At 43.1% G+C, this 72089-nt stretch overlaps 1 protein-coding gene and 1 pseudogene across 3 annotated transcripts; both read right to left on the bottom strand.

Annotated features, from left to right (window-relative positions):
• Positions 1–33778: 33778 nt before the first annotated feature.
• On the bottom strand, positions 33779–42480 carry LOC145429550 (lysosomal alpha-mannosidase-like; annotated as a pseudogene).
• A 677-nt stretch (positions 42481–43157) lies between these two features.
• LOC145429547 (85/88 kDa calcium-independent phospholipase A2-like) lies at positions 43158–52226 on the bottom strand. 3 transcript variants are annotated; one of them, XM_080303200.1, is made up of 7 exons: positions 51465–52226; positions 47852–48058; positions 46414–46550; positions 46052–46129; positions 45760–45914; positions 45604–45655; positions 43158–44219 (listed from the first exon to the last, which is right to left on the bottom strand). In XM_080303200.1, exons 2-7 carry the CDS (start codon positions 48022–48024, stop codon positions 44215–44217), a joined length of 600 nt encoding a protein of 199 aa, XP_080159326.1. In that variant the 5' UTR covers positions 48025–48058; positions 51465–52226; the 3' UTR covers positions 43158–44214. The 3 variants fall into 3 exon arrangements, with proteins under 3 accessions (XP_080159326.1, XP_080159327.1, XP_080159328.1); XM_080303201.1 differs by having other exon boundaries at positions 47852–48002; XM_080303202.1 differs by lacking the exon at positions 46052–46129 and having other exon boundaries at positions 51465–52218.
• Between the last annotated feature and the right edge of the window lie 19863 nt (positions 52227–72089).

Below are 72089 nucleotides of genomic sequence, written 5' to 3'. Positions count from 1 at the left end.
CAAGCATCAGACAGGGAAAGGCAAAGGGAGTAAAATCATTTAGCTTAACATACAGGGACAGCTAGATAGATAGATCTACATATTAAATTTTAGCTGTTGTTGTACACTGTTGTAGACACTATTGAAAGCAGTGTTCTGTCGTGTTGTGTTGCCTTGACCTCACACACGTGTGCCTCCATAAAAGTGTTTTCAGTGAGTAAAGTCAAGAAAAGAAATTGTGAACAAATCCCACACACAGTAGAGACTGTTGAGGAAGTGATATTTTATATATATATATATATGTTTTTTTATTGTTTTTTTTTTGGGGGGGGGGGTTGGAGAAATGTGCTGATCCAGTTCTTGATCCCAAGCAGATCAAATTTTACACACACTGATCAGGATAATTAAGCTGGATAGCTAGTTAGCTAGCACTTTAGTGAAGATGACTTACAGAGAATGTGCTGTTTTGACTTTTCATCCTGACTTGCAGATTGAACAAACAGATTTCAGATGAAGAAAAAGAAGAACAAAGAACAAGGAGTCACTCTCACAGAAGAAGTTGGCATTGAGCAAATGTTTGTCCACATCATAAGTTTTGCTTAGTCATCACCCAAATGTACAAAAATATTTACACATGCCAACAAATAATGAGAAATGCAATAAAGGCTGTAAATAAGTTCACAAATTGTTTTGATAACTTCTGCTGCCATGTTATAACTAAGCCAGAGTGGACACTAGTATAGATCACCAGGTTCAGTATGTGATACATATGCTGTAAAGCTATTGCTATTGCAGAAGCTTGGTACTGAATCTGCCCTGGGCCCTTTGCTGTGTTTCTTCTTCCTGCTCTCTGTCCTGGCTGTCTTTCCACTTTCAACTGACAAAGGCCCCAAAAGATATATATAAAAAAGAATTAATCCAAAGAAACTGGAAAAAAGTCAAAATGATTTGTGTCAAACAAATATTATAAAACAAAGAAATTCAAACTCTTGGGACATTTGGGATAATTCATTTAGAAAAGTACCATTCCTCTGGCATCCACGAAACTCAGACTTATCCATCGGTTGTCAAACGGAGAAGCGTGACTCATTGCTCCAGACAATACATCTGCACTTCTTTAGAGTCCAGCGTCAGTGTGCTTAACACCACCGCATCCAACATTTTGTATTTCACTTGGTGATGTGAGTCGTGAATGCAGCTGCTCAGCCATAGAAGCCCACATTCAATGAAGCTCTCTGCAACTGTTCTTGAGCTAATCTGAAGGCCACATGAAGTTTGGAGGTCTGTAGTGATTGTCTCTATTGAAAGTTGTTGACCTTTGCACACTATGCACACCAGCAGCATCCTCTGACCCCACTCTGTGATTTCATGTGTTCTACCACTTCGCGGTTGAGTTGCGTTCATTCTAAGTCACTTCCACTTTGTTATAATACCACTAACAGTTGACTGTGGAATATTTAGTAGTGAGTCAATATAATGGCATCTCAGTATCACGCTGGATTTCACTGAGCTCCTGAGAGCGACCCATTCTGTCACAGATGTTTGTAGAAGCAGTGTGAATGCTTAAGTGCTTGATGTTATACACGTGTGTACATGCAAGAGACTGTAACTCAATTCAATGATTTGGATGGGTGGGTGAATAGTTTTGTCAGTGTAGTATATATACATACACGGTGATTTGGATTTCTGTGTTAATGTTGTATTTTAGTTCCTCTTGTTTACAGCGAGCTTGAGAACATCTGCTGTTTATCTTACAGATTGAAGAAGGTGATATCAGGGGAGAAAGAATACCAAGAACTAAAGTACAGACACATTACACAGAAGTGAGAAGATGTTTTTAGAAAGAGGAAATATTCTGTAATTATTCAGAGATCATTCACATAAGAATGGACAGATGTCTAGTTTACCACTAAAAGAATGTCAGAACAGAGTAAAGAGGAGCTGATGTCTGATATCCAGAGGAGAACAAAGTTACAGCAGACATCTAATGTGTCATGATTTTTGAATGCAAACTATACCTAACTATAATGTGATATTTAGAATCTCCATATAACACAGGTGTCAAACTCCAGGCCTCAAGGTCCGGTGTCCTGCAGGTTTTAGATGTATCCTTGATCCAACACAGCTGATTTAAACGGCTAAATTACCTCCTTAACGTGTCTTGCAGTTCTCCAGAAGCCTGGTAAATCATCATTTGATTCAGGTGTGTTGACCCAGGGTGTTATCTAAAACTTGCTGGACACCGGCCCTCGAGGCCTGGAGTTCGACACGCCTGCCATATAACATTATCTGTCATAGGCCGGTGAGTGGCTGTGTTTCTCCATGTTTTGGCTGTGGTTCCACCTGTGGGCGGAGCCCTCATCAGTCCACCTGGCAACTCACCTGTCCATGATCTGGGATAATCAGCAAGTAGTATTTAAGAGCAGCATTCACAACTATTCTAACCCATGCTAGAATAGGTCGCCTTAGTTTTTTATCTTCAAGTTGACTTACCTCGTTTTCCCTGTGTCCTTAGTAGCTTCCTGGATAAACCATACTCATCATTTGCAGATGCTCACTCACCTGGACACTGGTCATCTTTGGAAACAGTATTTGCTGGTTCATGCTCACAACTCCACACCTGCCTGTCTTCCTGCTGCTGCAATCCTGAATCACTGTATTATTCAGCTTGGACTGATGAATCAAACCCATCTGTCCGGACACTCACTCGGCCAAAACACTCTCCTCCTGGTCTTAAAGTAAGTCATAAAAGATCATAAAAGATCAGACTACCACATCTCATCTCGTCTCCATTCCCTGGTGCCCCTGCTAATCACTCTCTCCCTGTGTTTCAGAGACCCACGTTCGAGTTCCACACGCCATGCGCATTTCCCTCATGAACTGTTTATTTGCTGTTTTGGAAATAAAGTTTAGTTAAATCTGATTCCTGCTGTCCGTATCTGAATCTGTGTTTGGGTCCACGTTCACGTCCTGGCTTCCTGGCCCAGCTTGACAATTGTCATTTCCTACATGTTGCTAATATAAACAATGGCAGTTTAAGCACAATTTTAAAGATAAAAGATGTTTTATGAAAGTTTGACCTTATTTGACCTTGAAGAAGTGATCAGAAGTCCTAAGTCAGGGGTCGGCAACCCTGGGCATACATGCCACAGCTGGCATGCCAAGGGTTAACTGATGGCACAACCATAGCTGGACTGGCCATCAGGCATACCATTTGCCCGGTATGCCTGATGGTGATTTTTTGTTTTTATGGGCCGATGTGTTTTGGGGGGGTTTCGGTTTTTTTGTAACGGTATAAACAATGAAAGGTGGTAGATTGGCCAGATGCTGTCATGTGTTTCTTTGGTGTACTAAGAGTTTTTTCATGTGCTATGTGCAGAGGTGTTTTTCTCTGTTCTCAAACTGATCTCCCTGTTGGAGCTCAGACTGCGGGGAGTTATTTTTTTCTCCTTATCTTTCCTCATGTGGTGCATTTTCCATTGTTATACCTCTCTGACCTGTCTTCCCCATGTGATGTTTTGTGTAATGTATGTATGGTCGGAGGGTAAGATGGCACCGCCATTGCGTGCAATAGGTCGGCAGCCTTATGAAATTTCCCCTTGTGGGACTAATACAGGTATATCAATTCAATTCAATTCAATTCAATTAAGAGCAGGTAGAGAGTGCCTAGGAGTGAGAAGTGTTGGCCGTCTGAGTGTCCGGACAGATGGGTTTGATTCATCAGTCCATTCATCAGTGAATCTGCTGGACATTTGACAGGAAGTCTGTCAGCAAAAGATTAGGAGCACGTTCCTACAGCCCACTGTCATTTTAACAAACTCTAGACCATTTTTCCTGATGTATATATTCTCCTCTGGATATCTTCAGACATCAGCTCCTGTTTACTTGATATCAACTTCTTCAATCTGTAAGTCAAACAGCAGATGTTCTCAAGCTCGCTGTAAACAAAAGGAACTAAATTGCAACATTAGAAGAGAAATCCAAATCACCATGTATGTATATATACTACACTGGCAAAACTATTCACCCACCCATCCACACAGTCAGTGTGCTGCCCTGACATTAGCATTAGCTCATCTATTTGACAAACTAAGCAAGGGTCTTCCTCAGTACCTTCATGCTGATTTACCTGTGTTTATTATGCTAAAAGGAAATTATACCAAGTTTGTTTGATTGCTAATGGGCAGTTGTATTGTATTAAACATATTTAAAATGTATAAACATCTAATCCTCCCCAGCCCCCTTTTAATGCCAATTCAAATCAGTGCTGGGAATTACAGTTTACAAATAACCACATACTACAGCAACAGCATGGCTTCATCGGAGAGGAGCCTGGGTGCTGAATCGTCCAGCCTTCAGTCCAGATCTTTCACCTGTAGAGAACATTTGGCGTATCATTAAATGAAAAATACATCAAAGATGAGCACAAACTCTTTAGGTCCTGGAAACTAACACTCCAGAAACTCATAACCTCGATGCCCAGATGTCTTCAAAATGTTTTGGAAAGAGGAGATGCTACACCATGGTAAAAATGGCCCTGTCCCAACTATTGTTAGAGATGTCTGACATTTACAAATCTTTTGGAGTGTGTAGTTAGTTTGTGTTTGCCTTGTGTAGTTAATGTGTAGTTTAGTGGTTTGTTCTGTTTTGTGTGTCAAAACAGTGAGGGAACTAGTGAATGTCACAGTTGTTAGCCAAAAAGCCACTAAAGACAGATTGCAATGCAAACGCTGAGTCCAGGTGGAAAACAGGAGTTGTGCACGGATCAAATTGCTCATAGCGACGGACCAGGTGGCTGAGGAGTGAGATCCCCCTCATAGTTGGAGCACACCCTCCAGACCAGCATTTTAAAAGACCTTCCTGATGCAGTCCTCAAAGGTGATTTGTGTTTCTGGCTGAGTGAAAATGTAAACCAGTACATTATGGAGGCACACAAGTACACGCAAGTATACTGAGTTTAAAATATTAAGAGTATTTATTTTTTGCTAGAATTAGGTTGGGATTGATGAGATTTATATTCCACCTGTGCATACAACACATTGAATATAAAATTCATTACATCTTATCTGCTTGGGATCAAGAACAGGATCAGCACATTTCTCCAAAAAAAAAGCAGGATCACTTCCTCAACAGTGTGGGATTCATTCACAATTTACTCACTGAAACCACTTTCTATGGAGCCACACGTGTGCATCACTGTCTAGGGACCCAGGACTCGTGTGTATTTTGTGTTTCATTGGACTGGCGATCCTCGCAGGTCGTCCAGCCCAGCAGTCTGGATAATGTACTATTTACTGTGTGCAGTGTTTGTTCTGTTCTCTCCTTCTCCCTCCATCTCTGCCTATGTTTATGTTCGCTCCCGGATGTTTTGGGTCGCCGGAGGGATCGTGACCCTGGAAGTGCTCCCTTACTGGATGCTGCCACACCTGCTGCTCATCACCCATAGCTGCAGCAGATGGCCTCGTTAGGAGCGCCCTACTGAAGAGCAGTGTTGGGGAGTAACGGAATACATGTACCGCCGTTACGTATTTACAATACAAAATATGAGTAACTGTATTCCGTTACAGTTACCGTTTAAAAAGGTGGTATTCAGAATACATTTACTTTGCTAAAATAAAGGGATTACACGGCGGTATTTTCCTGTTTCATATGTTTGGCTATGCCCTCTCTATTTTTGACAAAACACGCATTAAGAGGCTCTAATGTCTGTGTCTCAATCTTGCAGTCCATGTCACCTCTACTTGCGGCCCCATAATGGCGTGAAGAAATATTTTTAAAAATTATTCACAAAAATTATTTAATATGAAGGCAACAGGCAGAGTGTTACAGGCATAGGCCTAGAGAATGTAGCATCATGGGCAATGTAGTCCGTGCTGCAGGGAGAATGGACTGCCATTCCCGTTATGGTGTCTGTGAGCGAGGGAGGGAGAAAAAGGAGAGTCACAAAGTACGAGTTGCCACCGAGCAGAAGCGGATGATGGAACCATGCAAATATAATAATAACCACTGCAACCAAAAAGAGTGCCTGACGAGCCCAGTTGTAAGTAAGCTATCAAGACTCGACTGTACACTTTTTTCGTGTTTTTCTCTCACAGTCTGTTCTCTAAAACCTAAAAGAGGAATTATGGATTGGATCAACTGGTCCCTAAATGCAATTGACCCCCCTTTCTCAACAAGAAGTCTGGGCTTGGGTGAGCCTGAGTGCTGAAGATATTGTAACGATGGTTAAGTGTTACTGGACAGTGACATGTTGGTTTTCTCTGCACACTGTTGTTGTTCCTTTAAGATTCATGTTTGGTTGGGCTGCAGGAAGTAGTGAGGGTGGTGTACAGGAAGGGGTGGGGGGACCTGGTTGTTCTGTGTGTGTGCCAGGCTGAAGAGAGGTGTAGTTCGAGAGCGCTTCCCCCTGAGTTAACAACCCGCTGGCTTATATGCCGAATAAACGGACAAACTGAGACCCCAACCGTCTGGTTCTTGTGAACGTTACATTGGTGTCAGAAGTGAAGAAAGAAAAAAGAACCCCAGAACGCCCGAGACCCTGTTGCCGGCGACGCTTGCCGTTACGAGACGAGGATGTTGCCGGGCAGGATTAAGAAGGAGACGGAGGAGAGGGAGGAGAGGGAGGTTCGTCCGCGCTCGCCCGCCCATGGAGTGAGGGAAACGGCGCTGCGGCTGTCTGCCGAGGCTGGATTTTCTCCAGGTTTGACTAGGCTCGGGAACTGTTCGCACAGCGGCCGCGATTCCGGCGGGAAGGAGTCGACCTCGCTTGGCGCGCCGTCACGTGATGTAAACAAACATGGCGGCGCCCAGCGGCAAGACGCCATGGGAAGTGTTTATCGCACAGTTCGAGCTGTTAGCTGTTGCAGCTGGCTGGTCTGAGGAACATAAAGCTCTCCAATTGGCTTTGTGCCTGTGTGAGGATGCAGCTGCATGCCTGCTGCTGCTGACCGAGGAGCAGAGGGGAGATTATAATGCTCTGGTCGGAGCACTTCAGAGGCGCTTCGGGCAGTATAACCAACCAGTGCTGCTGAGGTCGGAGTTCCACAACAGACGCAGATTGCCAGGTGAGCCCCTCCGCATTTTGGCCCATGAAGTCGAGTGCCTTTGCCGGAGGGCGTATGACAGCATGCCACCATCAGTGCAGGCGGAGTTAGCTCGGGACCAGTTCCTGCAGGCCCTGAGCCCTAAAGAGCTCCGCATGCAAACTCAGCTTGCTCGGCCGGCCACACTCAGTGCAGCCCTGGAGCTAGCGTTGGAGAGGGAGATGCTTGCAGGATCCTCTGGGGGCGCTGACGACGCACACGTGGTGAGGGCTGTGTCAGCACCTGTGGAACAGATGGAGACGCCAGCGGGCCTGTGCAGTTTGGTGCAGACAGCTTCGCTGCAGTCGCCTTCCCCTCGGGCTGGCCCACACCGCCGACCTCAGAGCTGCTGGGGATGTGGACAAGTCGGACACCTCATCAGGCAGTGCCCCAAGCTTGCAGCGGTTCAGGGAAACGCCCACGGGCCCGTGTAGGCGGGAGTACACGGGCCTGGGAGAACGACATCCCCACACCACCGCCACCTCCACCCGGTGCGGCCATCACTGTGGGCTGGACCCAGGTTGGCGGCTTTTGCCATGTTCCAGTGACGATTGCGGGGGTGTCCTGTACGGCCCTGCTGGACACGGGATCCAATGCAACGCTGGTCCGACCCGATATTGTCCCAACCGGAGCTGCTGTACAACCGACTAACGTGCAACTTAAGACTGTGACCGGTGATCTGGCCCCAATGAGAGGGAAGGGAGTGTTCCAGTTCAAGGTGGGGGACCTCGGTGTGTCTTATGCTGCCTGGGTGGCTGACGTGCAGGACGCCTGCATCCTTGGGCTGGATTTTTTACGAGCCATTGGTGGTGTACTGGACTTAGGCAAAGGCCTCCTCGTACTCCCTGATGGGAAGAAGGTGCCGCTTATTCCTCCCCCGGTCTGCACAGCATCTGCCGCGGCGTCCACCTCCACCGCAGAGACCCCTGCAGACCCGCCAGCAGAACAGCGAGCGGAGGAGGAGGAGGAGGAGAGGCTCTCAGCAGTGAGGAGTATCTGGTCAAAGAACTGTGAGGGGCTGACTCCACAGCAGCAAGAGAGTCTATGGCAGGTACTAAAAGAGTTTAGTGACATTTTTGCCCTGAAAGAAAGTGATGTTGGCTTGACACACTTGGTAGAGCACGTCATTGAGACCGGGGATGCCCAGCCTATTAAAGTGCGCCCCCGCCGCCTGCCCCTGGCTCATCAGGAGGCTGCAGACAGGGAGCTGTGTGAAATGATGAAGGCGGGCATCATAGAACCATCTGATAGCCCGTGGGCCTCCGCGGTGGTGATGGTGCCTAAGAAAAAAAGTCCTAGGATGCGTTTCTGTGTGGACTACAGACCACTCAACAAAGTGACGAAGAAAGACTCTTACCCCCTTCCCAGGATTGATGAGTCCCTCGACTTAGTAGCCGGGTCCTCCTGGTTTTCCACCCTGGACCTGCGGAGTGGCTACTGGCAGGTGCCACTGTCCCCGGAATCCAGACCGAAGACAGCCTTCTGCACTAACAGGGGACTATGGCAGTTCAAAGTCCTGAGTTTTGGCCTTTGCAACGCTCCTGCGACCTTCGAGAGGCTCATGGACAGTGTGCTGGCTGGCGTCCCACGGCAACGGTGTCTGGTTTACCTGGATGATCTTCTAGTGCACGGGAGCTCCTTTGATGCTGCCCTGGATGCCCTGAGACAAGTGTTGGAGAGGGTGGCGGCTGCAGGCCTGAAGCTGCATCCCGACAAGTGCCACTTCATGAGGAGGGAGGTGGAGTTTCTGGGCCACAAGCTGGGTCGTGAGGGCATCAGCACTTTGGAGGAAAAAATTCACACCATTACCGAGTGGCCCACACCAGCAGACCAGAAACAGCTCAAAAGCTTCCTAGGACTGGCGTCTTATTACAGGAGGTTTGTGAAGGGCTTTTCCTCCATAGCCGCACCACTCTTCCACCTGCTGCAGAAGGACCGTGACTTCATCTGGACCCAGGACTGTCAGCAGGCGTTCGACACCCTCCGCAGATCGCTGACAGAGTCCCCAGTCCTTGCCCCCCCTGACCCCGCCCTGCCTTTTGTCCTGGACACTGACGCAAATAATGTGGGGCTGGGAGCGGTGTTGTCGCAGGTTGGACCGGAAGGGGAGAAGGTGGTGGCGTACTTCAGCCGGGTCCTGAACAGGAGCGAGCGGCGCTACTGTGTCACACGACGAGAGCTGTTGGCTGTGGTGGCGGGGGTGAGACACTTTAAATACTACCTGTGCGGCACAGCATTTGTTGTCAGAACTGATCATGCTGCCCTTCAGTGGCTGATGTCTTTCAGGGAGCCAGAGGGACAGGTGGCTCGCTGGCTGGAGGAGCTCCAAGCCTTCAATTTCACCGTGGAGCACAGAGCAGGGACGCACCATTCTAACGCAGATGCCCTCTCTCGCCGCCCATGTGCTGCAGCTGGCTGCCGTTACTGTGAGAAGCGAGAGGAAATAGAGCGGGAACTCACGACAATAGACGGAGCAGCACAGCTCGCCTGCAGGGTTCTTCTGGTGGTGGATGCAGCGGAGTGGAGGGCACGGCAGGAACAAGACACAGACCTGCTGCCGGTCCTGCAGTGGCTGGAGAAGGGGGAGCAACCCCTTTGGGATGAGGTCACTGGGTTTTCCATCTGTACCAGGGGGCTGTGGGCCAAGTTTGCAGCTCTCAGGCTGAAGGAGGGGGTGTTGGAGCGTGCCTGGAAGGATCCTGCCACGGGGGAGGAGAGGTGGCAGGTTGTGGTGCCAAGGTCGCTGAGGTCAGCTGTGCTGGGAGCCTGCCATGGGAGCACTGGCTCTGGCCACTTTGGGGTCTCCAAGACTCTTCGCCACCTCCGCCAGGGCTATTACTGGGGTCAACAGCGGAGGGATGTGGAGGACTTTTGCCGCAGCTGTGATGCATGTTCCTCACACAAAGGGCCACAAGACCAGTCCCGGGCTCAGCTTCAGCAGCAACCAGCAGGAGCCCCAATGGAGCGAGTAGCTGTGGACATCATGGGCCCATTTCCTCGCACAGACAGAGGAAACCGCTATGTTCTTGTGGCCATGGACTATTTTACCAAGTGGCCGGAAGCATACGCCATCCAAGATCAGGAGGCTGAGACGGTCGCTGATGTATTAGTGGAGGGGATGTTCAGCCGCTTTGGAACAGCAGAGACCCTCCACAGTGACCAGGGGCGTAACTTTGAGTCCAAGGTATTTGCTGCCATGTGTGAACGCCTTGGGACTAAGAAAACCCGCACCACCCCACTTCACCCCCAAAGCGATGGGCTGGTGGAAAGGTTTAACAGGACGCTGGCCCAGCAGCTAGCCATCCTTACCTCAGAACACCAACGGGACTAGGATTACCATCTTCCCCTTACCCTCATGGCCTACAGGTCGGCAGTGCAGGACTCCACCCAATGTACGCCTGCCCTGCTCATGTTAGGGAGAGAGCTGAGAACTCCTGCAGAGTTGGCTTTTGGGAAACCCCCGGACGCGCCAGAGGCACCACCGGGCCGGGACTACGCAAGGAAGCTGCAGGACCGGCTGGATTCTGCACATTCCTACGCTCGAGAGCAGCTGGCGAAGGCAGGCCTGCGCCAAAAGAGGAATTACGACATCACCACTAAAGGGAGGCACTTCCGTGCTGGGGAGCTGGTGTGGGTCTACAGCCCAAAGAGGAAGAAGGGACGGTGTCCTAAACTGGATAGCAGCTGGGTGGGGCCTTGCAGCGTCCTAGAGCGAGTGGGGGAGGTTGTTTACAGGGTGCAGTTGCCTCCTAGGGGGAGGATAGTAGCGCTGCACAGAGACCGGATGGCCCCCTACAGAGGACAGTCCCTCCCCTCCTTTCCAGAGGGACGTGTACAGAGCGTCCATGACCCTGCTCAGAGGGGCCCCCGACCGGGGCTGCGTTCCCCCCCCTCGGACTCTTCACCCCAAAGCCCCGAAGCTCCGCGTCCTCCTCAGGGGCTCAGGAGGTCAAGGAGGGAACGTAGGCTACCACCCCGCCTCAGAGACTGTGTCGTTCCCTCGGGGACGAGGAACTTATTGCTGGGGGGGCAGTGTAACGATGGTTAAGTGTTACTGGACAGTGACATGTTGGTTTTCTCTGCACACTGTTGTTGTTCCTTTAAGATTCATGTTTGGTTGGGCTGCAGGAAGTAGTGAGGGTGGTGTACAGGAAGGGGTGGGGGGACCTGGTTGTTCTGTGTGTGTGCCAGGCTGAAGAGAGGTGTAGTTCGAGAGCGCTTCCCCCTGAGTTAACAACCCGCTGGCTTATGTGCCGAATAAACGGACAAACTGAGACCCCAACCGTCTGGTTCTTGTGAACGTTACAATATCTACCTATTCGGAACCATGGTAACAGGGTTCTGGCGGATCGGAGCTGGCTTGGCCCTGACTTATCGAAGAATTAAGAAAGCGTAACCGGCTGTTCAAACCTCTAACTAATTACTGATTACTTCCCCCCAAAAGTAATCCTGTTACTTTACTGATTACTTATTTTCAAAAGTAATTAATTACTTAGTTACTTTTTAAAAACACGATTTACAACCTGAATAGGTGATAAAGCGATAGATCTTTCAGCCCAATTCTACTTTTTCTGCATAATTCATCATACAAAATGTAATCAAATGGAAAAGTCTCTTTTTAAAACTTGTTTTATTAGTTTTAATCTTTTAAATTTATGCATCAAACAAAAATGTAATTATATGCAACATTCTCTGACTGGAAGAAATTAGTTTAACATTTAAACTTATTTTCTGCACATTCCAGCACATAAAATAATTTTTTGTGTGTGTTTACACTCAGTCTTTCAAATAGATGCAAGTAAAACACAGCAGAAAATAAATAAAATCAAAGACTTGCGGTCCTGTTGCTCTATTTTCACCTGTAAAGCAGGAGTGGGGTAGGCGGAGGTTTACCCTGGTGCAGGTGTGCCGCAGCGAGTCCAAAAACAAAACATGCGTAGAGTCCACCAATAATTCAGGGGGCCGACCGTGCAGACGTGCCCACTTTAACCACGTGCCCAGCGTTGATACGACTTGTTAGTATAATGACCTCTTCTTGGCTTAATGTATGATGGTGGATAAATGTAATGTACAAAGAAAATTTACTATATTACAAAAGAACATCTATCTTGGTAACATCAAATGACCGGAGTATAATTTGTCAACTAGTGTGAAAATAAGTTATACAGGAACAGTCAAAGACACGCTTTCTCATGTGTCACATTTCTATTCATTCAAAACACCATGAAGACATCATCATTTTTCTGAGAGTAGGTCGTGGAAGCACCGGTCGACGAAATCTTGGAGAGCGTCTAAACTCTCCTCATTGTCCTCCAGGGTGTTGGAGATAGTTGGACAAATGTGGTTAGTTAAATGACAATTGATTAGTGTATTAGTGTACCTGAAGTTTTAAAGCATTTTTTAAATTCTATGCTACCATTTACTTTTTTCCGCCAAATCTCCGGCGTCTGACGTCACCTACAGCATAATTCGCTTACCTTCTCCCGTCACTTCTGTCACTTACCTGTCACTCGCCTTCTTTTTAAAATATTAAGAGTACTTAATTTTTGCTAGAATTAGGTTTGGATTAGGGAGATTTATATGCCACCTGTGCGTACAACACATTGAATATGAAATGTTATCTGCTTGGGATCAAGAACAGGATCCAGCAGCACATTTCTCCCAAAAAATAAAAACAATACAAAAAAAAAAACCAAAACAAAACTGTTAGATTTGTATTGTTGATTGTCATTTATGCTTAGAAACATTTACCCACATATGCTTAGAAGTGTATAATCATTTGTAGATTGAAAGAATGTCTCATCCTAGGAGGTCTGTAACAGCTCTGAGTAGCATGAAGGGGGAGGGCGTTCACTCCCTCTACAGAATGTTCTGGCATAGATCACACACCTCCTAGGAGAGGTCGTATTTTCCCTTGCTGATATATGGTATAGCAAACACACGTATATCTGTTTAAGTATAAGAGCCTTTTGTTCAGATGGACCCGCTCCTGGCACCAGCGTTTGGGGAGTCTTCACAGGGTCACACCTTGACCACACACACACACACACACACACACACACACACACACACACACACACACACAGTATTCTTTGTTCACATGTATACCTATGTAAGATGTCATATGTTAATGACCCTATGCATATTCATGTAACCACAATAAAAGGAGTGCTATGGGGAGCCTGGCTGAGACTGACGGGGGCTAGGTGGTGGGACGACACTTGGCCCCAGCCAGGTTTCCCTCATGCATGAGTAAACCAGCCTGCTTGTGTCTTGCTTTGCAGTGTAACTATATTGTCTTCAACGTTCCAGCGGATAGGTACAAGCTACAAACCTATCAAAAACAAAAAAAAACCTCACAGCAGCAGCTCAGGATCACTTCCTGAACAGTCTCTATGTGTGTGGGATTCATTCACAATTTCTTTTTACAACTTTACTCACTGAAAACACTTTAATGGAGCCACACGTGTGTGAGGTCAAGGCAACAGAACAAGACAGGACACTGTTTTCAATAGTGTCTACAACAGTGTACAAAATAGCATGTTTCCCCTCCTCTTCCCCCTGTTTTTATCTTAGCTCATCTCTGTCCTGACATCATCCCTCCTCCAACAGACTGATCAGAAACTGTCTGACTGAAACTTATCCATCCATCCATCCATCCATCCAACCAGCCAACCAAATAAATAAACTGGGTGGTTAGGAGCTGTCCCTGTATAGATGGATAAGCAGCATCGCACACAGTTCAACTTCATACATACTTAAATGATTGCATTCCCTTTTGCCTTTCTCTGTCTGATGCTTTGGTATAAATAAAGTTGCTATCACCATGTTTTTGGGTGTTCGTATGTCATGATGTTAATTTACATAATCATTTAAATGATTTAATTAACATTATATTACAAATTTTTATTTCTTACACACACTCTTGTCAAAAAAGCCATATTATACTCACAGTAACTCCATTCATAAAAATGATAAAAGAGCAAAACAAATTTACCATGAAAACAGGTTATAAATAAAGTAGATGTAAGATATCAAATAGGTCAATTTAATTACAATAGTTTATAAATTACTGCAACTAAAAACAAACAAATCAATCAGCTAACCAAGTGTGTTCATATTATTGTACAAACACCGCGTGTTACCCATGATCACTGCTGGAACATCTCCAGCTCCTAAACTCTGTTTCCTTCATAGCTCCTCTGGGATCACAGGCCTCGCTCCAGGCAGTAGATCTGTCAGAGTGAAAGTGTAAAGTATGGAAGGTGCAAGTAAATTACAGTATTACATTATAAACTACTTTTCCCATAAATATTATTCCCATAAATATTAAATAAATACATTATAGATAAATACATAAATAATATGTATTTTATTTTTAAATGCACATTCATTTATGTGTTAATGTTTCACAGCAAGACTGTGACTGAAGGGGACTCCAATAAAAAATGAAACAAATAAATAAATAAAAACTCTAGAAAGAATCAGCTGTGCTGCACATTAGCTGCAAGGCAGAGTCTGCTGTTGTTATCAGACACAAATATAAATGTGCCAAATTCTAAATGTTGCACACAGGAAATATTTCTAAACCCACAGGACATTAGGAAAGAAAATGGGGCACTCAACATGTTGGCTGGACTAAATAAATAAAGTTGAAGTCTTTAGAAGTCCAAGGAGCTTGGAAAGAAAAGCAACTGGAATTTTCTTAGGACATCTCACGTCTCATCCGAGAAACTTCTTCAGTTCTAGACCAAATTGTCATGATCTGAGTGAGTGGTGGGTGTGCCTTCAAGGCTGGCTGTGTTTTCCCAGGATGCACCTGGAGGCAGATCCCAGGAGAATCTGTTTCACCTGTGTCTCATCAGCTGCAATCAGTAGGCTGCATATAAACCCAGGTGTTGTCTTCTCTCCTTTGAGAGTCTGTCAGCTACTAATGGTGGTATCAGGCCACATACCTCAGGTGTTTTCTTTGGGTTCATGTGCATTTGTCTTAACTCATCTCCTTGTGTTCACAGTCCTGGTTTTACCACTCGCCCCGACAGTAGTCTGCTGCCTCCAGCACAACACCACTTCAACCGTCTAGCCTCGCTGTCTGAATTTAGGATTCTCTTCACCTCAGCTGCCTGCCCTCCTGCTCTCCAGTCAGCTCTGGAAGTTCTCAGCCTCAGGACAGACAAACTCACTGCACAGCCAGCTACTCACTCTGTTTGCGATTCCCTCCTCTAGCCGGAGAACATCCTCCACTGCAAAGAAGCAACCTCTTACTCTCAAACATGTCCCAGACTCTGGGACTCCACCACTAATCCTGTTTTCCCTGCTTTCTAGCCATTCTCTGCTCCAGCTCCGTGACAAGTCAGTTACTTCTCTTCAGTCCCAGTGTTCAGTCTACCTCACCCCATTCATTTCCCACACATTCTTAGTGTTGTAAATAGTGTGTTCAGTAAGGATTTGTGAATCTGATCGCTGTTCCTGCATTGGTGTCTGCACTTCTCAAGGTGGCCTTCGGGCCGTATGACACAAATGGTGGAGAGTCCCAGATTTTAAGATGTGAAAAAGGCTGTGGTTCATTATCAGCAGAGAGGTTTTGGGTGAAACCATTATGAGACCTTGCCTCACCCTATCATGTGACTTGCTGAGGTCAACTGAGACAAGATGTGAGTGGGTGTTAAGGTGCCTGGGTAGGGATCTCAAAACTGGATTATAAGTGGCAGACAGCTGGTGTTTTAGGCCACCCCCTCTGTTCTAAGATGGTCATTCACAGTGGACAAAAAAGGCTTGTTTCACTCCTTTTTTCAAACTATCTGCCTTCTCTGTCCAAAATGTGAACACTGGCACCCTTGAAAGAGTGACCCTCCTTCCGACACATCTTCACTCTAACATGGGCACACATTCAGTCGATTAGAAAAACTTTTTTTTCCCCTCAGGAAACATGCACACCACCAAAAGTTCTTGAAATACTCCTAAAATTGATGGATTTTGTGATATTGAAATATTGTTTTGCTGAAACTTTCCTGAAACATAGATGAGTTTAGACCTTTTGTGATATACAAAAACAAGATTTATGGTGTGCACATAGCTAATAATTACACCAGCTGCTTCTGTAAATGTGTCACGTGGTGAGAGGAGGACGACCCAAATGCAGACACTGAGGTGTGAGTGAGTTCGATCAGAAGGTGAGCCGTTTTTTTGGGCTGATAAAGAGTGATAAAGGTGTGGATACGAGGAAACCTGGAGACATGGCGTGAACATAAGAGATGACCTGACAATCACTGAATGATAGCTACACACAAATACACATGAGGGTGATGAGGAAGGAAGGAAACACAGCTGGGATAAATGAGCGTAATGGGAAGGAGGAGGAAGCAAACTGGACACACTGAATATGGGACGCAAGACTGTCAAAATAAAACAGGAGACAATGGAACGCAAGACTGACACACGAGCTTGACACAGGAGTGGAGGAGAGGCAGACGAGAGGGAGCGAGGGGACACGAGAGAGAGAGGATGAAAGAGACAGGACGAGCTGGAGAAACATGGATGAAACCCACTGAGGGGAACACGGGAACAGAAGATGGAAAGCAAGACACAAGGAAATCCACAAGAACACACAGAGAGGGACGTAGAGGACAGAGACACAAGCAAACCCAATAAACAGGGAACTAAACAGAGAATAGAAACTCAGAAAGCTGGGTGAAAATGACCCAGAACCATGGCAAAATGTGTGTTCTTACATTGTTTGGATAAATAAAGAAATTAGCAAGTAAATGAAAAAAATAAACATTCATAATAAACAATCAGTTTACAGAAACAACAAGTGTGATATGTCCTGTTTAATGACCAACCAGGCACATTAGCCATTATATTCTGTTTGCAACCTCTGGCTTAGTGCGTCTTTTCTTTTTATTAAAAGTAACAGTGGAACAAACGAGTTCTGTACGAGAGCTCTGCTGCTGACAAACACCATGTGCACTAGCTGCATGTTAGCTGCATGCTGTGTGCTTTTGGTGCCCATAACAACAACTGTGGTTTTCTTGTTGTCCCTGCTAGCATATGTTGGAGCTTAAACTAATAACGCTCAATCAGTCATTTCGTTTTATGTCCACAGCTGGACTTCACATGGAACAGTCTCTGAAAAACGTTGCTGCCTCACATTGGTGAACCGTCGTCCTCTCAAAGTTCTCATAGTTTGGTTTCATGGGAGGCTAAGTCAGCCTCTGATTGTTGCTGTTTGGTTTTACTGAAAACACGAGGCTGAGGAGTAGCAAAAGATTGGGAACACGTTCCTACAGCTCACCGTCATTTTAACAAACTCCTTTAACAAATTTCCTGATGTATTTATTCTGCTCTGGATATCTTCAGACATCAGCTCCTCTTTCCTCTGTTCTGACATTCTTTTAGTGGTAAACTAGACATCTGTCCATTTTATGTAAATGACCTCTGAATAACTGCAGAATATTTCCTCTTTCTAAAAACGTCTTCTTACTTCTGCGTAATGTGTCTGTACTTTAGTTCTTGGTATTCTTCCTCCCCTGATATCACCTTCTTCAATCTGCAAGTCAAACAGCACATGTTCTCAAGCTCGCTGTAAACAAAATGGCCCAGGGCAGATTCAATACCAAGCTTCTGCAATAGCAATAGCTTTACAGCATATGGATCACATGCTGAACCAGGTGATCTATACTAGTGTCCACTCTGGTTTAGTTATAACATGGCAGTGGAAGTTATCAATACAATTGGTGAACTTACTGACAACCTTTTATTGCATTTCTCATTATTTGTTGGCATGTGTAAATATTTGAGTACATTTGGGTGATGACTCAGCAAAACCTTCTGCAATGAGAACAAACATCTGCTCAATGCCAACTTCTTCTGTGAGAGTGACTCTTTGTTCTTTGTTCTTCTTTTTCTTCATGTGAAATCTGTTTGTTCGATCTGCAAGTCAGGATGAAGAGTCAAAACAGCACATTCTCTGTAAATCATCTTCATTGAAATAAAACAAAGGTTATTGTGATTCACTGTGACACACAAATACCTTGTTACTCATTAGGAGCAGCGGCAAAAAACAGAGCGAACGACCATTTTAGCTAACAGTAACAGTGCTTGCTAACTAGCTAGTGATTCATTGTAGAAAACTATAGATTTATTTTTCATTTTTTGGAAGAAATTTTCTATATAACTTCAAGATGACTGCAGGTACATTAAAAATGAAACTGGATCTTTAAGTTAAAGGATGCTCTTAATGAGATGATGATGTTAGCAGTAAATCCTGCTGTTTTGAGAAACCGTTGGTTTCAGTAATTCAGTGTGGATTCTCATCATTCAGTAAATCTGTTTATTGATTAAAGCTGTTTACTGTTTTGTTGTGCCTTCCTTATTTAATAAGCTACAACAACTGAGTCATTGAAGGTTAAAGGGTGGTTTTGTCTGCTGCTACCTTCCTGTTACAGTCCATGCCCGTCTAGTCTTTTAGGTGAGGGATTTCAACAAGAGCTGAAAAAATCAAAATGTCTGCTGTGTGAAATGTTTACGACTCTGAGTGATTTGGTGAAGAAGATGATGAAGATGAAGAAACATGTAATGTAATCATGTAATGATCGCTTATATCAAGCTGACATCATGCCCTCTATAACCTCTGCCAATGAGGTGATGTTTTTGGTAGCATAGCATCTGTGTCATTCTGCCTATAAACACGATAGCTGGAAAAGTTTTGATTGAATTCTGATAAAACCTTGTAGGGATGTAGAGTGGGCTGATGTTTACAATGCATTAAAATTTTCTTTGCTTCCACTGAGATTGTCAAGATCTACATGATCATTTATTGGTCACAAATGGACAAAAGCATCATAACTAAAAAAAACAGTGATTCTTACAGGTGTGGTGAGTATTGTCAACATGTCAATAAAGGTCATACAAAGTTTTAAAATGTCATGTCATCATAACAAACTCCATGGCATTTTTCCTGATGTATTTATTCTCCTCTGGATATCTTCAGACATCAGCTCCTCTTTCCTCTGTTCTGACATTCTTTTAGTGGTAAACTAGACATCTGTCCATTTTATGTAAATGACCTCTGAATAACTGCAGAATATTTCCTCTTTCTAAAAACGTCTTCTTACTTCTGCGTAATGTGTCTGTACTTTAGTTCTTGGTATTCTTCCTCCCCTGATATCACCTTCTTCAATCTGCAAGTCAAACAGCACATGTTCTCAAGCTCGCTGTAAACAAAATGGCCCAGGGCAGATTCAATACCAAGCTTCTGCAATAGCAATAGCTTTAATATCTTTATTAAATGATCTGTGTTGCTGCTTAGGTGTAACAATTAAGTTTAACATTCAGGCATCCATGAAAACAGAATTTATGAAATTTAACGGAGTTAGAAGTTAGCAGGAAGTTAGCGTGCTAGTTTCTACCTAAACATGATATACCATGTTCTGACTGAGAGATTTCTGAAAAAAATAAAACGTACAGCTCTGCTATCACTTCCAACATAACCCATATGGAAAATATATGTATAAATCTTATAAATTTTGTATCTGTCTTGTGTGAAACTTGTATGAAAAGCACACAAGAGTGAAAATAGATATAAGATCCCTTGAAAAATTCTACAAATGAAACTGGTATGTTTTGGATACTTACTAAAACAATATATGAAAGTAATGAGAAAGTGGCCACTTTCATGAGTTAATCATATAAGCCTTATATGACTCACTATATAAAGTAGGCCAAATCTGATGCAAGTCTTTTATAAGTTTTTCCTATTTCTTTTCCATATGGGAAATGAAGACAGAACACTAAACAGCAGTGACTTTTGTAGGGTTACTGAAGTCTGACTAGCTGGTATATAATGATGTGCTACATGATTGCTAGCGACACAGCTATGTTAGCATAGAAACACAGTGAAGCTGTAAAAGTTAGCATGAGGGTTTCTGGTGGTCAGGGACAAATGCAATCGCATGGCAGGATGCTGTAAACAGATCAAACTTCAGTCAGGAGAATAACTGAGATAATCCATCCACAAAACGAGGTAAGTCATTAATATACTGCAACAACATGGGAATAGAGCAGCTGCGAGAGAATTCAGCATTAATTAATTAATTACAGTGTGATAATGGGGCCACATCCTGAGCATCAAATCCAATCTGTCTTTATTTATAAAGCACTTTAAAATACCCGGCACAGGACGAAAGTGCTGTACAGTAAATAAGTTAAGAACAATGGAATAAAACAAAACAGTAAAAAATAAAACATAATACATAAAAATTAAAACAGCCCTATATTTAAAAACAAGATAAAACAGCATTGAATCAACTAAAACAACTGAAGTAAAACTAAAACTAAAAACCAACATCTCACAAGGAGTGAAAGGCCAGGGTGAATAGATGGGTTTTCAGGAGTGATTTAAAAACAGGCAGAGAAGGGGCCTGTCTTATCTCTAAAGGCAGCTCGTTCCACAGTTTCGGAGCTGCTACAGCAAAAGCACGATCTCCTCTAAGTTTACGCTCAGTCAGATGCATTTAGGAGCAGCTGATCAGCTGACCTGAGAGAGCGGGTGGGTGTATAAGGCCGCAGCAGCTCAGAGAGATAAGATGGGGCTAGGCCAGAGCTTCCCAAAGTGTGGGGGGGTGCAGAGCCATTGCAGGCTGCGGGGGGGGGGGGGTATGAAAAGGGGAAAAAAACAAAATCCTTGGACACTGCTAGCACGGGGCGCCTACACAAACGCAAAGCAGGAGATGAAGCATCGCTGAATATGTTTCCAAACCAACTTTATTCTAAGCCAAAGATGAGAAAATATGGTGAAGCATATCTTCCCTTTGGTTTCACCTGCACAAGTGCTGAGGTAGGTCTCCCCTGCAGGATTGGTTTTCCCTTCGTCGGGAGCAGCGCTGGGCTGTTCAAATCACGGACAAACAGTGTCCCACATTCTTGATTTTTAGTTCACAAACACTTGTTGTAATGACTAACTACTCCTGACATTTTGGAGATGTTAGCTCTTTATACAGTAAAGTTAGAGTGCGATACAAAAAATATCAGGCTGATCCTGCCACGATTTGTTCCCCCGGTTCAAATCACGGAATAACAATATCCCACAGTTTATGTTTTTAATCCCATTTTGCACAGAGAAGCATTATTTGAATAATGTATTGATAGCAATGCTGAATATTATTACACAGTAAAAAAACAACTACATGTAAAATTACACCGTAGGGGTGTATGTCTAAGGAGCTCAATGAGGTAGCTTGGAGCTATATCGTTAATAATTCGGAAGGTGAGCAGCAGGATTTTGAATTAAATGCGATACTTAACGGGAAGCCAATGCAGGTCGGCAAGGACAGGGGTGATAGAGGCATTACATCGGTCTTTCCATCACATTTGTGGCTTCTTCTCCGCTGCTTCTAAGTGGAAATTGGTACATTTAACTTCCCACGTGTGGGACTAATAAAGGTTATCTTATCTTACTACAATTATCTGACATCTTTAGTTGTTTTTTTACAGATGAAGATTTGTGCTCATGAAACACATGAAATAAAATTTTGTTTCTGTAGTTGATCAATCAGTTATTTGACTTGCATGAATTTAGCAACTATTATTATATGTTCAATCTTTAAAAGTACTTACTGTTGATATTATTTTCTGTAAATTGTTCAAAATCATAAATGTGTGAGAAGCACTCAATCAGGGGCGACTCCAGCATCAAACCTTTAGGAGGGCTCAGCTCAGTCTTAATGTCATGCTTTTAGTGTTGCCTTCAAAAGAAATGTAATTTTTGGATGACCTACAGCAGTGTCTAAGAATAACAGATTTTAATATAATACATCAGCTTTACGGTGGTCACTTTAGTTTAAAACCCGATGCAATGGCACAGTCATGTTGACCAGTAAATTTCAAAAACAGTTTAAGAAAAAGCAGATCAGAGGAGAAACCTGCACGGCATTGTTTCAGTCTCTTAACCACATAGAGGCCAGTCCACCAAATCATCAAGTATTTAAAGTACCATTATACAATACAGACAGTTCAAAATCCCCCTGCGACTCCACCTGCACAAGAAGCAAACTGGTAATAGAGCTGGTTTTAAATGGCAGCTTTTGAATTCATGCAAACCCAAACACTTTGTTGAGCAGACTCAGCACAGAGACTCGTGTACACCAATTCAGAGAGTGGAGAACAGATTTGTAGTCTGTCACATCAGTATAGTAGCATTCATCCTGTTCAAGTTTACAGTGATGTGAATGCTGCTAAATGCTATTATTCACATTAATAGCAGAGTGCTACTGAAAAGCACACAACGCATCCATTTAATGCATGTAGATTGTGTGAAAAATCCACCTGATCTCTGTTAGTTCCAGTCTCTCTGTCCGCGCTTCCTCTTTGTACTGACAATCACACACAAACATTTTATATTCAACTACAAAAATAACGAAAAAAATATTCTTGTAATAATTATTTTAAGAGCATCGTTTGATAAGAGCATAGCACCCTGCTTAGTTATGAGCGATCACCATAGATGAATGTGGGCAAAGCAGAAGTGACGTATATGTAGCCAGGTGGACGGTCTTTATTATCGGACATGTCCCTGACTTTGACTTCATGTCCACTCTTACCTGTTTCTTATATGTGCTGAGTTCCTCCATCTTTCTCCCTCTCTGTCATCCCCTCTCAGTCTTTGTGCAGTCACCCAAAGGTTAATTATAAAAGTATATCAGAGTTTACAACCGAATAAAAGGCATAAACTGGTCCATATCAGTTTGCTGCTGCTGGCGAGGGTGTTGCTAGGATCTTGAAGCATACAGGGCTTACAACAGCCCTGAAGTCTTTTGAGTTTTCACTCAATAACAGCACCTTTTAAAGTTATTTGTTTTTATTTATTTAAACATATAGTAAAATTAATATAAAGTGGTAAATGTTATGCACTACCTAAAGTGTGAAGTCACAGAATGATACTATTTAGTGCAGTTTTTAATCATTACCAGTCTTCATCTTAGAGCTTGTGTTCTTATTGTGCCATGATGTCTCCTTTTAAACTGTGTGGATGTTCACCTCTTCTTCATCCTTCCTGTTCCTTTCACCAAACTGCTCACTCTTGTTCTCCTCTGATCTCACTTCCTGTTCTGGTTATAAGAAGAATGCAGTCAGCATGTGTCAAAGACACTCCCTCCAAATATATGATTTTTGATATGATGATTAGATATTTAACATTTTATTTATCAACTATTTTATGCACTAAATCAATTATTAAACAAATATCATATTGTAGAAAAGCAAATAATAATGCACTAAGCAGTTTCATGCCACAAGAGCTAAATGGTCACTTCACTGTATTTATTTCCCACAAACTACTATACCTAGGATCTTCAGGTTTCCACTATATTTCATTAATCTGCAGCGACTGTAGAACATAAAGTATATTGACCTCTATTGTTTTCTTTATGACTTGGCCTGAATACACACACATACACATCTTTGAATAGCACAACAAATGAGGTAATTTCCCATGTGTTTTAATAGGTTTTAGTGATTTATGGGTTTTATGTATGTGTGTGTATTTTGGTCTTCAGTGTAAATTTATACAAACTGTAATTTTTTCAGATGAAAGATCCGTTATTTAATGTTGCTTTATGTTGACTCTATGGAGAATAAAGCCTTACATGAGTGTTGCTATTTTTAATTGCGGAGTGGAAGACCTACTGTACTTGTTGTTTAGTCTGTGATCTGAATGATGAATTTAACCAAACTGAAAGCAAAGGTTACAGCTGGGATATTCCACACATTTGAAAGACTCATTGTGTAACTCAGATGTTTATGAGCTTTGATCACTCCAGCATAATAATTATCATGTAACTGCAAGAAGACTTAATGAAACTGAAACAATGCACCCTAACACAGGCATTTGAACTGTAGGCTAATGAGTACATGAAGTGTACCTCTACAGCTGAAAAGAGTTTGACTCTATAATTTCTGGATCTACTGATTTGTTTCTGATGTATCTCTTCTTTTATTTAGCCTGTATTTGTATAGCGCTTTACACAACCAGTCATCCACCCATTCACACACTGGTGATGGCAAGCTACAGTTGTAGCCACAGCCACCCAGGGGCGCACTGACAGAGGCGAGGCTGCCGGACACTGGCGCCACCAGTAGGCAACGGGGGAAGTATCTTGCCCAAGGACACAACGACCGCGGCCGTACAAGCCGGGGCTCGAACCAGCAACCTTCCAGTTACAAGTCAAACTCCCAACTCTTGAGCCACGATCGCCCCATTATGAACAGAAAGATGATGAAATCCTCTTTATTTGAGAAAATGTCCTTAAACTATTTTCCTCCTTCTTACTGAGTTTCCGAGCTACCTCTTTGTTAAGTGAATAAACTATTTGAACAAGAAAGATATCATGGCATTTATGATTATACAGAGTGTGTGTGTGTGTGTGTGTGTGTGTGTGTGTGTGTGTGTGTGTGTGTGTGTGTGTGTGTGTGTGTGTGTGTGTGTGTGTGTGTACACGCTCGGCAGAGGGGAGGTCAAGACAGGAGCTGAGTTGACCTGGTACATCAAGTTTGGATTTGCCCAGTTGTTGGTAAACAAAAAAGATTTAAACTCAAAAGATTTTGAGTTCATGCACACTGGAAAAAAATTCTCTTCATCACAATCATTTGTTTAAAAATATGGCTGTTTTACTGATCTATGGTTATTATTAAAGAGGAAGGAAAGAAGAAGAGGAAGCCTGAGCCCAGGTTCTGTCCATTTTCATAACAAGTGACAGCACAGACATCTGAGCTTTTTCGTCATAAAGATTGTGATGTGAAGCATCAGCAGGTAAAGTGTCGTTAAAGTGTCACTTCAATGATGCTGCTGGCAGAAAGAAGTGTTGACACATACTAGCTTTGAATAAAAGGCTTAAAACACAAACAGTCTAATCCTGGGTGTTGCTTTTAAGCTTAAAGAATATAATAGGGTTATATAATAAGGTTTAACATTGAAGGAGATTTGTTCCATAGTCACAGTTATACTTGTATTTCCTTTACTTACATCCAACACTACTATGTTCTGTTTCAAAACTGGGCCCTATTTCAGGAAGCCGGTTTAGAAAACTCAGAGTGAAAAACGATACTCAGGGTTGAGTAACCCCGAACTGTCCAACTCGGAATATTCGGTTTCAGAAAGGCTGATAACAATTAGTTCAATCAACGCGGAGTTGCTTTAACCCCAAGTTAAGCGCGCACACGAGGATACATAAAGCCCTGATTAGTGGAGCACAGATTAAGCGAGTCACCATGAAGACGGAGGTCAATGTATTTTACATTGAGGCCGAAATTCTGATGGCAGCATATGCCGATAACATGCAAATTTTGCAGAAAAAAAGTAACACAGCCTCAGCTGCAAAACAAAGGGAGCATGCATGGCAAAACATAGCCGACAGAGTCAATGCGTGAGTGTTAATTTAAACATTGATCTAGGGATTTCCACCCATTTAACATGTTATTTTATTATATTTTATTTTATTTTTTTATTTTATACATTTTATGTTGTGATGTGATGTGAGCGCAGGTGCAACCCAACAGGCCCCAAATGTTCCTGGCAGCAAGTAAAAATGAAATATAAAAATATAGTCCAAACAGGTGAGGTGTAATTGTATTATGAGCCATGGTGCTTGGTCTGTTTGTCCCATGTAAATCAATTGCAGTTAGAGGCTACATTAATTTTCTTTCTGTAAGCACTTATTGAAATTATCTGAGCACATTACAAGTAAATATTTGCTTACTTTGTATGCTCAAATGTGACCCGTTATGGCCACTAGAAAAAAAGCGGAGGCCCGAAAAACAGGTGGGGGTCCTCCACCACCACCACTCACAGAGCCTGGCCACTTGGCTTCGACATTTGTGATAATGTTGGCAGCATCACATATGATCTTCACAGTGCAGAGAACACAAATTAGCATCCATATAATGAAAAAAAGTGCAGGGAACTATGTACCTGCACATTAATGCTGTGGAAAGACTTCCTGTTCACAGAGTCTCCTTCATTTACTGAAGGAGCAATGATTGGAATGTGAGTGCCATCTGTACAGCCAATCACGCCTGGGAACCGTGAAAATAAATGTAAAATTTAAGTAGTAGTTCAAATATCACCACATCATGAATTAAGTTTTGTTCATCCTGCTACCTGCAATTTTGTAGAATACCTCTTTGATAAATCTTGTGGGTCTGTGACCGGGGAACACCACAGATGAGTACAGGAGACGTTTCAGTGCAACTGTAACATTCCTGACTGCCTGACAGACGGTAGCCTTGGAAACGTGCTCAGCATCACCAATATTATACAGAAAGCTCCCGTTTGCAAAAAACCGAAGTGCAATACAAATAATATCAGAATCAGAATCAGAAAGGGTTTTATTGCCAAATGTTGAGCAGGTTTACAACATTAGGAAATTGCTGCGGTGCTTCAGTGCAAACATACTGTCATAAATTACGCTTAAATAGACATGAAAATAAAAATAAGAATAAGAATTAAAAGTGCTAAGTAGATAGATATATACATGAGTGCAGGTGGTGATCAGTGCCAAACATGGAATGATGCAGTAAACACAGCGTAGGGTCATGTGATAGTGGTGGGAACAGTCATACGGTTATTGTTCATGTGTCCGACAGCAGAGGGGAAGAAACTGTTCTTATGGCGAGAGGTTCTGGTGCAAATGGACCGGAGCCTCCTGCCTGAGGGGAGCAGGTCAAACAGACTGTGTCCAGAATCCATGTACTGAGAGAATGTCCGCGATGTGTCACTTGAGCAATATTAGGCCTGAGGATGTTATTCAAATAAACTATAGATTGTGCTGAAAAACGGTAACGTTCACACAGAAAATCATCAGGAAATGATAAAATGTCCAAACGCGCTCTAATCACTCTCTCCCGGCAGAGAGCTCTGCGGAGAATTTGGGCTTCAACATCTACTGGCTCTTCAAGGAAGGGGCACTTCCTACAGTCAGGTTTCCGACAAAGAGGCGGAGAACGTCAGGGTTAGTTGAAGTTCAATTCAATTCAATTCAATTCAATTTTATTTATATAGCGCCAAATCACAACAAAAGTCGCCTCAAGGCGCTTCATAGATACAGAGAAAAACCCAACAATCATATGACCCCCTATGAGCAAGCACTTTGGCGACAGTGGGAAGGAAAAACTCCCTTTTAACAGGAAGAAACCTCCGGCAGAACCAGGCTCAGGGAGGGGCGGCCATCTGCTGCGACCGGTTGGGGTGAGAGAAGGAAGACAGGATAAAGACATGCTGTGGAAGAGAGACAGAGGTTAATAACAGATATGATTCAATGCAGAGAGGTCTATTAATACATAGTGAGTGAGAAAGGTGACTGGAAAGGAAAAACTCAATGCATCATGGGAATCCCCCGGCAGCCTACATCTATTGCAGCATAACAAAGGGAGGATTCAGGGTCACCTGGTCCAGCCCTAACTATATGCTTTAGAAAAAAGGAAAGTTTTAAGCCTAATCTTAAAAGTAGAGATAGTGTCTGTCTCCCGAATCCAAACTGGAAGCTGGTTCCACAGAAGAGGGGCCTGAAAACTGAAAGCTCTCCCTCCCATTCTACTTTTAAATACTCTAGGAACAACAAGTAGGCCTGCAGAGCGAGAGCGGAGCGCTCTAATAGGGTGATATGGTACTACAAGGTCATTGAGATAAGATGGGGCCTGATTATTTAAGACCTTGTATGTGAGGAGCAGGATTTTGAATTCAATTCTGGATTTAACAGGAAGCCAATGAAGGGAAGCCAAAACAGGAGAAATATGCTCTCTCTTTCTAGTCCCTGTCAGGACTCTTGCTGCAGCATTTTGGATTAGCTGAAGGCTTTTCAGTGAGTTTTTTGGACATCCTGATAATAATGAATTACAGTAGTCCAGCCTGGAAGTAATAAATGCATGAACTAGTTTTTCCGCGTCACTCTGAGACAGGATATTTCTAATTTTAGAGATGTTGCGCAAATGGAAGAAAGCAGTCTTACATATTTGTTTAATATGTGCGTTGAAGGACATGTCCTGGTCAAAAATGACTCCAAGGTTCCTCACCGCGTTACTGGAGGCCAAGGTAATGCCATCCAGAGTAAGAATCTGATTAGATACCATATTTCTAAGATTTTCAGGGCCGAGTACAATAACCTCAGTTTTATCTGAATTAAGAAGCAGAAAGTTAGCGGCCATCCAGGTCTTTATGTCTTTAAGACATTCCTGCAGTTTAACTAATTGGTGTGTGTTATCTGGCTTCATGGACAGATAGAGCTGGGTGTCATCTGCATAGCAGTGAAAATGTATGCTATGTCTTCTAATGATACTGCCTAAGGGAAGCATGTATAATGTAAACAGAATTGGTCCTAGCACTGAACCCTGTGGAACTCCATAATTAACCTCAGTGTGTGAAGAGGACTCTCCATTTACATGCACGAATTGGAGTCTATTAGATAGATATGATACAAACCACTGCAGCGCAGTACTTGTAATACCTACAGCATGTTCTAATCGCTCTAATAGGATATTATGATCAACAGTATCGAACGCTGCACTGAGGTCTAGCAGGACAAGCACAGAGATGAGTCCACTGTCAGAGGCCATAAGAAGATCATTTGTAACCTTCACTAAAGCTGTTTCTGTGCTGTGCTGAGCTCTGAAACCTGACTGAAACTCTTCAAATAAACCATTCCTCTGCAGATGATCTGTTAGCTGTTTGACAACTACTCTTTCAAGGATTTTTGATATGAAAGGAAGGTTGGAGATTGGCCTATAATTAGCTAAGACTGCTGGGTCTAGAGATGGCTTTTTGAGTAAAGGTTTAACTACAGCCAGCTTGAAGGCCTGTGGTACATAGCCGATTATTAGAGATAGGTTGATCATATTTAAGATCGAAGAATTAATTAATGGCAGGACTTCTTTGAGCAGTTTTGTAGGAATGGGGTCTAAAAGACACGTTGATGGTTTGGAGGAAGTAATTATTGAAGTTAACTCAGAAAGATCAATTGGAGAAAAAGAGTCTAACTTAATATCAATGGTACTAAGAGTAGCTGTAGATAATATTACATCTGTGGGATGATTATTGGTAATTTTTTCTCTAATGATAAAAATTTTATTTGTGAAGAAGTTCATGAAGTCATTACTAGTTAACGTTAAAGGGATGGTTGGCTCAAAAGAGCTCTGACTTTTTGTCAGCCTGGCTACAGTGCTGAAGAGAAACCTAGGGTTGTTCTTATTTTCTTCAATCAGTGATGAATAGTAAGATGTTCTGGCTTTGCGGAGGGCTTTCTTATAAAGCAGCAAACTATTTCTCCAGGCTAAATGATGATCCTCTAGATTTGTGACACGCCATTTCCTCTCCAGATTACGAGTCATCTGCTTTAGGGTACGTGTTTCAGAATTATACCACGGAGTCAGGTACTTCTGATTTGAGGCCTTAGTTTTCACAGGAGCTACAGTATCCAGAGTCGTACGTAGTGAGGAGGTGAAATTATTAACAAGATAATCGACCTCTGTTGGGGTAGCGTTCAGATAGCTGCTTTGCTCTGTGTTGGTACAGGGCATTGGAGATGATAACAGTGGGTGGATTATATTCTTAAACTTAGTTACAGTGCTTTCAGAAAGACATCTACTTTGATAAAGTCTACTCTTCACCGCTGTGTAATCAATTATTGTAAAAGTAAATGTTATCAGGAAATGATCAGACAGGAGAGGGTTTTCAGGAAACACTGTTAAATGTTCAGGTTCGATGCCATATGTTAAAAAGTAAACCTGCTAGGGAGCAGGTTAGCTTCACGGAGTGTGTCGTCATAGTAACTCACTCAGGATTAATCTAAACTCGCTTCGTGAAACTGAAAACCCAGAGTTTTCGTTAACTCAGGGTATACTTACTCAGTTTTTCCACTAAACCGGCTTCCTGAAACAGGGCCTTGGAGTTCGACACCTGTGGTTTAGATTAACTGATTCTTTAAAGCCTGAGGTGGATAAGCAGTTGAGAACAGATGAATCGATAATAAAGTGAGCACTGGGAATGAAAATCTGTAGCTGCAACACCAGAGGCCACAAGAGCACACTCAAACCTCATGATACTGACTCAAGACCACAAAGAAAATTCAATTTGTTTTATCTATTAAATCCATTACTTTTATCTTAAAATTCACTTTCACTTGAAGTAGTCATACAGATGGCAGTAGTGGTTTTCAGTATATTTTCAATCAAAATTTAAATTACAAGTTAATAATAATAATAAGAATTTTCCAAGACCTACTACCTAAAATTTGGAAGTGAACTCTTTTAGCCAGTTATTGGAGATTATGTAATGGAATTTCAGGAGCAGGACCACGCCTCCAACAGTGACTCCCACCTGTTCCTAAAGTTGAAAGAATATTTGTCCAGAAGGTGATTGTGTGGCGCAAGCAAGCGGGTACGACATGGGCATTGTAAAACTGCCACAGCATCTGCAAAAATGCAGCGAGTGAAATGGTGATTATGCAGAAAAATAAATAATTCTTCAACCTTTAAAATGATGTAAATATTTCTAAAACAATAGGTGACCTTACTTTTGAGATTGCCCTTGTAGGAAAAACCCCCCAAACCTTAAATACCCTGAATTAGTTTAGTTACTTAAAGTAGTCCTGAGTTTCTCTTTGTTGAGAAAAAAAAAGCTGTGTTCATGTTCTTCCAGTGTTCTTTGTTTCTTGTACATGTTGCTCCTTCTATCATCTCCACTTATTTATTTTTTATTCTCTTTTCTCTGGTTTCCTGTTAATCCTTCTCCTCATTTGTTCTCTCCTTCAGTGGTGGAATCTCTGCTGACCTGCAAGACAAGAGGAAAAAGTTCCAGAACAAGAGAAAGAACCAGATCACAGACTCGCCAAAACATACTGCTGGCTGTTCAGACGTTACTACATCAGAATCCAACAGCTTTCATGAGTATTTCTTTATTTTTGTCTTTCAGGGAAAAAACCCTTTTTGATCATCCGAGGCTTCACATCGCTGTTCAACATCTGTTCTGATGTCAGATTATCAGCAGTTAAATGCTGCTTCACTGATTATACACAAGATTTGTGGCACAAACACGAGGGCAGGACAGTAAGGAGGATTGATTTTTATTATTAGCTGCTTCTTGATAAGTAGAAAAATCTAAGTATACACAACATGGCAGAAATGCAAAGATTATACTTTATTGCACGTATCACTTTGTCAAATCAAATCAAATCAAATCACTTTTATTGTCACATCACATGTGCAGGTACATTGGTACAGCACATGTGAGTGAAATTCTTGTGTGCGAGCTTCACAAGCAACAGAGTTGTGCAAAATACAATAATGTAAACAAGCAAAATACAAGAATGGCTACATCTGAAACTAATAAATATATGTACAATATATAATAGTATATGCATTTCTCGATGTGTATACTAAATATTTTTCTACGTGTGTGTGTGTGTGTGTGTGTGTGTGTGTGTGTGTGTGTGTGTGTGTGTGCACATATTTTACAAATTAAATAGAGTAAACAATAAGTGGAATATTTAAAATAATAAAATAAAATATACAGAGTGAGACATGTGCAAAACAGTGGCGTTACTGTACAGTATGGAGTGCATAATGTTAAAGTTCCAGTAGTGAAGCTGAGGTGTCTATGAAGTGTTCAGCAGTCTGATGGCCTGATGGAAAAAGCTGTCTCTCAGTCTGCTGGTACGGGACCAGATGCTGCAGAACCTCCTTCCCGATGGAAGCAGTCTGAACAGTTTATGGCTGGGGTGACTGGAGTCCTTGATGATCCTCCCCGCTTTCCTCAGGCACCGCTTCCTGTAGATGTCTTGGAGGGAGGGAAGCTCACCTCCAATTATCCGTTCAGAGCACCGCACTACTCGCTGGAGAGCTTTGCAGTTGTAGGCGGTGCTGTTGCCATACCAGGTGGTGATGCATACAGTGAGGATGCTCTCAATGGCACAGTGATAGAAGGTCCTGAGGATGCGGGGGCTCATGCCGAATCTTTTCAGTCTCCTGAGAAAGAAGAGGCGCTGCTGCGCCTTCTTCACTGTTTTGTTTGTGTGTACTGACCACGTAAGATCCTCAGCCAGATGTACTCCAAGGAACCGGAAGCTGCTCACTCAACAGCAGCGCCGTTGATGGTGATGGGGGTGTGTACTTCTCTGCACCTCCGAAAGTCCACTATCAACTCCTTTGTCTTTGCGACGTTGAGGGTGAGATGGTTGGCTTGACACCAGTGGGTCAGGGCGCTGACCTCCTCCCTGTAGGCCGTCTCATCACCGTTGGTGATAAGACCCACCACTGTAGTGTCGTCCGCAAACTTCACAATGATGTTGGAGCTGTTAGTAGCTGTGCAGTCGTAGGTGTAGAGTGAGTACAGGAGAGGGCTCAGTACACACCCCTGTGGAGCACCAGTGTTCAGTGTAACGTGTGATGAGGTGACATACAGGAAGCTAAGGATCCAGCTGCAGAGGGAGCTGCTCAGTCCTAGATCCTGCAGTTTCCTGTCCAGCTTCGAGGGAACGATGGTATTGAATGCTGAGCTGTAATCTACAAACAGCATCCTCACATACGTGTCTCTCTTCTCCAGGTGTGACCGGGCAGTGTGTAGTGTCAGGGCTATGGCATCATCAGTGGACCTGTTGTGGCGGTATGCGAACTGTAGAGGGTCCAGTGAGTCGGGTAGTGCAGAGCGGATGAAGTCCCTGACCAGCTTCTCGAAGCATTTGCTCACGATGGGGGTCAGGGCTACAGGTCGCCAGTCGTTTAATGAGGAGATGGTGGAGGATTTGGGTACAGGGACGATGGTGGCCATTTTGAAGCAGGCTGGGACTACAGACAGAGAGAGGGAAAGGTTGAAGATGTGCGTGAACACTCCAGCCAGCTGAGCCGCGCATGACTTGAGGACGCGGCCGGGAATCCCGTCCGGACCAGTAGCTTTGCGCGCGTTCACCTTCCCGAAGCACCTCCGCACATCCTCCTCAGACACAGTGTGCGCACTGACGTCATCCACGGTGCGCACACTGTCCGGTCTCATGGTGTTCGCTGTGTCGAATCTAGCGTAGAATACGTTTAGATCCTCACACAGAGAGGCCGTGGTCTGCGGTGTGCTGGTTTTCCCTCTAAAGTCTGTGATCGTGTTTAGTCCCTGCCACATACTCCGAGGGTTGTCAAACTGTTGCTCCACCCTGTCCCTGTACTCACGTTTGGCTGCTTTGATCGTCTTCCGGAGTTGGTAATGTGCGTGTTTGTAGTCCGATGTGTTCGCGGAGGCAAAGGCGGTGCTCCGTGCCGCCAGTGCTGCGCGAACATCTCCGTTAATCCAGGGTTTTTGATTTGGGAAGGATTTAACTGTTCTGGATGGGACGACATCTTCCACGCATTTCCTGATAAATCCGCGTGGAAGATGTCGTGGGAGATGTGTGGGAGACTATATTCTGTTACTGCAACAGCACAAAAAAACCCCCCCACAAATATAAATGTTCTCAAAAATGTTAAAGGCAGCTTTAACGAATTCAATCTTATTCAGACATTCTGTATCAAAGGCTGAAGGCCTCCTGAAATGACTTTTGCCCAGGTCAGTCCGGGCTACAGCTGTGATCCGATTTTAAGTCGTAGGCAGCGTGAATACAACTTCTCATTCATCTTTTTCCCCCTAAAAATCCTCACTTTATTAAATCAGCAACGTAAACAAGCCACAGGAATGTCAATATACAATAATTCATCCTATAAAATCTCATGTGTGATTGGCTATCTAAGGTTGACTTTGAGAAGGAACGTTCGGATCTCCATTGGCCTTAAGGTCACCTCCCACGTGGACGGGTCTTGAAATGTCTTCAGCAGCGGCTTTTCTCCTGGAAAACAGACACATTACGTGAGCACAAACGACACAAAGTGTTTTTAGTTGGCTAATCTTTAAACACACCAGCCGTGACACGGGTCAGTGATCAGCAACCAAGTCTCCTCACAAGGAACAAAATAACATGTTGAGCTCCAGAAACACCTTGTAGTATACATTACATTATGAAGCATATCAATCTGTTTATGACTCTTTATAGCTCCCTGCTGGCTTAATTAGCACCTGCAGGGAAACTGTTAAGTCGATGACTACAATCAGAGATTTAAAAAGGCATCAGCAGATTTCTGTCAGCCCAGCGCTCCTTCAGTGCATGGTCACCTGCCAGATGTTGAAAAATCCAGATGTTGCCAGTCTTTATATTACTATATAAAATATTATAAATAATGTAATGAAATTGTGACAACACTAAACGAAGGCCAAAATCTGCAAATATCAGGGAATCCTCGCTATGGAAGTGTGATTGAAGAGCAGTGTACTACAAAGCCAGAATAACGGATTACTGAATAATGTTAAGTGCCGTATATGTTTGCAAATATGTTTCGTATTGAAGCCATACATTTAAAAAAAACACTGACTGAAGCGCAGACTGTGCACTTCATTGTCACTGGATTATAAATGTATTCAGTTGGTGTTTATGCAAATGAGATGCAAATGAGGAGACTTCACTCAGGCAAGTCTGCTGGACCAGACGGAGTGAGTCCCCTCGTCCTCAAGACCTGTGCCCCCCAGCTGTGTGGAGTCTTTCATAAACTGTTTATGCTGAGTCTGAGTCTGCAGAGGGTCCCGGTGATGTGGAAGACATCATGCCTCGTCCCTGTACCAAAGACGCCACGTCCCAGTGGCCCCCAGGATTACAGGCCCGTGGCACTGACCTCCCATATCATGAAGACCCTGGAAAGGCTCATCCTGGACCAGCTGCGACCCATAGTAAGACCACACCTGGATCCCCTTCAGTTCGCTTATCAGCCTCGTCTCGGAACTGAGGACGCCATCATCTACCTGCTCAATCGTGTCTACACCCATCTGGACCAGCCGGCGAGCACTGTGAGGGTCATGTTTTTTGACTTTTCCAGTGCTTTCAACACCATCAGGCCGACCGTCCTGGGTGATAAGTTAGCAGCGATGCAGGTGGATGCTTCTCTGGTGTCCTGGATTGTTGATTACCTGACAGGAAGACCACAATATGTACGTCTCCCACAGTGTGTGTCTGACAAGGTGATCAGCAACACAGGGGCACCACAGGGGACTGTCCTCTCCCCCTTCCTCTTCACCCTCTACACCACAGACTTCAGCCACTGCACAGAGACCTGCCATCTTCAGAAGTTTTCTGATGACTCTGCGGTGGTTGGATGCATCAGCAGGGATGATGAGACAGAGTACCGGGCTGTGGTCGACTCCTTTGTCACGTGGTGTGAGCAGAATCATCTGCAGCTCAACGTGGCAAAGACCAAGGAACTGATCGTGGACTTCAGGAAGACCAGGAAACACTTGACCCCTGTTTCAATCCAGGGGGTCAGTGTTGACATTGTGGAGGACTATAAATACCTTGGAGTACACATTGACAATAAACTGGACTGGGCTAAAAACACCACGGCACTTTACAGGAAGGGCCAGAGTCGTCTCTATTTTTTGAGGCGACTGAGGTCCTTCAACATCTGCCAGAAAATGCTGAGGATTTTCTACGAGTCTGTTGTGGCCAGTGCGATCCTCTATGCTGTTGCATGCTGGGGGAGCAGGCTGAGGGTCGCAGATGCCAACAGACTCGATAAACTGATCCGTAAGGCCAGCAATGTTGTGGGGATGGAGCTGGACTCCCTCAAGGTGGTGTTGGAGAGGCGGATGCTGTCCAAGATAAAGACTATGTTGGATAACACCTCCCACCCACTCCATGACATGCTGGTCAGTCACAGGAGCTCGTTCAGTGAGAGACTGAGATTACCGAAAAGCACCACTGAACGACACAGGAAATCTTTCCTGCCTGTGGCCATCTCCCTGTACAACGCATCCACCTAACACACTGTTTGCTGCTACAACTACACATGTTTCTTTTTCAGCTATTTATTTATGAGTGACTTATGTTTGTATGTATATATATGTATATATTATACTATTCTTAGTTAGTGTATTGTCTGTCTTGTCTTAATGTTGGTTTATAATGGAGCACTGTAACAAAAAATTTTTTCCCCCAGGGATCAATAAAGTATTCTGATTCTGATTTATATACTGCTGCTACATTTCCTTCACACAGCTGGAACTGCAGCTACGAGCGCACAGAACACGCATCATTTAATCTATTAAATTATTTTCACTTTGATCTGACAACAAACCAAAGTGATTTCCACAGAAGTTCATACCTGGTCTCTGAGATTTTACCACCGACCTCCAAAATGCACAAAGCTCAAAGCAGCTGAGTTGGAATCCATATTAAAATACGCCCGAGGAGACGACATTCATTGAAATTTAGCCAAATTTAAATCGAGTCAGACTGGAGAACACATCCAGCTTTGAATCTAGGGTGACGTTCAGAACTGCAGTGGTGAACTAACTGACACAACACTGGTGTCCTGTACCTTTCTCAGGAGTCCAGTCAAAACGTTTCATCTCATCTTTCCACTGATTGGCCGACAGGTTCAACTCAGCCACACCCAGAACCTCCAGAGTTGAAAACAGCTTCTGCACAGACAGGAAAGACGATGGGATTAGTTACAGCAAAACGACATTCCACTGGATTGCAAACGAGAAACGACTGAATGACAGATGATCGTACGGTCGCTTTGAGTGTAACAAGGTTTAAATTGTGTCTGACCTGCAGGTTGACTGTGACTGGCTGAGAGCTCACTTTGCTCTCTGAGCTCTGGTACTGATGCTCCAGTCTCAGCAGCACTGAGTCTTCATCCCACTGACTGAGTGTCAGCAGGTGGACAGCAGGGGGCAGTGCAGCCAGAAGCCCTGAGAACTAAAAGACAAAGACCCCTCACTCACAGAAACCATGCCTTTAAAAAAAAAAAAAAGATTTAATGTAATCCAACCACATTTTCTATAAAATTACTATATAAAGTTGATATGAATTTCAACCAATCACTGGCTCTGAAAACATGTCAGCAGCAGTTGCCGCTAAAGGCAACACAGCTTAGCTCAGTTCCCCTGAGAGCGAGTGAAACCATGTCTAAAAAATGCAAATATGTACACAGCAGGACAGAAATGGGTTATAACCAGCAGCATAGACAGTTGGAGACAATGACTCAAAACAAGCAGCAGACTCTCACAGGAACAGCCTGCAGTTTGTACAGTGCAGGTCACAGCACTGTACAAAGCTTTTCTTAAGCTTACACACAGGAGTTTAAGGTGTTTGAACAGGAACCTGCAAGATGGAGGCCAGCTGGTTCTTGCACTGCTAATATTTCAAACACAGATCACATCACCGTGACTTCTGAAACCCGATTAGTGAAGTGTGTTAATAACATGTCTTTAAAATACATGCAGTATTTGTACAAGTACTGTACGAATGTGCACGTGATTGGGTGAATGAGTAGAAAGGCGCTATACAAGTACCAATCCGTTTATCATTTACATACCTCCAGCTGAGTGTTTGGCTTCAGATCTCCATCAGTAAACGTAAGCAGCGGCTGCAACACCATCCCCTCTGCGAAGGGGCGGTGCGTGTCGGCAGCAGTCTGCGGGGGATCGAGGGTGAGCAGGAGGCGGCCGCGGACCACCAGCCCGTCTGGGAAGATGCCAGAGATCTCGTTGAGAGGTTCACCAACACCACGGAAATCATCGTGGCGCAGCCGGCGGTGGAGCTGAGGGTGAGGAGGTTGGATAGAGAGACTTTAATAAGAACTCCTTGTGTGCGCTTAGATGGGGTCAACATGCTAATGGTAATGAGCTACGACTTTATGCCTCACCATGATCTCCAGTGAACCATTCTGGATGCTGCCTCCACCCTGAGAGCGATCCGTTACCACAGTGAGTTGGTCCACATCATCCTGAAGACACACAAGTGAAAGGAAAACATCACTTGTGATAATTCATAGAACTGACAGTCAATGCTCTTTGTTGCTTGTCTCTCCAAATGGAAGCTAACAAACACACAAACCTTGATATAAGCGCGAGAGTTGATTGGGTAGTAGTTTCCAGCAATGGGCTCTGACTGTTGCAGGTTCCAGGTGGGCCGGAAGTCTTTCCTGTTTGGGGGGGATGGGACACACACACACTAAGTGTACAGAATTAGATTCTTTTAATGTAAAACTATCACATAACTGTACAGCTGTCTTACTTTGTATATAATCTGTAAAATACCATCCAAAACAACTGCAACAACTTTAAAAGGTTAAAATGCATTTTCCATCATCAAAAAACAAAAAGCAAACTCTTACTTCCTCTGCAGAACTTCTCTGCCGTTGGAATCAGTGTAGAAATATTCAGAGGTTTTGATGCTGGTGTCCAGACGAGTGATCACCTCCTTCCCCAGGCTGTCACTAAAAGGTCAAGACAGCAAGTGTGACGTGGGTTAAAGGTGGGTGGTGTGGGGAGCATTTTGGCCAGGATTCCTCACTTTTCCTTGAATTTATTTCTCTCGCTCACAAATAAAAAAATAAATAATTATGAGCTAAATCTATTCCCCAGTGGGTGTGCATGGAATCTTATGGTCTAAAATTCCCTCTTTCCATGTATTTATAATCTGACATGGGGAAAAAGATAACGGCGATCTAAGCCAATCACTTGCTATGATATGAGGAAATATTTAGAAGGGCAAAGCTCTGCCACAATATTGCCCCATATGAGGTTTTTCTCCCCTGAAAGATCAGTTGACATTAAGACACTGAGCTTTTAGAAAGGTTGAAGAGAACAGAAATTTCAACAACCACTTATCTCTAAAAACATCTCCATTACATATGTAGTGTGCACGTGTTAAACTCACTCTATCGGCACAGGTCCCACAGTCCACTCGAGCTCCAGAGCTCTGCTGTCAGCATAGAGACGAACCACCTGAGACACCCAGGGAGCAAACCACTGCCTCACCTCCTGCACCACTGACGTCTGAGGATGAGAGCATTGCAGTACAAAATTAGACGCTGCATATTAGCCTCTAAACAGGGAGGTAAAACATGTTGGCACGTTCATTCTGACACCCACACATATAAAATGACAGCAGCCTATAATTTAGAAGTAAACTGAATAACAGTGTAAAAACAAAGCTTTGCTATGAGGAATCTACGTCTGGATACGAGCAAACATCTCTACCTTAATGATCTCCGTCTTGGCCGTCCGGCTGATGATGAAAGGTGTGGAAGAGTTGGGTCTGAAGATGTAGGCTCCAGAAGGCTGCTTGCTCTCTCATACTTGCTGCTGGCACACATACTGACCTGGCAGTCCACCGCTTTGCCACTAGCATCTGACACGCTGTACACTGTTCCATTGACCGGCAGCTTGACGGGCCAAGTGACGGGCCGAGCGAGAGGGTTGTACACATTGACTGAGAACTGAATGACAGACAAAAAACAAGCGAGAGAGAGGCAGCGTGAGCATCCAGTCTTATCTGTAATTACACAGAATGTATTTACAATAACTGTAGCCCAGGTTTTTTAGGCTGTACACCTTGAATACACTGTTTGTTCCGAGGATAAATCTCAGAGGGTCAGAGTGTTCAGAATTACATTTAAGATGACATAATATGTTTTTTTTTATTATGTTACTGATGGATGGTTGTTTAACATGGTTTAAATGACAGGATCAGTACATGTACAAGTAAGACTTATGAGCAAAACCTTCAGATTTTAAAGCTGCGACTCTACCCGCTTGCTGTTCAAATGTGTTGATGCATCCTCAGTCATCCAGGTAAGGAACTTTTAAAAATTAATTCTATTCATCTGGACGTAGAGTTTTCAGTGGGACAAACATTTCGTCACTCATCCAAGTGACTTCTTCCATTTCAGCTGACCGCAGGTTTCACTGATCACATTAACTGGGTGGACCATCACATTAGGTTCACCTGGGAGGTTATGGCAGGTTAGCCTTCTTAGACTGTGAGATTTACACCAGTAAAGGGGGACATTTAAAGTTGATGTGCACTGTAAACAAATGCTCACGGGTGAGTATTTAAGGTTTGACTCTCATCATCCACTGGAGCACAAACTGGGTGTCATCAGGACGCTACAACAGACACAGCGGCCAGGGAAGTAGAAGAACATCACATCATGAAGGCCCTGAGTAAATATGGTTATCCCAGCTGGACTCTTGTCAAAGCTTGGAGGCGCCAATCAATTCAGGAGAGAAGCAAAACTGCTGCCTAAGCGAAAACCCTTAGTGATCCCGTATGTGTCAGGAGAAGCAGAACATTTGAGATACATTGTTTTTCTAAACACCGGGTCTCGGAGGCTTTTAAACACCAAAACACACAATGCAAAAATTGGTCCACCCCAAGGATCGGGTCCCCCGACACAAACAGAGTAACATAGTGTACGCTGTTAAGTGCCAGGAGGATTGCCAGGATTTATACATCGAGGAAACCAAACAACCTCTGGCGAAGCAGTTGACTCAACACAGAAGAGCCACCTTGTCAGGCCAGGACTCCGCAGTCTATTTACACCTACAGGCCAGTGGACACTCTTTCAATGATGTACACATCCTGGACAGGGAGGAACGCTGGTTTGAGCAAGCAGGCCAGGAGGGGGCCTAAGGGTACATCTTTCACCATCTTACAATGCTGTGACTGCAGCCATTCCCCAACTTTCAGTGAATGGTACTCATGGTCGTTGATCAGTGATTGTTGATCAATGGTCATGACAATTTGCATATTAATGATCAAGAAACTGACCTCACAGCAGATTGCACAATGACTGAAACCAGCCCACTGAAGGAACAAATGTACTGTTTATAAGGTTGGGGAAACCTGCGTCAGCTGAGTCTGAAGAATTCACTTGGATGAGTGACGAAACGTTTCTCCCACTGAAAACGTCACGTTCAGATGAACAGAATCAACCTTTTTGGGATTGCTGTTCAAACCTTTTACCAGTGGGTGGTAATCAGACAGATGACTTAAATAGGACTCTAAATTGGGCTGCACCAGTGCAAAGATTACTAAGGATTTCACTCTAAATCATGTAAATCTACTTTATTCAATTCCAAAAAATAAAGATGAGTTGGAAATGAGTAAAGCGGGTCCCCTTCAAAGTCTATTTTCTGTGTTTTTTACCTTCTTGCTGGATTCAGTGAGAGGACACACGCTGACGTTGAGGTTTTCACAGTAGATTCGCTCAGCAGACAAGCCGCTGAGAGCAGCCAGACTGTTACTGACTAAAACCTGAAAGAGAGACAACAGTTAGACAAGAAACCTGTGCAAGAAAGTTTGGACTGAAGAACACTTTCTGCTAAAGACATGATAATATATTTTCCTGTACAGAAAATGACAAATTTAGCACAAGTAACTTCTGTTGGGTAAGACAATGTACTGTGAAGCCTGGAGTACCTGACAGTGTTGCCAGCCGTTAGCAAGCTTCCTGGCGTAGTCATTTGCTACGTGTTGCTTTTCTGTGCCCGACACAGCGTCATGGTGCTGAGCCACAGCCATGGCTTTCTCTACCAACGAAAGCAGCCGTCACTCAATCTCTTGTCTGACATCCAATTGGTCTTAGTAACACAAATACAACTTTTAAAAAGTGTCCATATTCTCTACCGGTTCACCAATTCACAGTTGTGGGGAGGCTGGAGCCCATCCCAGCTCTCCTACATCCTGGACAGGTGCATCACAGGAGTAGCACATGAAGACAGCCAACCATTTATGGTCATGCTATTACATGTTAACCTAATACGTAAGTCTTTAGACTGTGGCAGGAAGCCAGAGTACCTACAGTATGCCTATGCAGAACCCACTAAGGAGACACAAAAAAGATTCAATCAAATCTTACTCATGGTCTGGCTTCTGGGTGTCTGAGAAATCTTTGAATTCCTCAGGGAGGTAAGCTTGCACTTCTTCACGTGTAAGCCAGATGCACTGAGACCCCAGTCCAGTGGCAAGAAAATTTGTCCATGTTGCAATAATGCGGCTCACTGTGGACTGGTGTATGTTAAATCGGTGTGCCATGTCCCGCTCCTTCAAACCAACTGACAGGAAAACCAGGAAAAGAGAAAAATCGTCAATTGGCTGTAGCAGCTGCCTCTGGAAGGTGAAAACAAAAGGGAAAATGTTACTCCTTAAGCTATGAACTAGTAAAATTATGCTTTTCTTGGCTAAATGTTTTGCAATGGTTAGGCATACCATACTGTACCATGGGGTAAACAATGAGGTGCTGTAGTGCACAGGTGTACATCTTTACAGTATCTGACAGAGGCCCTGGTTCAGAAGATCTTAAACTCCCAGTTTGAAGTGAAGACAGAGCTGAGTGTAAAAGCAAAGATCTCAATTTACTGTCTGAGCTACGTCCTTATCTTCACCTATGGTCATAAGCTTGATTTAAAGATTGAAAGAACGAGATCACGGATACAAGCAGCAGAAATAAACTTTCCCTGTCAATCTTTTCTGTTCTGCGAGAGCAGACATCTTTTTTTCTTTCTTTTTTTTTTTAAGTAGAGCAAATATAACTGTGCTTTAAAGAATATGATTGTTTCCTTGCATGACAAATGGAGATGAGTTCTCCGTCATAAATGGTGTGGTCACCTGCAGGTTGAAGGTCATTGCAACTCCAACCCACACCCACTGCTACTGTACTTAAAAGAAGTTAGGACAACATTAAAGACTTTGTTCAGGTAATTGCATTTGGATCACCTAAATCATGCCTGGACTGACAAACAAATCATCCTTATAGATGTTACAACATGCCAAGCTTCTGTTGTTGAATGCAGCAACCAGCAATGACACTGGACTGTCATTCCTACCGGAGAATTGTAGTCTGATTGCATTACCAGAAAGTAACCATTTCAAACATTGAGGACAGCTATAGTACTAGTACCTTGGAATCACACAGGCAAATGGCAACCATGAAGAGGCCGCTTGGCAAGCTGCAACCACCAAACACCTGCAGAGAGTAAGGCGACTTCTGAGGAGTCAGCCAAATGGGGAGGACAAGATCCAGGGCAACATCTACACCCTGCTGTTCGTCAGATACCCTGCTGGGACAAGAAGTTGGCCAAAGGAAGCAATAAAGCCACTGACCTAATCATGCATAGAGGGTTTCAAAGCAACAAACAGCCAAGTTTATAAGGGTGCAGGCTGACTGAGACTAACTGAAACAACAACAAAGCAGTTCGGTCAATATTAAGATATTTTATTCCCATACCATTTATACTTCAGGATTAAGCCAAATACAAAAAAATAAAAATACAAAATAATTTGTTCCTCCTGTCCGTGTTGTGCACATAGCAGCAGGGCGTCTGTTCCTTTATCTTTCACAGAGACGATTCATTCAAATACATCTTTCATGTCAGTTTTAAGATTTCATATTAATATCATATTTTATCAACAGACATGAGGCTAAATATTGCGTTTCAAGTCAGTATAAATAACTCAGAAAGGCATTCGATTACTACGGAAGGAAGAAAAGGTACAAATGTGGGTCCCACACATAAGGCAGAACTGGTTCAACATCACCACCATCTCAGCTGCACCTGAGAATACTGCTGATGCTCTGGTGGCAATTCAGGGTCCCTTTTATCACACAGCTTAATGGAAAAATTCAATGACTCGGGTGTATTTGTAAGTGTGTGTCAGAAGTGAATGTGATGAACAAGTGAGGAAAAAAGGGAAGGAAACACTCCAGATTTACCTCAACAAATCCAGAGGTAGATTGACCCACAGTGTAGGGGGAAGTGGAAACTTACATGACACTGTAACAGTCAGTTTACATTTCCCCAGTACAACCTTCAACTTCTTCATTGGTTCATATGTTAGAAGTAAACCTGATCAACCACAACAGGATCAGTGCTAAGGTCACATGATGCTACATAAAACACCTTTAAACAGGCTTTAGTAGGTCAGCTGTTTCCTGGGTTAGCTTTCCACATATTTAATACGTTTGTACTCATACTCAAACTGATTCATTCAGTTTGAACAGAGCACACCGACACACACACATTACAGTTTTTAGTCAGACATACAGCTCAGTAATCTCACTGCTCCATTCAAACACTCTTCACAGCCTCCATTTGTGATGTTCTTGTGCTTTTAGTTGTTCAGTAGTAATTTTGCCAGAGACTGGAGGACCTCCCTCTTCTCATACAGATACATCTGGGTCTCCCACAGCATGTCCACCAGGGCTGCGTCGCTCACCTCATCCAGCATCACCTCCTGAGATAGTTGGGGACTCAATCTGCACACAATGCAATGGACACAGTGATTAATAAACAAAATAATGATAACTAACTGTGCAGAGAGACATGCTAAAGATAGTAAAGAAAGACTAAATGCAAAAAAGGGATAAATAAAAACAACAGGAAAAATCACCATTGCTGCTGAAGAGCTTTTGGAGCTTCATGCTTCTTTTCCACTGTAGGCTTGCTTACAAGACAATGCTGAACCACATGGTACAACAGAAAAAGAGTGTGTGTGCTAAACTGATCGACTGCAGTGTAAACCTGTTATTTGGTACTTTATGAGTTTCTAACAGAAGTGAAACTACAGCATTTGGTCTCAGGTTCTCACGTGAGTACAGCGAAGAAGACGAGATGCAACATAACCTCATGACCTTGTGACACTTTACGATCCTTTTTATCACACAACTTAACGGAAACACTGACATCAAAATTTAGCGATTCAGTGCATTTAGACATGATCAAGATGAACTGCTGAAAATCAAACTGAGCATCAGAATGAGGAACAAACTTTATTTGAGCGACACAGATGTTGGTGCCAGACAGGCTGCTCTGAGCATTTCAGAAGCTGTTGATCTGCTGGGATTTTCCCACAAAACCGTCTCTAAGGTTTACAAGAGAATGGTCAACTTAGTATCAACTAAGGTAATTAAGAGCATTTCTAAACATAAAACATGTCAAACGCATGGGCTAAAGCAGCAGAAGACCACACCAGGTGTCCTTCTATCAGTTAAGAACAGCAAACTGAGGCTACAAGTCACCAAAAATTGACAACAGAAGATTAGAAAAACAGTACCTGGTCTGATAAGTTTCAAATTCTGCAGCAACATTTAGAGTGTTGGGTCAAAATGTGGCATAAAAAACACAAACGTCTGCACTGCTACTGGTCGTGCAATGGTTTCAAGGACACTTTCCCGGCACTCTTGGGCCCCTTAGTGCTAAATGACATCATTTAAACACCACAGTTACCCGACTATTGTTGCTGAGCGTGTCTATATTGTATGTCTATGTGGTTCTTTATCACCCCACTGTACCAATCTTTTGAAGGCTGTATCCAGCAGGATAATGTGCCATGTCTGGTTCCTTGAACATGACATCATTTATGTGCATCCAACCAATCTGCAGCAACTCTGTGAAATCACGTCAATATGGACCCAAATCTCTGAGGAATCCTTTCATCACCTTGTTGAATTTGTGCCACACAGAATTAGGGCAGGTCTAAAAGCAAAACAGAGTCCAACCCAGTACTAGCAATATATACCTAATAAAGTGGCCAGTGTGTGTATATATCAGTTTACTTTGCATTTAATGAATATTAAAGACACAGAAGAAGAGATATGACTCACATAATTTAACATTTTGACACACAATTACTTGGCTCACCTGTTCCAAGAGAGACCACTATACCCAGCTTCTTTAAGTCCTTCTCACGGCCCTAAGAGACACACGTGCAGAGAAGAAGTCACGAACAAATCCATGTGGCTTAACGTCCATTAAGTGCATAAAGGAAGGAAAGTGAATAGAGCTCCGGTTGCCTACCTCTGCTTTTAAGGCCTTATTGTACTGATGGACTTCTGTCATGGCATCTAGTGTCGGGTTAATGGCCAGCAGCCCTCCATCCAGAAAGCGCCCCATTGGTCGGAAGTAGGTGGGAGCAGCGCCGCTGGAGCGAGCAGCTCGCCATACAAGTTGTTCTGATATGAACACAAGGATATAAGTAAGAAAGTCATGCATAGTAAATGCAATTACACTGTTCTGAGTTCATAATTATCACTTCCGGTCTGTCTTTTTCACGACTTTCCAGGACTTGGTCCTGTACGCATACACACACCTTCATCTGTCACCTTCCTTATCTTTCTGGGTGGCTCTTCTGTGTATCCTACTATCAACACATCTTCATCCTCCCAGCCTGTAACAACAACACGGCTGGGACTCAAACAGCACAGGACACGACTCCTTCATGAACAGGACACAGTCTCAGTTTCAGTGTTGTGCTCACACACAGGCTTAGTTTTCAGCTTTTATTGCCTCAGTGAAGTGAAAGAACATAACCCTCACATTAAAATATGAGCTCTGAAAATTCCTTTGGTGCCATCCAGTGGTATGTTCAGAGCACTTCACTATCCCATTTAATACATTTGACATTTGAGGGCTGGTGCTGTAGCCGACAAACACAGGTGATATCTGACGTGCCTTGTGGGATGGTGAGAGGCTTGAATGTGGCAGTGGTGGTGTATGGGGCCTCTCTGGAGACGGATGGAGGGTCATAGTTCCTGAATATATGAAGCTCGCCTGGATGTCTGTCTGCCAGAACACTGGTCACCATTACCCTGTAAAGAAAGAAAGAAGTGAAAGGATGTTTGCCTGTTCTCCTTAAACACCTGAAAATTTGAACAGCAGCATTTCAACCAAATTACAAAAATATTTTTAAAACCAATCTGGCTTCACCTGTATTATTTTAGTGTTAAGAGAGCCATGCTACACATATCTAAGCAAGTCAGTACCTTTTTTTAATTCTCAGGAATTGAACCTCGGAAAAAAATTAGGTGACTCAATTTAACACATCAGGGTAAAACCAGCTCAAAGTTTTAAAAACTGACCAATCACAGCAAAAGAGTGGGATATTTAAAGCTTTTATATGACACTGTTAGCACCAGCAGAAACTGGGGCGACTAAATTCTTAGTCGAGTAAATAAGGAAAAATCTTTGGCTAATTGATTAGTATAAAACCTAAGAAACACTGAGGTCTGAACAATGACAGACTTAAAAGAAGATCCAGGCTGCATTAACAAATTTCTGGTGCTTTTCTATAGCAATGGAAAAGCTGCAGCGCCATCTTGTGGCAGAGGGCTGCATAACATTTAGAACGCAACAATTTGTCATTCTCTCTGTAAGCGTGACAGGTCGAAAAGTTATGAATGAATTATAATAAAACTTTGTAGGAGTGTAGAGTGGGTTCATGTTAATCACATTTGACCTCTGACCTCGCCTTCAATGTAAAACTCAAGGTTAAAGTGATAATAATTCTATTTAGAGCTATTTATAACTGTTTATTACCGCCATTGTCAGTATTGACAACATATAAATATATAGGGAATGGTATATGGGGATTGTAAATATCATGTTACTGTCTCTGACTTCTTCTTCGAGGTCAGATAAGTTCAAACTTTCATAAAATGTCAATTTTCTTAAAATGGTGTTTAAAATTCTGCTGCCTTCGTTTATATTGGCATTACTTAGGAAATGATTCTGCTATATGGGGATTCTAAATGTCACACTATAGTTACCATTTAAATATCATGTCACATTTGACCTCTGACCTCACTTTTACGTATCACATCTGCCTTTGTTTCACTTTGTTTCACACGATGATGAATGAGCTGCTAGTTGGTTAGAAATAAACTGCATTATAATATTATATAATAAGCTCAAGTTATTTCAGCTATTTACAAATCAATACCTATTATCTATTGCCTGCTTGTACACAATGTTTTAATAGAAGATACATTACTCTTTGCTTAAAAGTAAATGCTGCCCAGATGACGAGCAGCTTGGGCAGAGGTCTGCAATTCTTTTGAATTTTAGCTTTTTCTTGGCATTTTTCTGCCTATTATCACATTCAGATATCTACCTGGGGAACTTTATGTCAGTCATCTTGGTGTTTTCTCCAAACTCTGTTTTGAGGAAGTCCTCTAGCGGTGCTGATTCATAGGGTCTTGATCCTTTGAACACCTGCTCCTTCATCCTAAAGTACAGGCAGCGCAGGTACTCCATGGATTTACCTACACATAGAAGAAGTGTCATTGTTGTTCTGGTGCTATGTGATGAAAACTCAGCACTGGAAAAGAGAACACAAACACATCGTGGATTATGGGCATCTTTCATGTCAGTTTTAAGATTTCATATTAATATCATATTTTATCAAACTGACCTATTTCAGACTTACAGTTCAATACTATACAATATAGCAAACCTCCAACTGGACAGTGTTAAATAAAATTATTTCCTTTTAAACTTGAAGCTTTGAACATACATCTTTTTGCATTGGGACAGAAATTAATATGAAAAAGGCTCTTTTCAAATTTGTTTGGGTGAATGGAAAATATTTTTTGTGGTATCGTAAAAAAATATTTGTTATATAAATATATTGGTATGGAAAACATTTATTATTCATAGATACAGATACATAGATACAAGCTCATGTTATTCATCTGAAGAAACAGACAGATAGAATGAGTGTGATAAAGGACATAGTGTGTTGTTACACTGGTAATGCCAGGAGAGGCAGTATCAGTTCTGTAAGAAAGTGGAAGAAGAGAGCGTCCTGCAGGAGGCAGTGAACGGACACTGATGTTATGAACATGTGGCTAAGAGAAGGTTCAGTAAACAAGTAGCAGCAATATTCCTGTGTGAGGCTCAGTCATTTCATTTTTATTTTTTGAAGATGCAACATCCTAAAGGTGTATGTAGAAAACATGTTGATCCTGAAGCATTTATTGAAGCTTCTCAGCTATTTGTGTAATCTTCTCCTGAAGTTCTCGGGTAGATTTGGCCTTTCGATTGGGAATTTACCATCTCGTACAAAGTTAAAGACTTTTATTTAAGTTTGGTAGAATTCTATTTCAAAGAAAAACAAGACTCTGCTAAGCTGATGACATCACATTTTGCATTCTAAGTGGATGACATCACACTCCATTTGCACTCCCTGACATCACACTCCAGGTCTATAAATAGGACACCAGCGTGCTCTCAGTATGTCTCAGAACTGTGCAACTGTATAGGAACACACCACGAGCCAACCTTTAGACAAGGATTTGACACGTTAAGTGTATGCAACAAACCCAAACCCCGATCGAATAGAACAAATATCATTCGACATTGTAAGACAAAAGACAAGAAAAATGCAACATATGCAGCAAAACCTTGATCCCCAGGAAGGGACCTCATCGGCCGCTGTTCGCCCTAAGCAGCAAAACCCAAACCCAAGAGGGAAAAACAAGGCACCAAATGAGGGGACTCCATCTGATGCTGCCAAACCAAAGGGTGCAAACAAGAAGAAGATGCAGGAAAATGCAAACCCAAACCCCAGAGCCAGAAACCCTGGACCCAATCGAGGGCCTGTGCCACATCAGCCCAATGCCCATTTTAAACCCAATAATGGGCCTGGGCAACACTGGCCAAATCCACAGTTTTTGCCAAAACGAGGGCCTGTGCCACATCAGCCCCATCCTGACCATAACAACAACGATGGGCCACCTCAGCTACAGCCTCACTTAACACCAAATGATGGCAGTCGTCCATACAATGAGACTGATGAACTGGGTGCGCTGAGATTCCACCTGCAGGAGGCTCAGCACACGTGCAAAACCAATCTGTATAAAATGACAGCTGCAAACCACAAAGCTGCTGCAGCTAAAACTCAGAATGATTGGGTTCGTCTGCAGCTACAGTGCCACAGACAAAACGCTCAAAAAACCATCCTTGAGCTCCAAAAACAGCTGGAAGAGGCTCGTAGAAAGACACCCGAGGAGAACTTCACCCCTGAGGTGAGTGAGGCTCCTGTTGAAGACAGCAACACAGCTGTCACAGCTGCAGAGCTGAGTGTGGACGCTTCAACACAAACTGCAGAAGCTTCACACACAGACTCTACAGACGTAAAAACTGTTCGGGAAGCTGAGTTGGAGGTCCAGTGCAAAAAACAGCAAGAAGAGATCGAACAACTCCGTGAGCAGCTCCTCAAAACTCAAAAGAATCTTGAAGAGGAAGTTGCAAAGCGCAAAGATCAGGAACAAAGAGCCAACTGTGAGCTCGCTGAGCTGAAAGACAAACTCAGCACCAGTGAGGCTCTTTGTGAAAAAAATGATTTGAAGGCGCAAAACTTAAAAGAAGAGCTGGAGAAAACCAAAGCTTCCCACCAGGAAATCGTGGAGCAAAAGCTGGAGAACACAACAATCCGCAACCAACTCGGGCAAACAGAGGAAGAAAAGATCACACTTCAGGAGTTTTTGCTGTCTCTGGAAGAGACAATAAAACAGCAAGAAGACCAGTCCAACGTTGCCAATCCTGAAAATTCTCCAGCCCGAAACGAGACACTCCAGGACAATCAGCTAGAAAAAGAGGAGGCCAGCGCTACCAAACCAGAAAGGCCAGAGGCCCGAGATGACCAAGTGCCAAAAGAAAAACCAAAAAAGAAAAAGAAGCGCAACTGGTTTTGGAGACTATTCACTTAAGTGACTTCCACTCTGTCTCCTATAAAATCACAGTAATATACAACTAAATATTATCAGTCACTTCCAGTGCCAAAATACCCATTTAAAAGCTTATTTGCTTTAATATTTAGTTGTGTATAACTTTGTCATCGGCTCCACCCCCCAACCGGTCGCGGCAGATGGCCACCCCTCCCTGAGCCTGGTTCTGCCGGAGGTTTCTACCTTTTGAAAGGTAGTTTTTCCTCCCCACTGTCGCCAAGTGCTTGCTCATAGGGGATTGTTGGGTTTTTTCTTTAGTTCAGTTCAATTCAATTCATTTGTATGTAAGTACTGTTGGATTGAATTGAACTGAATTAAAGAAGATTTTTAGGAGACGGAGTAATCACTGAGTGAACCAGGGTATTATAACATCTTACCCATGAAAAACTACCATCAACCAATCAAATAAACAATTGGATTTAACAAAACATCTGAAGTGTGAACATTTTGTCTCACTGAAAACATGTGAAAATGTCCAATTATAACAACCTAAGAGCAGAAATAAAAATGTTTACATCCTGGTTGAAAACATTGTTCTGTGAATGATATCCACTGTGTCTGTGCTGTTGATGCCTTTTGAAAAAAAAGTCTAAAGTATTGTAGTTGAGTACAGCTCCAGGTTTTGTACAGAGCACTTTCCATTTGCTGTAACTTTACTCTGCTATCTCATCAATAATGGATTTGATCATCATCTGTTCCCTGAATGCAATTGACACCCTCTTCTCAACGAGAAGCCTGGGCTCGGGTGGGCCTGAGTGTCCTGGAGGTACTTTCCCTGCCGGATACACGGGTGGCCAGGTCGTGTGCCTGCCGGGACTGTCGAAAAGTTAATAGCTATATTTGCAAAGCCCTTTATTAAAATATGCTTTCATGACATTATTGTTTGTCGGACGGTGGTCAGAGCTATCAGTGGCTGATGAGTGGGACATGAAATGTCACCTCTCGGGACACTGGGGAGGGAGCCCGAGTTAGTGTCTTGGGTTGAGAGATACTGACCTCAATAAACAGCTTGAGGATCTGCGGCTGTATGGTCTGGACACTCAGGTGAGGAGAGGAGCTGAGCTGGAGACATCTGACAGAGGCCCTGGTTCAGAAGATCTTAAACTCCCAGTTTGAAGTGAAGACAGAGCTGAGTGTAAAAGCAAAGATCTCAATTTACTGTCTGAGCTACGTCCTTATCTTCACCTATGGTCATAAGCTTGATTTAAAGATTGAAAGAACGAGATCACGGATACAAGCAGCAGAAATAAACTTTCCCTGTCAATCTTTTCTGTTCTGCGAGAGCAGACATCTTTTTTTCTTTCTTTTTTTTTTTAAGTAGAGCAAATATAACTGTGCTTTAAAGAATATGATTGTTTCCTTGCATGACACATGGAGATGAGTTCTCCGTCATAAATGGTGTGGTCACCTGCAGGTTGAAGGTCATTGCAACTCCAACCCACACCCACTGCTACTGTACTTAAAAGAAGTTAGGACAACATTAAAGACTTTGTTCAGGTAATTGCATTTGGATCACCTAAATCATGCCTGGACTGACAAACAAATCATCCTTATAGATGTTACAACATGCCAAGCTTCTGTTGTTGAATGCAGCAACCAGCAATGACACTGGACTGTCATTCCTACCGGAGAATTGTAGTCTGATTGCATTACCAGAAAGTAACCATTTCAAACATTGAGGACAGCTATAGTACTAGTACCTTGGAATCACACAGGCAAATGGCAACCATGAAGAGGCCGCTTGGCAAGCTGCAACCACCAAACACCTGCAGAGAGTAAGGGACAGAAATTAATATGAAAAAGGCTCTTTTCAAATTTGTTTGGGTGAATGGAAAATATTTTTTGTGGTATCGTAAAAAAATATTTGTTATATAAATATATTGGTATGGAAAACATTTATTATTCATAGATACAGATACATAGATACAAGCTCATGTTATTCATCTGAAGAAACAGACAGATAGAATGAGTGTGATAAAGGACATAGTGTGTTGTTACACTGGTAATGCCAGGAGAGGCAGTATCAGTTCTGTAAGAAAGTGGAAGAAGAGAGCGTCCTGCAGGAGGCAGTGAACAGACACTGATGTTATGAACATGTGGCTAAGAGAAGGTTCAGTAAACAAGTAGCAGCAATATTCCTGTGTGAGGCTCAGTCATTTCATTTTTATTTTTTGAAGATGCAACATCCTAAAGGTGTATGTAGAAAACATGTTGATCCTGAAGCATTTATTGAAGCTTCTCAGCTATTTGTGTAATCTTCTCCTGAAGTTCTCGGGTAGATTTGGCCTTTCGATTGGGAATTTACCATCTTGTACAAAGTTAAAGACTTTTATTTAAGTTTGGTAGAATTCTATTTCAAAGAAAAACAAGACTCTGCTAAGCTGATGACATCACATTTTGCATTCTAAGTGGATGACATCACACTCCATTTGCACTCCCTGACATCACACTCCAGGTCTATAAATAGGACACCAGCGTGCTCTCAGTATGTCTCAGAACTGTGCAACTGTATAGGAACACACCACGAGCCAACCTTTAGACAAGGATTTGACACGTTAAGTGTATGCAACAAACCCAAACCCCGATCGAATAGAACAAATATCATTCGACATTGTAAGACAAAAGACAAGAAAAATGCAACATATGCAGCAAAACCTTGATCCCCAGGAAGGGACCTCATCGGCCGCTGTTCGCCCTAAGCAGCAAAACCCAAACCCAAGAGGGAAAAACAAGGCACCAAATGAGGGGACTCCATCTGATGCTGCCAAACCAAAGGGTGCAAACAAGAAGAAGATGCAGGAAAATGCAAACCCAAACCCCAGAGCCAGAAACCCTGGACCCAATCGAGGGCCTGTGCCACATCAGCCCAATGCCCATTTTAAACCCAATAATGGGCCTGGGCAACACTGGCCAAATCCACAGTTTTTGCCAAAACGAGGGCCTGTGCCACATCAGCCCCATCCTGACCATAACAACAACGATGGGCCACCTCAGCTACAGCCTCACTTAACACCAAATGATGGCAGTCGTCCATACAATGAGACTGATGAACTGGGTGCGCTGAGATTCCACCTGCAGGAGGCTCAGCACACGTGCAAAACCAATCTGTATAAAATGACAGCTGCAAACCACAAAGCTGCTGCAGCTAAAACTCAGAATGATTGGGTTCGTCTGCAGCTACAGTGCCACAGACAAAACGCTCAAAAAACCATCCTTGAGCTCCAAAAACAGCTGGAAGAGGCTCGTAGAAAGACACCCGAGGAGAACTTCACCCCTGAGGTGAGTGAGGCTCCTGTTGAAGACAGCAACACAGCTGTCACAGCTGCAGAGCTGAGTGTGGACGCTTCAACACAAACTGCAGAAGCTTCACACACAGACTCTACAGACGTAAAAACTGTTCGGGAAGCTGAGTTGGAGGTCCAGTGCAAAAAACAGCAAGAAGAGATCGAACAACTCCGTGAGCAGCTCCTCAAAACTCAAAAGAATCTTGAAGAGGAAGTTGCAAAGCGCAAAGATCAGGAACAAAGAGCCAACTGTGAGCTCGCTGAGCTGAAAGACAAACTCAGCACCAGTGAGGCTCTTTGTGAAAAAAATGATTTGAAGGCGCAAAACTTAAAAGAAGAGCTGGAGAAAACCAAAGCTTCCCACCAGGAAATCGTGGAGCAAAAGCTGGAGAACACAACAATCCGCAACCAACTCGGGCAAACAGAGGAAGAAAAGATCACACTTCAGGAGTTTTTGCTGTCTCTGGAAGAGACAATAAAACAGCAAGAAGACCAGTCCAACGTTGCCAATCCTGAAAATTCTCCAGCCCGAAACGAGACACTCCAGGACAATCAGCTAGAAAAAGAGGAGGCCAGCGCTACCAAACCAGAAAGGCCAGAGGCCCGAGATGACCAAGTGCCAAAAGAAAAACCAAAAAAGAAAAAGAAGCGCAACTGGTTTTGGAGACTATTCACTTAAGTGACTTCCACTCTGTCTCCTATAAAATCACAGTAATATACAACTAAATATTATCAGTCACTTCCAGTGCCAAAATACCCATTTAAAAGCTTATTTGCTTTAATATTTAGTTGTGTATAACTTTGTCATCGGCTCCACCCCCCAACCGGTCGCTGCAGATGGCCGCCCCTCCCTGAGCCTGGTTCTGCCGGAGGTTTCTACCTTTTGAAAGGTAGTTTTTCCTCCCCACTGTCGCCAAGTGCTTGCTCATAGGGGATTGTTGGGTTTTTTCTTTAGTTCAGTTCAATTCAATTCATTTGTATGTAAGTACTGTTGGATTGAATTGAACTGAATTAAAGAAGATTTTTAGGAGACGGAGTAATCACTGAGTGAACCAGGGTATTATAACATCTTACCCATGAAAAACTAAATCAACCAATCAAATAAACAATTGGATTTAACAAAACATCTGAAGTGTGAACATTTTGTCTCATTTAAAACATGTGAAAATGTCCAATTATAACAACCTAACAGCAGAAATAAAAACGTTTACATCCTGGTTGAAAACATTGTTCTGTGAATGATATCCACTGTGTCTGTGCTGTTGATGCCTTTTGAAAAAAAAGTCTAAAGTATTGTAGTTGAGTACAGCTCCAGGTTTTGTACAGAGCACTTTCCATTTGCTGTAACTTTACTCTGCTATCTCATCAATAATGGATTTGATCATCATCTGTTCCCTGAATGCAATTGACACCCTCTTCTCAACGAGAAGCCTGGGCTCGGGTGGGCCTGAGTGTCCTGGAGGTACTTTCCCTGCCGGATACACGGGTGGCCAGGTCGTGTGCCTGCCGGGACTGTCGAAAAGTTAATAGCTATATTTGCAAAGCCCTTTATTAAAATATGCTTTCATGACATTATTGTTTGTCGGACGGTGGTCAGAGCTATCAGTGGCTGATGAGTGGGACATGAAATGTCACCTCTCGGGACACTGGGGAGGGAGCCCGAGTTAGTGTCTTGGGTTGAGAGATACTGACCTCAATAAACAGCTTGAGGATCTGCGGCTGTATGGTCTGGACACTCAGGTGAGGAGAGGAGCTGAGCTGGAGACATCTGACAGAGGCCCTGGTTCAGAAGATCTTAAACTCCCAGTTTGAAGTGAAGACAGAGCTGAGTGTAAAAGCAAAGATCTCAATTTACTGTCTGAGCTACGTCCTTATCTTCACCTATGGTCATAAGCTTGATTTAAAGATTGAAAGAACGAGATCACGGATACAAGCAGCAGAAATAAACTTTCCCTGTCAATCTTTTCTGTTCTGCGAGAGCAGACATCTTTTTTTCTTTCTTTTTTTTTTTAAGTAGAGCAAATATAACTGTGCTTTAAAGAATATGATTGTTTCCTTGCATGACACATGGAGATGAGTTCTCCGTCATAAATGGTGTGGTCACCTGCAGGTTGAAGGTCATTGCAACTCCAACCCACACCCACTGCTACTGTACTTAAAAGAAGTTAGGACAACATTAAAGACTTTGTTCAGGTAATTGCATTTGGATCACCTAAATCATGCCTGGACTGACAAACAAATCATCCTTATAGATGTTACAACATGCCAAGCTTCTGTTGTTGAATGCAGCAACCAGCAATGACACTGGACTGTCATTCCTACCGGAGAATTGTAGTCTGATTGCATTACCAGAAAGTAACCATTTCAAACATTGAGGACAGCTATAGTACTAGTACCTTGGAATCACACAGGCAAATGGCAACCATGAAGAGGCCGCTTGGCAAGCTGCAACCACCAAACACCTGCAGAGAGTAAGGGACAGAAATTAATATGAAAAAGGCTCTTTTCAAATTTGTTTGGGTGAATGGAAAATATTTTTTGTGGTATCGTAAAAAAATATTTGTTATATAAATATATTGGTATGGAAAACATTTATTATTCATAGATACAGATACATAGATACAAGCTCATGTTATTCATCTGAAGAAACAGACAGATAGAATGAGTGTGATAAAGGACATAGTGTGTTGTTACACTGGTAATGCCAGGAGAGGCAGTATCAGTTCTGTAAGAAAGTGGAAGAAGAGAGCGTCCTGCAGGAGGCAGTGAACGGACACTGATGTTATGAACATGTGGCTAAGAGAAGGTTCAGTAAACAAGTAGCAGCAATATTCCTGTGTGAGGCTCAGTCATTTCATTTTTATTTTTTGAAGATGCAACATCCTAAAGGTGTATGTAGAAAACATGTTGATCCTGAAGCATTTATTGAAGCTTCTCAGCTATTTGTGTAATCTTCTCCTGAAGTTCTCGGGTAGATTTGGCCTTTCGATTGGGAATTTACCATCTTGTACAAAGTTAAAGACTTTTATTTAAGTTTGGTAGAATTCTATTTCAAAGAAAAACAAGACTCTGCTAAGCTGATGACATCACATTTTGCATTCTAAGTGGATGACATCACACTCCATTTGCACTCCCTGACATCACACTCCAGGTCTATAAATAGGACACCAGCGTGCTCTCAGTATGTCTCAGAACTGTGCAACTGTATAGGAACACACCACGAGCCAACCTTTAGACAAGGATTTGACACGTTAAGTGTATGCAACAAACCCAAACCCCGATCGAATAGAACAAATATCATTCGACATTGTAAGACAAAAGACAAGAAAAATGCAACATATGCAGCAAAACCTTGATCCCCAGGAAGGGACCTCATCGGCCGCTGTTCGCCCTAAGCAGCAAAACCCAAACCCAAGAGGGAAAAACAAGGCACCAAATGAGGGGACTCCATCTGATGCTGCCAAACCAAAGGGTGCAAACAAGAAGAAGATGCAGGAAAATGCAAACCCAAACCCCAGAGCCAGAAACCCTGGACCCAATCGAGGGCCTGTGCCACATCAGCCCAATGCCCATTTTAAACCCAATAATGGGCCTGGGCAACACTGGCCAAATCCACAGTTTTTGCCAAAACGAGGGCCTGTGCCACATCAGCCCCATCCTGACCATAACAACAACGATGGGCCACCTCAGCTACAGCCTCACTTAACACCAAATGATGGCAGTCGTCCATACAATGAGACTGATGAACTGGGTGCGCTGAGATTCCACCTGCAGGAGGCTCAGCACACGTGCAAAACCAATCTGTATAAAATGACAGCTGCAAACCACAAAGCTGCTGCAGCTAAAACTCAGAATGATTGGGTTCGTCTGCAGCTACAGTGCCACAGACAAAACGCTCAAAAAACCATCCTTGAGCTCCAAAAACAGCTGGAAGAGGCTCGTAGAAAGACACCCGAGGAGAACTTCACCCCTGAGGTGAGTGAGGCTCCTGTTGAAGACAGCAACACAGCTGTCACAGCTGCAGAGCTGAGTGTGGACGCTTCAACACAAACTGCAGAAGCTTCACACACAGACTCTACAGACGTAAAAACTGTTCGGGAAGCTGAGTTGGAGGTCCAGTGCAAAAAACAGCAAGAAGAGATCGAACAACTCCGTGAGCAGCTCCTCAAAACTCAAAAGAATCTTGAAGAGGAAGTTGCAAAGCGCAAAGATCAGGAACAAAGAGCCAACTGTGAGCTCGCTGAGCTGAAAGACAAACTCAGCACCAGTGAGGCTCTTTGTGAAAAAAATGATTTGAAGGCGCAAAACTTAAAAGAAGAGCTGGAGAAAACCAAAGCTTCCCACCAGGAAATCGTGGAGCAAAAGCTGGAGAACACAACAATCCGCAACCAACTCGGGCAAACAGAGGAAGAAAAGATCACACTTCAGGAGTTTTTGCTGTCTCTGGAAGAGACAATAAAACAGCAAGAAGACCAGTCCAACGTTGCCAATCCTGAAAATTCTCCAGCCCGAAACGAGACACTCCAGGACAATCAGCTAGAAAAAGAGGAGGCCAGCGCTACCAAACCAGAAAGGCCAGAGGCCCGAGATGACCAAGTGCCAAAAGAAAAACCAAAAAAGAAAAAGAAGCGCAACTGGTTTTGGAGACTATTCACTTAAGTGACTTCCACTCTGTCTCCTATAAAATCACAGTAATATACAACTAAATATTATCAGTCACTTCCAGTGCCAAAATACCCATTTAAAAGCTTATTTGCTTTAATATTTAGTTGTGTATAACTTTGTCATCGGCTCCACCCCCCAACCGGTCGCTGCAGATGGCCGCCCCTCCCTGAGCCTGGTTCTGCCGGAGGTTTCTACCTTTTGAAAGGTAGTTTTTCCTCCCCACTGTCGCCAAGTGCTTGCTCATAGGGGATTGTTGGGTTTTTTCTTTAGTTCAGTTCAATTCAATTCATTTGTATGTAAGTACTGTTGGATTGAATTGAACTGAATTAAAGAAGATTTTTAGGAGACGGAGTAATCACTGAGTGAACCAGGGTATTATAACATCTTACCCATGAAAAACTAAATCAACCAATCAAATAAACAATTGGATTTAACAAAACATCTGAAGTGTGAACATTTTGTCTCATTTAAAACATGTGAAAATGTCCAATTATAACAACCTAACAGCAGAAATAAAAACGTTTACATCCTGGTTGAAAACATTGTTCTGTGAATGATATCCACTGTGTCTGTGCTGTTGATGCCTTTTGAAAAAAAAGTCTAAAGTATTGTAGTTGAGTACAGCTCCAGGTTTTGTACAGAGCACTTTCCATTTGCTGTAACTTTACTCTGCTATCTCATCAATAATGGATTTGATCATCATCTGTTCCCTGAATGCAATTGACACCCTCTTCTCAACGAGAAGCCTGGGCTCGGGTGGGCCTGAGTGTCCTGGAGGTACTTTCCCTGCCGGATACACGGGTGGCCAGGTCGTGTGCCTGCCGGGACTGTCGAAAAGTTAATAGCTATATTTGCAAAGCCCTTTATTAAAATATGCTTTCATGACATTATTGTTTGTCGGACGGTGGTCAGAGCTATCAGTGGCTGATGAGTGGGACATGAAATGTCACCTCTCGGGACACTGGGGAGGGAGCCCGAGTTAGTGTCTTGGGTTGAGAGATACTGACCTCAATAAACAGCTTGAGGATCTGCGGCTGTATGGTCTGGACACTCAGGTGAGGAGAGGAGCTGAGCTGGAGACATCTGACAGAGGCCCTGGTTCAGAAGATCTTAAACTCCCAGTTTGAAGTGAAGACAGAGCTGAGTGTAAAAGCAAAGATCTCAATTTACTGTCTGAGCTACGTCCTTATCTTCACCTATGGTCATAAGCTTGATTTAAAGATTGAAAGAACGAGATCACGGATACAAGCAGCAGAAATAAACTTTCCCTGTCAATCTTTTCTGTTCTGCGAGAGCAGACATCTTTTTTTCTTTCTTTTTTTTTTTAAGTAGAGCAAATATAACTGTGCTTTAAAGAATATGATTGTTTCCTTGCATGACACATGGAGATGAGTTCTCCGTCATAAATGGTGTGGTCACCTGCAGGTTGAAGGTCATTGCAACTCCAACCCACACCCACTGCTACTGTACTTAAAAGAAGTTAGGACAACATTAAAGACTTTGTTCAGGTAATTGCATTTGGATCACCTAAATCATGCCTGGACTGACAAACAAATCATCCTTATAGATGTTACAACATGCCAAGCTTCTGTTGTTGAATGCAGCAACCAGCAATGACACTGGACTGTCATTCCTACCGGAGAATTGTAGTCTGATTGCATTACCAGAAAGTAACCATTTCAAACATTGAGGACAGCTATAGTACTAGTACCTTGGAATCACACAGGCAAATGGCAACCATGAAGAGGCCGCTTGGCAAGCTGCAACCACCAAACACCTGCAGAGAGTAAGGGACAGAAATTAATATGAAAAAGGCTCTTTTCAAATTTGTTTGGGTGAATGGAAAATATTTTTTGTGGTATCGTAAAAAAATATTTGTTATATAAATATATTGGTATGGAAAACATTTATTATTCATAGATACAGATACATAGATACAAGCTCATGTTATTCATCTGAAGAAACAGACAGATAGAATGAGTGTGATAAAGGACATAGTGTGTTGTTACACTGGTAATGCCAGGAGAGGCAGTATCAGTTCTGTAAGAAAGTGGAAGAAGAGAGCGTCCTGCAGGAGGCAGTGAACAGACACTGATGTTATGAACATGTGGCTAAGAGAAGGTTCAGTAAACAAGTAGCAGCAATATTCCTGTGTGAGGCTCAGTCATTTCATTTTTATTTTTTGAAGATGCAACATCCTAAAGGTGTATGTAGAAAACATGTTGATCCTGAAGCATTTATTGAAGCTTCTCAGCTATTTGTGTAATCTTCTCCTGAAGTTCTCGGGTAGATTTGGCCTTTCGATTGGGAATTTACCATCTTGTACAAAGTTAAAGACTTTTATTTAAGTTTGGTAGAATTCTATTTCAAAGAAAAACAAGACTCTGCTAAGCTGATGACATCACATTTTGCATTCTAAGTGGATGACATCACACTCCATTTGCACTCCCTGACATCACACTCCAGGTCTATAAATAGGACACCAGCGTGCTCTCAGTATGTCTCAGAACTGTGCAACTGTATAGGAACACACCACGAGCCAACCTTTAGACAAGGATTTGACACGTTAAGTGTATGCAACAAACCCAAACCCCGATCGAATAGAACAAATATCATTCGACATTGTAAGACAAAAGACAAGAAAAATGCAACATATGCAGCAAAACCTTGATCCCCAGGAAGGGACCTCATCGGCCGCTGTTCGCCCTAAGCAGCAAAACCCAAACCCAAGAGGGAAAAACAAGGCACCAAATGAGGGGACTCCATCTGATGCTGCCAAACCAAAGGGTGCAAACAAGAAGAAGATGCAGGAAAATGCAAACCCAAACCCCAGAGCCAGAAACCCTGGACCCAATCGAGGGCCTGTGCCACATCAGCCCAATGCCCATTTTAAACCCAATAATGGGCCTGGGCAACACTGGCCAAATCCACAGTTTTTGCCAAAACGAGGGCCTGTGCCACATCAGCCCCATCCTGACCATAACAACAACGATGGGCCACCTCAGCTACAGCCTCACTTAACACCAAATGATGGCAGTCGTCCATACAATGAGACTGATGAACTGGGTGCGCTGAGATTCCACCTGCAGGAGGCTCAGCACACGTGCAAAACCAATCTGTATAAAATGACAGCTGCAAACCACAAAGCTGCTGCAGCTAAAACTCAGAATGATTGGGTTCGTCTGCAGCTACAGTGCCACAGACAAAACGCTCAAAAAACCATCCTTGAGCTCCAAAAACAGCTGGAAGAGGCTCGTAGAAAGACACCCGAGGAGAACTTCACCCCTGAGGTGAGTGAGGCTCCTGTTGAAGACAGCAACACAGCTGTCACAGCTGCAGAGCTGAGTGTGGACGCTTCAACACAAACTGCAGAAGCTTCACACACAGACTCTACAGACGTAAAAACTGTTCGGGAAGCTGAGTTGGAGGTCCAGTGCAAAAAACAGCAAGAAGAGATCGAACAACTCCGTGAGCAGCTCCTCAAAACTCAAAAGAATCTTGAAGAGGAAGTTGCAAAGCGCAAAGATCAGGAACAAAGAGCCAACTGTGAGCTCGCTGAGCTGAAAGACAAACTCAGCACCAGTGAGGCTCTTTGTGAAAAAAATGATTTGAAGGCGCAAAACTTAAAAGAAGAGCTGGAGAAAACCAAAGCTTCCCACCAGGAAATCGTGGAGCAAAAGCTGGAGAACACAACAATCCGCAACCAACTCGGGCAAACAGAGGAAGAAAAGATCACACTTCAGGAGTTTTTGCTGTCTCTGGAAGAGACAATAAAACAGCAAGAAGACCAGTCCAACGTTGCCAATCCTGAAAATTCTCCAGCCCGAAACGAGACACTCCAGGACAATCAGCTAGAAAAAGAGGAGGCCAGCGCTACCAAACCAGAAAGGCCAGAGGCCCGAGATGACCAAGTGCCAAAAGAAAAACCAAAAAAGAAAAAGAAGCGCAACTGGTTTTGGAGACTATTCACTTAAGTGACTTCCACTCTGTCTCCTATAAAATCACAGTAATATACAACTAAATATTATCAGTCACTTCCAGTGCCAAAATACCCATTTAAAAGCTTATTTGCTTTAATATTTAGTTGTGTATAACTTTGTCATCGGCTCCACCCCCCAACCGGTCGCTGCAGATGGCCGCCCCTCCCTGAGCCTGGTTCTGCCGGAGGTTTCTACCTTTTGAAAGGTAGTTTTTCCTCCCCACTGTCGCCAAGTGCTTGCTCATAGGGGATTGTTGGGTTTTTTCTTTAGTTCAGTTCAATTCAATTCATTTGTATGTAAGTACTGTTGGATTGAATTGAACTGAATTAAAGAAGATTTTTAGGAGACGGAGTAATCACTGAGTGAACCAGGGTATTATAACATCTTACCCATGAAAAACTAAATCAACCAATCAAATAAACAATTGGATTTAACAAAACATCTGAAGTGTGAACATTTTGTCTCATTTAAAACATGTGAAAATGTCCAATTATAACAACCTAACAGCAGAAATAAAAACGTTTACATCCTGGTTGAAAACATTGTTCTGTGAATGATATCCACTGTGTCTGTGCTGTTGATGCCTTTTGAAAAAAAAGTCTAAAGTATTGTAGTTGAGTACAGCTCCAGGTTTTGTACAGAGCACTTTCCATTTGCTGTAACTTTACTCTGCTATCTCATCAATAATGGATTTGATCATCATCTGTTCCCTGAATGCAATTGACACCCTCTTCTCAACGAGAAGCCTGGGCTCGGGTGGGCCTGAGTGTCCTGGAGGTACTTTCCCTGCCGGATACACGGGTGGCCAGGTCGTGTGCCTGCCGGGACTGTCGAAAAGTTAATAGCTATATTTGCAAAGCCCTTTATTAAAATATGCTTTCATGACATTATTGTTTGTCGGACGGTGGTCAGAGCTATCAGTGGCTGATGAGTGGGACATGAAATGTCACCTCTCGGGACACTGGGGAGGGAGCCCGAGTTAGTGTCTTGGGTTGAGAGATACTGACCTCAATAAACAGCTTGAGGATCTGCGGCTGTATGGTCTGGACACTCAGGTGAGGAGAGGAGCTGAGCTGGAGACATCTGACAGAGGCCCTGGTTCAGAAGATCTTAAACTCCCAGTTTGAAGTGAAGACAGAGCTGAGTGTAAAAGCAAAGATCTCAATTTACTGTCTGAGCTACGTCCTTATCTTCACCTATGGTCATAAGCTTGATTTAAAGATTGAAAGAACGAGATCACGGATACAAGCAGCAGAAATAAACTTTCCCTGTCAATCTTTTCTGTTCTGCGAGAGCAGACATCTTTTTTTCTTTCTTTTTTTTTTTAAGTAGAGCAAATATAACTGTGCTTTAAAGAATATGATTGTTTCCTTGCATGACACATGGAGATGAGTTCTCCGTCATAAATGGTGTGGTCACCTGCAGGTTGAAGGTCATTGCAACTCCAACCCACACCCACTGCTACTGTACTTAAAAGAAGTTAGGACAACATTAAAGACTTTGTTCAGGTAATTGCATTTGGATCACCTAAATCATGCCTGGACTGACAAACAAATCATCCTTATAGATGTTACAACATGCCAAGCTTCTGTTGTTGAATGCAGCAACCAGCAATGACACTGGACTGTCATTCCTACCGGAGAATTGTAGTCTGATTGCATTACCAGAAAGTAACCATTTCAAACATTGAGGACAGCTATAGTACTAGTACCTTGGAATCACACAGGCAAATGGCAACCATGAAGAGGCCGCTTGGCAAGCTGCAACCACCAAACACCTGCAGAGAGTAAGGGACAGAAATTAATATGAAAAAGGCTCTTTTCAAATTTGTTTGGGTGAATGGAAAATATTTTTTGTGGTATCGTAAAAAAATATTTGTTATATAAATATATTGGTATGGAAAACATTTATTATTCATAGATACAGATACATAGATACAAGCTCATGTTATTCATCTGAAGAAACAGACAGATAGAATGAGTGTGATAAAGGACATAGTGTGTTGTTACACTGGTAATGCCAGGAGAGGCAGTATCAGTTCTGTAAGAAAGTGGAAGAAGAGAGCGTCCTGCAGGAGGCAGTGAACGGACACTGATGTTATGAACATGTGGCTAAGAGAAGGTTCAGTAAACAAGTAGCAGCAATATTCCTGTGTGAGGCTCAGTCATTTCATTTTTATTTTTTGAAGATGCAACATCCTAAAGGTGTATGTAGAAAACATGTTGATCCTGAAGCATTTATTGAAGCTTCTCAGCTATTTGTGTAATCTTCTCCTGAAGTTCTCGGGTAGATTTGGCCTTTCGATTGGGAATTTACCATCTTGTACAAAGTTAAAGACTTTTATTTAAGTTTGGTAGAATTCTATTTCAAAGAAAAACAAGACTCTGCTAAGCTGATGACATCACATTTTGCATTCTAAGTGGATGACATCACACTCCATTTGCACTCCCTGACATCACACTCCAGGTCTATAAATAGGACACCAGCGTGCTCTCAGTATGTCTCAGAACTGTGCAACTGTATAGGAACACACCACGAGCCAACCTTTAGACAAGGATTTGACACGTTAAGTGTATGCAACAAACCCAAACCCCGATCGAATAGAACAAATATCATTCGACATTGTAAGACAAAAGACAAGAAAAATGCAACATATGCAGCAAAACCTTGATCCCCAGGAAGGGACCTCATCGGCCGCTGTTCGCCCTAAGCAGCAAAACCCAAACCCAAGAGGGAAAAACAAGGCACCAAATGAGGGGACTCCATCTGATGCTGCCAAACCAAAGGGTGCAAACAAGAAGAAGATGCAGGAAAATGCAAACCCAAACCCCAGAGCCAGAAACCCTGGACCCAATCGAGGGCCTGTGCCACATCAGCCCAATGCCCATTTTAAACCCAATAATGGGCCTGGGCAACACTGGCCAAATCCACAGTTTTTGCCAAAACGAGGGCCTGTGCCACATCAGCCCCATCCTGACCATAACAACAACGATGGGCCACCTCAGCTACAGCCTCACTTAACACCAAATGATGGCAGTCGTCCATACAATGAGACTGATGAACTGGGTGCGCTGAGATTCCACCTGCAGGAGGCTCAGCACACGTGCAAAACCAATCTGTATAAAATGACAGCTGCAAACCACAAAGCTGCTGCAGCTAAAACTCAGAATGATTGGGTTCGTCTGCAGCTACAGTGCCACAGACAAAACGCTCAAAAAACCATCCTTGAGCTCCAAAAACAGCTGGAAGAGGCTCGTAGAAAGACACCCGAGGAGAACTTCACCCCTGAGGTGAGTGAGGCTCCTGTTGAAGACAGCAACACAGCTGTCACAGCTGCAGAGCTGAGTGTGGACGCTTCAACACAAACTGCAGAAGCTTCACACACAGACTCTACAGACGTAAAAACTGTTCGGGAAGCTGAGTTGGAGGTCCAGTGCAAAAAACAGCAAGAAGAGATCGAACAACTCCGTGAGCAGCTCCTCAAAACTCAAAAGAATCTTGAAGAGGAAGTTGCAAAGCGCAAAGATCAGGAACAAAGAGCCAACTGTGAGCTCGCTGAGCTGAAAGACAAACTCAGCACCAGTGAGGCTCTTTGTGAAAAAAATGATTTGAAGGCGCAAAACTTAAAAGAAGAGCTGGAGAAAACCAAAGCTTCCCACCAGGAAATCGTGGAGCAAAAGCTGGAGAACACAACAATCCGCAACCAACTCGGGCAAACAGAGGAAGAAAAGATCACACTTCAGGAGTTTTTGCTGTCTCTGGAAGAGACAATAAAACAGCAAGAAGACCAGTCCAACGTTGCCAATCCTGAAAATTCTCCAGCCCGAAACGAGACACTCCAGGACAATCAGCTAGAAAAAGAGGAGGCCAGCGCTACCAAACCAGAAAGGCCAGAGGCCCGAGATGACCAAGTGCCAAAAGAAAAACCAAAAAAGAAAAAGAAGCGCAACTGGTTTTGGAGACTATTCACTTAAGTGACTTCCACTCTGTCTCCTATAAAATCACAGTAATATACAACTAAATATTATCAGTCACTTCCAGTGCCAAAATACCCATTTAAAAGCTTATTTGCTTTAATATTTAGTTGTGTATAACTTTGTCATCGGCTCCACCCCCCAACCGGTCGCTGCAGATGGCCGCCCCTCCCTGAGCCTGGTTCTGCCGGAGGTTTCTACCTTTTGAAAGGTAGTTTTTCCTCCCCACTGTCGCCAAGTGCTTGCTCATAGGGGATTGTTGGGTTTTTTCTTTAGTTCAGTTCAATTCAATTCATTTGTATGTAAGTACTGTTGGATTGAATTGAACTGAATTAAAGAAGATTTTTAGGAGACGGAGTAATCACTGAGTGAACCAGGGTATTATAACATCTTACCCATGAAAAACTAAATCAACCAATCAAATAAACAATTGGATTTAACAAAACATCTGAAGTGTGAACATTTTGTCTCATTTAAAACATGTGAAAATGTCCAATTATAACAACCTAACAGCAGAAATAAAAACGTTTACATCCTGGTTGAAAACATTGTTCTGTGAATGATATCCACTGTGTCTGTGCTGTTGATGCCTTTTGAAAAAAAAGTCTAAAGTATTGTAGTTGAGTACAGCTCCAGGTTTTGTACAGAGCACTTTCCATTTGCTGTAACTTTACTCTGCTATCTCATCAATAATGGATTTGATCATCATCTGTTCCCTGAATGCAATTGACACCCTCTTCTCAACGAGAAGCCTGGGCTCGGGTGGGCCTGAGTGTCCTGGAGGTACTTTCCCTGCCGGATACACGGGTGGCCAGGTCGTGTGCCTGCCGGGACTGTCGAAAAGTTAATAGCTATATTTGCAAAGCCCTTTATTAAAATATGCTTTCATGACATTATTGTTTGTCGGACGGTGGTCAGAGCTATCAGTGGCTGATGAGTGGGACATGAAATGTCACCTCTCGGGACACTGGGGAGGGAGCCCGAGTTAGTGTCTTGGGTTGAGAGATACTGACCTCAATAAACAGCTTGAGGATCTGCGGCTGTATGGTCTGGACACTCAGGTGAGGAGAGGAGCTGAGCTGGAGACATCTGACAGAGGCCCTGGTTCAGAAGATCTTAAACTCCCAGTTTGAAGTGAAGACAGAGCTGAGTGTAAAAGCAAAGATCTCAATTTACTGTCTGAGCTACGTCCTTATCTTCACCTATGGTCATAAGCTTGATTTAAAGATTGAAAGAACGAGATCACGGATACAAGCAGCAGAAATAAACTTTCCCTGTCAATCTTTTCTGTTCTGCGAGAGCAGACATCTTTTTTTCTTTCTTTTTTTTTTTTAAGTAGAGCAAATATAACTGTGCTTTAAAGAATATGATTGTTTCCTTGCATGACACATGGAGATGAGTTCTCCGTCATAAATGGTGTGGTCACCTGCAGGTTGAAGGTCATTGCAACTCCAACCCACACCCACTGCTACTGTACTTAAAAGAAGTTAGGACAACATTAAAGACTTTGTTCAGGTAATTGCATTTGGATCACCTAAATCATGCCTGGACTGACAAACAAATCATCCTTATAGATGTTACAACATGCCAAGCTTCTGTTGTTGAATGCAGCAACCAGCAATGACACTGGACTGTCATTCCTACCGGAGAATTGTAGTCTGATTGCATTACCAGAAAGTAACCATTTCAAACATTGAGGACAGCTATAGTACTAGTACCTTGGAATCACACAGGCAAATGGCAACCATGAAGAGGCCGCTTGGCAAGCTGCAACCACCAAACACCTGCAGAGAGTAAGGTGACTTCTGAGGAGTCAGCCAAATGGGGAGGACAAGATCCAGGGCAACATCTACACCCTGCTGTTCGTCAGATACCCTGCTGGGACAAGAAGTTGGCCAAAGGAAGCAATAAAGCCACTGACCTTATCATGCATAGAGGGTTTCAAAGCAACAAACAGCCAAGTTTATAAGGGTGCAGGCTGACTGAGACTAACTGAAACAACAACAAAGCAGTTCGGTCAATATTAAGATATTTTATTCCCATACCATTTATACTTCAGGATTAAGCCAAATACAAAAAAATAAAAATACAAAATAATTTGTTCCTCCTGTCCGTGTTGTGCACATAGCAGCAGGGCGTCTGTTCCTTTATCTTTCACAGAGATGATTCATTCAAATACATCTTTCATGTCAGTTTTAAGATTTCATATTAATATCATTGTGCTGTCCTCGCCCTGAGTCTCTTAGATTCACCAGCTAGACAGCGAGATAACGATGCTCCAATAACCAGACTTATTTTCCTTTTTGCGCTGATTTATTGAAGAATGGCCTCTGACCATTGCCTTCTCTTTGACCATCGTAAAACTGAAAGTACAAAATACTGTATTAGCTAACTAACATTGTAAACTAGCTTGTTACCCTCTTACTGCAAGCTAACAAGATAAAACTTTCAAATGTACAAATTATCGTACCATTTTTACACAAAACAAAAGATAATAATTATTTTATCGACACTCATACTTACAGACATATCTTGTCCAAGGCAACAACATTTTAAGGTCCGTATCAGCTTAGAACGATAACATTACGGTATCACTTTCCGCCATCTTTTATTTCTTCTTCACGTTCTCATTTTTTCCTTTCCCAAAGTAACCGAACCCAAAGTAGCCACTAGAGGGAGCTCTAGGGCAGCTTACAACTATAATATCCGATTTAAGTTACAAAAGGCAGAACACTCCCCGCCTGGTACAATATAATTGTGCCACTAGAAGAAACTTCTCTAATAAACATTTTGAACAGTTTAGGGCTATTTCAAACACTTATTTATCACTTGATAAAAGCAAAACCATATCAGCGATGGGTCTCAAAAACACTTTTTCATTTCCATCTTTCACAGTCTTTACTTCTGCTTTTCGAACCTTATTGTCCTTGCTCTCAAATGTTCTTACAACTTTTCCCATGGACCAGTCATTTCTGTGTGCGAGAGCATCTTTCAATAGCACAACATCACCAACTTTTATGTTTGTTTTATCATCAGTCCATTTTCTCCTTGGCTGTAGTGTTGAAAGATATTCACTTTTCCACTGTTTCCAAAAAGAGTCTGCCAAACACTGTACTTGCTTCCATTGCTTTGAGTAGAGGTCTGGCGGTCCAAAGCTTCCTGTTGGTGCAGATAATGCATTGACCTTTTGTGTAAGGAGCATTGCTGGAGTGAGAAGGTTTGGTTTGTCTGGATCTGTTGAGACTGGTACAAGTGGTCTTGCATTCATTATTGCCATTACTTCTGCCATGAATGTACTTAACACTTCATGCGTTAGTTGGACATGTACGGCTTTCAACAGAACGTGCCCGCAGGCTCTGCCGGCAGCCGGCTGTGCCAGAGAGGACCGAGCCTCAGGCCCAGAGGCCAGAGGCCTGAGAGCATCCCACCCCCCGGAAGGGGCCCAGCCGAGCCACAGGCGCCAGGCCCCGCCAATCAGCCACCAAGAGTGAGGCGGTACATATATGAGCACCCAGCCCCAGACACCAAGAGCCACCAACACACCAATGTCTGAGGGCATCAGTCACCGGCATGGAGTGTGGTGAGGGGAGATAAGTCTCTATACCCCGGAGAGCCTGAGATGTTCCCGGAGGGGTGGAGTCTAAGACCCAACCTGACATATAGACACAGATGAACAGGCGCACGCAGACACAAACGTGCCTTTCCACCCCCATATACACAAACAAATACTCGGCGTTCACCTGACGTGGAGACAGACACAAATAGAAAATGTACACACATTCACACTCCCCAAACATACTCTATATCCCAGGTCCCGGTACCCTGCCCCCAGAGGGGCAAACCGTACCTAGACCCAGGAGATGTAACCCTTCTCTCAAGCAGACCGCCTCGTTGCAGTAGAAGGGAATTTTGCAAGCCCTGTATAGGGTGAATCTCAGTGTCTGAAATGTCACTCAGCAGTGAGCTGCTGACTCGGAGATAATCCAGGCAAGAGTAGGAGTGATGGACATGTGAAAAGAAAGTATATTCAATACTGTTGGGGTGAAGGGAGCGCCATGCATCGCAAGACCAAGGTTGCTTATATACTGTTTGATTATATTTGTGGATTGCCAATTGCACTGAGTTCCTGCTGTATTGAGCCTATCGATTTCTTCATTTAACCCCAGGTTAAGGTCGGCCCCAAGAACAAGTGTGCAATCTAGGTGTTGAGAGAGTGCACTAAAAAATCTGTGGAAGAATGAGGGGTCATCAACATTTGAACCATATACACTTACAATACATAGCTTTTGATTAAATATAGATAGTTTAAGGATTAGGAATCTGCCCTCGGGATCTATAACTGTATCAAATGTTGTGAAATTAATATTTTTCTGTATTAAAATGGCTACTCCTTTTTGTCTAGAATTATAACAGGCTGAAAACACATTAGGAAACTCAGGTGTTTTAAGTTCATTCAAACCTGTGACAGGCCAGTGAGTCTCTTGTAATAAAACAATGTCTGCCTGTAGGTTTTTAAGTTGGTTAAATATTTTTAACCTTTTTTCTTGGAAACATTCAAATTAAGGCATTGACGGAGAGTGACGGTGATGTTATACTGAAGTAGCAAACTGATATTACATAGTTAAGCAAAAGTTAATACATGAGAGTGTGAGCGAAGAGAATAGTGTATCGGATTCTTATCTGGTGTGCGGTCAATACAGCCATGGAGTGATGCCGGGGTCGCGGTAGAGCTGTCCCTCCACGTAGAGCTACGGCGGATTGGGAACAGGACCTTGCGTCGTTCCAGGATCTCTCTGGGGAACTGGTCATTCACGCTGAAATCCGTTCCTTTCAGCTCTCTGCCGCGACACTTCACCTTCTCCTTCTGCTTGAAGTGGCCGAATTTGGCCACAATAGGCCGTGGTCTCCCACTTCCTGTCTTCGGAGCCCCAATGCGATGCACCCTTTCAAACCCTATGTTTTTCACCGTGTCCTCCGGCAGCTTCAGGTGGGTTTTAATGAAGCTTCTCACGGTGGTTTCCGGGTCCTCTCTGGCAGACTCTGGAATACCAGAAAACACAAGATTATCTCTCATGCTACAGGCTTGTCGATTGATAACGGTCTCTTTTATTTATTTTTTTATTTTCTATGTTTTTTAAACTGGAAGGAAATACAGGGTCTTTGCCTGGTGGTGTTTTCCACAGCAAGTGTTTCCACCTGCTGCTGGCTGAACTCCAGGGATTCTTTCAGATATTTAAATTCCCGGTGTAAGATCTCCACCAGGGACAGCCTCGCATCAAAACTGGACAATCGCTAATCGATTGACTCCAGAATGTCCACACTGTCTTTGCCGGCAGGTGATGTTGTGCCAGGGCAGTCTGCCAGGTGACATCTTTTAGATGACGGCATCTCAACTTGGGCCGGGGAAGACTGGCTCTGGGCCTTCTTCATTACTACACTCAGAAAAATAAAGGTGCCAACTGGAACCAAAAGTGGTTCTTTAGACTGATGCCATAGAAGAACCTTTTTTGGTGCCACAAAGAACCTTTCAAACAATGGTTCTTTAAAACTATTTCTTTCAGTGGTTCATTGAAGAACCATTAAAGGTGCCCCATAGAACCATCAAGAAATGGGTCCTTCAAATGGCTCTTTAAAAAACATTTTAAAGAACCTTTTTTTTCAAAATGGTTCTTTAAAAGAAAAAGGGTCAATTATAAAGAAGAGAGAAAAGTGAAACCC

This window comes from Astatotilapia calliptera, chromosome 6 (assembly GCF_964374335.1).
Source record: "Astatotilapia calliptera chromosome 6, fAstCal68.1, whole genome shotgun sequence".
Taxonomy (NCBI): domain Eukaryota; kingdom Metazoa; phylum Chordata; class Actinopteri; order Cichliformes; family Cichlidae; genus Astatotilapia; species Astatotilapia calliptera.
This window is presented reverse-complemented; position numbering and strand designations above follow the sequence as displayed.

What these genes read in the sequence shown, in the direction of transcription:
- LOC145429547 (XM_080303200.1), bottom strand. Translation starts at nt 48,024, where the DNA reads ATGACACTTCTTCTATGTGTAGGTAAATCCATGGAGTACCTGCGCTGC. An exon ending in ACTGACATAAAGTTCCCCAG is followed by an intron (nt 46,551 to 47,851) that starts GTAGATATCTGA and finishes CTTTCTTTACAG; the next exon opens with GGTAATGGTGACCAGTGTTC. An exon ending in GCCTCTCACCATCCCACAAG is followed by an intron (nt 46,130 to 46,413) that starts GCACGTCAGATA and finishes TTGTTGTTACAG; the next exon opens with GCTGGGAGGATGAAGATGTG.